Here is a 51,609-nt window from a genome sequence, read left to right on the forward strand (position 1 = left end):
TCAATATCCTCTCAGGAATTTTCCTTTAGGGAATCACAGCTTTCTTCCATATAGGCTCTTTGGCAGAAATGGATGGAGTTGACTGAAAAGTCTTTTCATACTTTTGTTCTTATTATCAAAGAAAACCAAGCAAACTCCTTTGATGCACATCTTTTTTGAATAGAAAAATTTGCCTTTTCATACATTACTCATTTCCAATTTCCCAATATTCTCCTTTTTTTTTCTTATTGTGGTTTTTTCTACTTGTTCAGTGGAAGAAAATTAAAAAGGAGCCACTCTTTTCCCCTACATTCTTTTTTGATTTGGTTGGTTTTGCATTTTAAAAGGAAATAACCCACAAAAACCATGTGACAGCATACAAAACATTAATTTCTTTTCCTTTCATTCCAAATAGAGTCAGTTTTCCTCACCAATTCTGTTAACTGTTAACCAAAGGGAGAATTGGACATGACACTTGACATCTTTCAAGCCCCAGGGCCAGAAAATCTTCAATTCATGCAAAGCTCTTTCCAGGATGGCAATCTGCTTCCCTAATTCTCCAGTGAAGCAGCAGTGGAAAGGGAAGCACTCATCTCTCATCTGAACCATGCCTAGTTTTATGAACAAATGTTTGTTATGCAGAATTTTATTGAGTAATCTCTCAGTTCTTTCTGTTCTCAAATAATAAGACCAATAATCATGATACTGGAACATTGTTAGCACATCTCTGACCACCTGTAAACACTATTAGGCTGTGTGTTCCAGCTATGTCAATCTCACAAGCCCAGAGTAAATTGTCTGAACAGAAAAGCTGACAAACACAATAAATGCTGGGAAATGAAGCAAAAAATGAGTCAGTAACAAAGTACCAGCACTTTCTGTGACAGCATACTCAGACTACTGATATTGTTTCCAGCAATACAAAATAACAAAACAACAACAAGCCCAGCCCAAACAAAGACAATCTTAAGAACAACAGCTATTATTCAAACGATAAATACTTGGCATGATATCTAAGCTTTTGGTTTCAATCTTATCTCTGTTACTTGTATTAAGTTTCACATCAAAGAAACTTGAGAGGTGAACTGTGTACTCTCTTAAGTAAGGAAATATTAAACATGGATGATGGTGGTTTAATAAGGGTTTACTGGTGGTTTAACACCAGGCTTGATTTAGCTACCTGTGTGATTAAATTAGAAAAGAAAAACAGGACAATTATGTGCCTTCATGTACAGAGACACTTGCCTACTATATTCAGGAGACGGCTGCACAGCTACAGATGCATTCAATACTTCTCAAAAAAAAAAAAAAAAAAAAAAAAAAAAAAAAAAAAAAAAAAGAAGAAGTCTTTTTTTCCTCACCTGTAGAATAAGGACAAGAGAAGACCTGAAAAAACCAAAACAAACCAAACAGAAACCTCTCCAGTCCTACACCCCTATTCATCATGTTACTATTTTAACTGCAATTTAAGCCCGGTTCAAATGAGGTAATTAATCACCAACTTGTTTTTTCTCTCAGAAGTTCTTTATGATGCTTTCTATTCTAAAATTGGTGCAAATAAGGACTTCAAAAGACATTCTCATTGAACGATCAGAAGTCTGGAATCCATTAACATTGGCTGTTCTAGTCCATCCTGCTTTCAGCAGGACTGTCCTTTGAGCAAAACATTGTAAATGGGATAATTTCTTATTGATATAAATCCCCTGGAATCAGACCTATAAATACAGAAATAGAACTAGTCTACATTCCCACTGCAACTGGACAACAACAGAGTATTAAAGCAAAGCCGTGTAATTTTAACTTTCATCTTCCATCCTACACGTCCAGAGCATTTTATGCAAGAAAACACGTAGACTGTCCAGGTGTATAAAGTGAACCAAAATCTGTTCTCCAAGCAACACATAACCTGGAATCAAATCCACTTGACTCAGTACCTAAGAGCAAATAAGGTCATGGGGAACTGTGTTTGCAGCAAGCATACAACAATATATTACATGGTTGTTGCCCTCAGCAATGACTTCTGACTCAGTGCAAAATCATTGCACACCTTTCAAATTGCCCCTGCTTCCATGTTTCAAATACAGTAGCTATTCCTAATACTATTACTGAGGGAAATCAACTGAGAGCACAGAGAAAGCTCCTGTCTGCCACCATTAAATTCACGTTCACAGTACCTCAGAAAATGTGCTGCAGAATCAGAAACATCTCAGAAAAAGATAACCTGTCAAGAGAGCACTTCAGAATCATTTCTATGCAGGCAATAGGTAAGCAAGCAGTCCCCAGCCAGGACTTAGGAAGGATGTGACAAAGGTCTATAAACGTCTGTATCACTGACAGCATTTGGATATTGATTTGTTTGTTGTTTCTTCAAATAGACTGAACATCTAACATCATATTAAGACCTTAGACAGGAGGTTTAAAATAAGTGAAGCAGCTAGGTTTTCTGTTCAATATATTGCTAAAGCTATGTAAATCCATGACAAAAGATGTTGCAGAAGCTAGAGCATCCCAAAGTTTTAAGGGCACACTGGGTAAATTCATGAAGAGAAACGTGCTTAAGATCACTGAATGTTAAGAATACTTCTCAGAAAAGTTCTTCCTGCCTTTCAACCACTTGAGGCTCAAGTAGTTGGAGCACTGTTAGACTGCTTGGAACAAGCATTGTAACATCTGCCCCGATGGGCTACTTCTCTATAAACATGATTTTGGCCACTGTCAGTTGGCACACTGGGCTAGCTAGAACCCCTGGGCTGCCCTGTGCAGATACTGATTACATTGTCATGTTATATTCATTATTCACAAGCAAAAAGCTCTAATTTTGTCATGTACTGGGGAACACAATTATAGTAAAGCAGTCATATAGGATTGTATATGTCTGTCTTTAAAACCTGTTGAAAACTCCTGAAAAGAAGTCACCCTGTGATTAACTGGCACCATTTGAAAACCCTTTGATCTTATTTCAGTCCTTTGTTCCACCCCAGATTCAAAGAAATACTTGATAGTTTCTAGAACCTGCAGAAAACGTCAAAGCTTACAGGAAAACTGTTTTTAGAAGTACACGCTCTTAAGCTTCTCTGTCTGCTTTTGATGGTTGTGTGGTAGAACCTTGTTTAGTGAATATTCACCACACACAGGATTATTTTTTTTTTTTTTAAGGATACAGAACATATGATCCTTATTACTAGTGGAAGAGAGCCTTAACAAAAGGCATGACTAAAACCTGTCAGTGGTATTCAGGTTCTCTTTTCTTTCAGATAAAGTCTTAGTTTTGCCATCTTCATCTAGGCCCTGGAATGAGGAGTGAGCTTTGAAAACACACAGAATACAGCACATTTACTCTTTAGTTTTATTACAGAAAATAACGCTTCCTCTCTTAGGATATCATCTCAGAACACAGCTATGCATACCTGTATCGCCAGGAATATAAATTTCCACATTTGGAAGTAAAAATGTGAACCCATGATGCACAAGTTATCTACATCTTCCAGGTCTCAGAGAAGCCACACACATCTGGCAGAAATCAGCAAGAAGCTGTCTTAGGAAATCAGAGTATAGTGGCAACTGTTTTAACTACCTTTCCCCTTACAGATTAGTTCTGATCAAAGATTCCAAAATCTTTCCTACAGGTTTGCATAATCTATGCTGGCATCTTCAAAATTAGTAGGGTATTAAAGAGTAGTAAAGAAATACAGATCCTACTGGAACTACTCAAGCATGGTAGCATTTAGTGTTTCTCTGGCATGCCTAAACTTGTACCTAGCTGTTAGAGAAGCACTCTGGCCACTCAGCAAGGTGAAGCCACGCATGCAGATGGTGCTCCGTGACAGAGTGTCAAATGCAAATAAAAGAAATTAATCCTAATGGCAAACATCAACTAATTAGGCTGTTTAAGTCATTCCAAAAACATCATACTTGTTCCTATCTGTTGGCAACACAAAGACTTTAATCATCTTTCTAGGCACTTTTCCCCAGAACCTTTTCTGCTTAGACATCCATTTGAAGTACTCTTCTTTGTATAAAAGATTATTAACATTCTATTATTTAGCACACAGATAATTATATAGAGCTGTTTAGAAACCAAATCAAATAAACAAACACAACTGGCCATTTACTTCAAGGAATGAGTACAAGGACTAGGAAATTTACTTGGTCAGATAAATCACTGAAAACCAGTAGTTCTTGATGTACAGAACAAAAATACTAAATCTTTTTAAGACAGATACACTAATGTTATCCAGTAATAATACCAAGGAATCTACATTTATTTGTACATATATTTCTATGGAAGACAGTGGGCTGGATATTCCAGCATCTCAGACAAAAGCTATTGCACAGATGGTTTTTGGTTTTTTTTTTCATTAGAGAACTGAAATAATAGCAGTAATAATAACAGAATAATTGAGTCCAACATCTGCTTTCCTCAGCCCAAGTTACTGCCAAATAAGTCACACTAGCTGTGTACATTCATATTCACTTTCTTATATATGCTGATATTCACATTCCAAAAGTAAAGAGCCAGAAATACAGAATGAATGAAAAATAATTTTGCACATTCAAATCTTCAATCATTTATAGGCATCTTTAGGTATTTAAAGTCAGTTTCCCTGTCATGGTTTTTGAGGAGTAGCAACCACTGGCCTCTGTCACTGTAATAGGAAGAGCTCCCTGCTCTGCTCCTGGAAACCGATACATCAGCTCTAAAATGAACTTTGTTAATTTGACAGAACCAATTACAAATGAATCATTATTAAATACATTATTCTTTGGAATACTTATCACAGTGAAACAGAGATTAATGGAGAAATAATGCACAAGTATCTGAATGTGTGTGTCTTTTATCCAGGGCCTATTTTTATAAAAATTTCATTAAGAAAATTTGACACAAAATGTCTAAAACTCACCAAATTTTAACAAAATATTTATGTTTGCTACAATTTTCTGTTTATTACTTTTGTCCAGCACCTCAGTGAACATGTGATTTTTAATATAACTGTTTATAGAATAAATTGCCTCAAGCACTTAATTTATACATTTACTCATAAAACATATGGCTTTTGAGTTGTTTTCACATCTCTTCCCAAAAACTTTACCTCGGATACAGCTCCTGGGTTAGTGCAAGGTAGAGTGCTGTCCTGGTTACACCAGCTCCATACCTAGAATCACACTGAAATATAGAAGAAAGCAGATCGTATCTTTTCTGTCATTTGGAATATATCGAGGGAACTATAAAAATTACAGAACACAACTCGCAGCTTGAAAGCCTAAAAACATGTCATTGAATTCACATATTGGGAAGTCAAACAGACATGAAACACAAAAATCTGCACCAAAACTCTGTGTACACAAAGCATTTAACAAAAGGAAGCAAAAGAATTGGGGAACTCCTGAGAAGTCACTGTCTGTTTCGCAGTGATTAAATCTTTCAGGAATTTCCTACTAAGTATTGTGATGAAAAACAAGCAACTACGAGCAGAATTGACAGCTCTTTTTCAGTAATTTGTCTTTTAAAGCATCAGAGGAGTAATTTCAAAGCCAAACCTGAAAGAAAATCTTTAGTTTGTCGTTACAAATATACTCACAAAAAACTAAACCATGATATATCAGTCTTCTTTATTCAGAACTTATTTAGCAGACTGACCAAGAACAACATTAATTCCATTTTGTTAACAAAGGAAAAGATTCTAGTGAAAGTAGAGGGGTGCAAGTATCTTTATGGTAGATTGAAAAAAAATAGGGTACACAGAATTTCAAGCTGCTGAACAAAGATAACAAATCTTATGTATATATACATGCATATACATATATATGCACACATACACAGATCCAGTAATATTTTTAAATTTTCCCCTGAAGTGAGCTTGAACATTTCATCTAAAATCTTCTATTGAAGAGGAAAAATATTTTGTTTTTTCTAAAGTAATTCTCTCCACTGCTTTTGAAAGTTCACTGCAACAAAGGTAAAGGATTTTTCCCTCCCATATAATGAGCAGATAAGAAGCTTTAGAAGATTTCACTGAAGGTGGTAAACTCTAACATAATAAATTCAATTGTAATCAGCTGTACATCTATCTTTCTATCATGATTCAACTTGGGCCAGTCAGTCTGCCTCCTGCACACTTCTGAGGGCATGCAGAGAGTTCCAGAAGGATGGGGAGGCAAGGCAGCAACAGTGCAGAACGTTCATTCACAGCAGGAAAGAAGCTGGCTTCATCAAGCAGCATTTCCACCACCTGCTCCTTGGAGATACCAGAAAGTAAATTCTTTCTACTTGATGTAAGACAGTTACTGTTAATGCTACAAAAATAATGTACAAAAGGGTCTGGCTTGCAGATTTCATGTAACAAGCTAGTTACATGTAAGTGACCAGCTCCTAGAACATAGGCAAAAGAAGAATCTTAACAAACATGAGAGAAGGTTATAGTAAAATTTTAAGCTTGCATTACTTTTGCATTTCTAGTATTTAACATAAGAGAACCTTTACTTTCATTGTAAAACTCAGTAATGCTTTTGGCTGGCAACATTCTCCAAATCTTAGTAAGGTATTTAAAGCACTAATAGGTGACAAAGTAACATCGTTCTTGAAATCCTGTGTGTCAAGATTACATTGGGCAAGGATCTTTCTTTTGAATTTCAATGTCTAGGAGTAATATTTCTCATTGTTAATAGTCAACAATTTCAACTTCTGTTTTATACAGAAGTTCAGTAATGTGGTAGAAGAGTGAACATTCCAACTCACATTCGCAAGTTTTAGTATTATTTGCTTTCCATTGTTTATTCTTATTGGGCTTTATATATATTGAGATTTGTATCATAATCCTGACGTGTTCTCCATTAATGACTCTCCCTCTTCCCAAGAAGCCACACTGATCACTGATGAACAGCTGGTTCTCTGAAAGCCCTCACAAACTTTTCAGACTACTTAGCCTACACTTTTACATAATGTATATTACATAAACAGTTCTCAGTATCCATTGTTTTTTCTTCATTGTGAAAGCTGAATACTATTAAGTAATAGTCATAAGTTTGCATAAAGAATAGGAGTCCTCTGCCACACAACTGCACATGCACTTCTGGCACTTCTCAACCCATGGGTTTTTATGGAGTTTATTTCATGATAACACTTTAGATCCCACACCTATGCAACTTCCTTACTATTTTACTGTAAAGTACTTTCTCACATGAACTTGCAAACATCTCAAATACTTTGCCAGAATCAGATCTCTGTTGACAAGAATTATGGAACATGAGAAGAAAGGGAAAATATTGTAATAATCTTTGAGAGGCCATGAATATTTGAAACATTTATCTTTAATGCTTTCTAAAGTGTCTTTCCATTTGTAATAGAAAAAAAGAAATTAAAAAAATGCAAAATGGAATATAAGATAAATATTCATATTACATTTACAAGCATAGATACTAGTGCCTACCAACTGCAATGACTCATATATATGTGGTGAACCCACTACTCAGAAAGACAATACACATATTTATTGTTTATTATTTATTCAGCTCAGAATTTTGACTGATATTAAATAAAAGCAGTGCCCAAATACTAGAAACAGAGACTAGAATTCTATGCGTGATTCATGTATCTTATTCAGTATGTTCCACATACTTTCTTCACAATCACAAAGCTCTTTTATCTCATGTTTTGTACACACTTGCTTCCATATTTCTTCAAACCTTTCATCTGCAACATTCATGCCAATATTGTGGAGAACTTGTTTAATCTACAAAAATAATAAAAAATAATACAATTCATGTAATTCTAGTCAGCATTTTGTTAAACTATAAAGCCTGGCTTTTACATATTTAGCAATCTCTATTTGCCAAAGAATATTTTTCCACTCTTAAATTAAAACTACAGACCACATCCTGCATCCTTAATAAAAGAAGTTCCTACTTAAGTATATCTGAATCTTATTGCAATGAAAGCTGTACAAAATTGTCTGTAATTAATACAGTAATGTTGATGCACTACTTCAACACCAGGAAAAAAGTTTAATACAGAAGACTCAGGGAAAAGTAAGTGCTTTATTAAAACCCTAAGTAAAGTTCTGTTTATCCACTCTATTTTTGCTGTCTGCGGTTACCAACATAAATCAGATTACACTATTTGCATCTCACAGCAAGAGTACTATACGCAAGGTCATCAGCTGGTATAGATAAGTGGGTGAAGTGACTAAAATGAAATGGTCCACATCAACTTTGGGCCTTGCTATAATTTTATATCAAAATAACTCAGCAGAAGGTATTTTTTCCATATTTTTTCACTTGGGTGCTTCCTGTTGCATGCCTCATTACACTGACCTGTTGACTCGTTAAAGGAAGGTAACTTTAGAAGAATATTGATGCGCCTTGTGCTTCTGTTGCTATCAGCAAACATTTGGCTTCTTCAATTGTAGCATATATGTGTGTTATATTTATGCTATGGAGATTTGACTCATGCTTTGATAAAGTAAGACCTTTAACACAGTCAAATAAACCTTGTTGATCATCTTTCTCTAAAACTGTCTTTTATATAAATATAGGCCTGATCCCCAGTACAGCAAATCTTCACCTTCATCTTAGCTAATAAATCTATGAGAGTTTGTGCAAGCTGAAATTGCAGGAGGAAAAAAGGGACTGAATTTTGTTCCTTTAATCATAGGTGTTAAATGTTTCAGTTAAATCAATCATAATTACCCATGAGTAAAACAAACCAGATCTGATCCAGTGTCTTCAACTAGCTACTGAAATACAGAAGTTAAACTAAAAGCAATATTCCTTCACAAGACACCACTGCACGATGAATAAAGGACTACATGCTCTCATAATTCGGCTTCACCATGTTAAGAGAGAGCTCTGTCCTGACTCGTGAACTGCTGTACAATGCTCACTGACCAAACCACAGACTATTATGTGCAGAAAGTATAAAACTCACTCTTACCTATGATCAACAGGATCATGCTGCATACAAATTACTCACTATTCCTCAGTTACATAACTTCTATTCTCATCAATAGATTGGAGAGAATTTCAGAGAAGAAAACAGCAAGCCCAAGAACTATTTTGTTCTTTTGCAACAAGATGAGTCACCTCATGAAACTATTTTATAGTCAGAATTTGCATTCATTTCGACCACACAACACAAAAACGGTATTAAATTACTTCGGGCTTTCATTTAATAATAATATCATATAATCATATAATAATTTCATTAACCATGAAATTTTTTTGAAACATTAATTATACATATCAAAACAATAATCATAAAATGTCCAAACAGCCCATTTCATGAACATAGAGTATTTTAATAAACTCAGAGGTGGGTCTGCACTGAATTTTATATAGCTGGTATAGTCTACAATAGAGGATGACATCTCAGGACATGTTATAACTTCAAAGAACAGTTCTATCTAGTGCCTGACAGATGTAATTGGCAGATGTCATTGGCTTCTCAATGAAGCGTGAATTCCATTTAGTGTTAGCCATTTGCTGCATGCACACATTTCCTGCTTTCAGAGCTAGATAATAAAGTGGTAAATGCTCATGTACACAACATTCTGACAAGGCGTTTGATGAGCATGACACCACACCTTTTACCCCAGTCCCTAACTAGCAACACTATTTTCTATAAAATATATATTCAAGTTCCAGAGCCACTTTCAAACATGACTCCTGAATATTTAATAAAATGAACAGTAGAGAAGAAGAGGCTGCCATGGCTTATTTTCTCATTTTAGATTGGAATTTCACATTTCATTACAATTGTCTAATAAATTGTATTTCAGGTAATGAAGTTCTCTCTTAATATTTTTTTCACTATAAATTGTACACAAATGTAAAAACAAAGTGGTAAACAATACTGAAGAAGAAGCAGCAAAGTTGTTTTAGTATTTATGTGAGAGAAACTCTGGTCTGTGAGAAAACAGTGGTAAGAGGCTGCAGATATATCAGAAAAATAATGGAGTCCCAAATAAGTCCTTAGAGTCTAATGTCCCATCTTCATCTTCAGAATTATGAGACAGCACAGCATTGCTGTGTGACTCACAATGTCCTCCATCACTGTACAGATCCTTTGTTGAACTAAGCCTACAACTGTGACTCAGCAGAGCACTTTAACGGTGCTTTTGTGGTTTGCTGAATTTGTCATTAGCAAAACCTGCCAAGTTTGTCTGAGGAGAGACGCTCTTGGTAAAATTTTCCACTAAACATCCCTCTGTGACAGAAATTATTTTTATACACCTGTAAAAATCTTCTTGTGGGGCTTTCTAAGACATTTCATGGAATCACAGAATAACTTAGATTGGAAGAGATCTCTGGAGATCTTTCAATCAATGACATAATCAAAGCAGGGCTAACTTTACTCTTAAACCATGTCTCTTGAGACCTTGCTCAGAAATTTGAATAGGTTGGATCTGAATAAAATTAATATCTACCATCTTGATGAATAATTTAGAATGTGAAGAGTACATATTTTTCAGATAGCTGAATGGATGTAAATCAAGATGGCAATGTTGCAATGGCAATAAATTTTACAACCTGTTTACTTGATAATATGACTTCCCACTCCCACATGGCTAGCAGAACAATCATCTTGGAAGAATATTCTGAAGAAATTCACTATACCTCTGCCTTTCGTCTCTTTTTTAAAAGATCTTTTTCATACACTCCCTTTTGACTGAAGACAGAAGGGAACAATATTGCAAAACTATTGCCCTGGTCACCATAATTAGTAGTGTCAGCAAGGCGGCGAATTCGAGGAGCAGGAACATCTGAACGAATAGTTGGAACACCACACACTGGATAACCTGTGAAAACCAAACAACAGGCAGCATGGATAAATACTGCCAGGGAGGACAGAGTATTTTGTATGAAATAAGAAGAAATGTGATGCTTGACGTAAGCTCAATAACAAATAATACAATTTTCTTCCTCACATCTTTTTTCACATTTTTAAAAATCCTGGCTTCAGCTACGTCATGAAGTGAAAACAAGGAATCTTGCAGTAATATACTAGTACTTAGTTACTTACTTAGTATTCCTAGCTGAAAGTATTTTAGGTGATTCCAAGGAGATATGGTTCTCCCAAAATTACTAGCATAATTTCTCAAAGACATCTAGATTAATTTCAATTAGTTCAATAGACTATTCCTTCCAACTTCCAAGTGCCAAACTTTAAAAAAAAATTAGCTTAGATAAACTAATTCACTATTTTACATTAGTAGAACCTGTAGCAATACTTTTTAACTTTTCTCCTTAATTTTGTCTTAAATGTTGCTCAGAAGTGAGCAGCACAGTCCACTGTACTTACAGGATGTTGGGATACCACCTACTACAGCATTATACTGAGAAGATGTTGTTTGATAATTTGTATATACATGGTCTGTTGATCTTGTAAGTGGTTTTGGCATCTTTTCTGAGCTTCCTGGTTCTTTGACATCAAGATCTTCCTGTTTCAGCAGTGGTTCATCCTCTGTCTTTGTGTCCTTGGGAAGATAGGCATCTAATTTTTTCCCTATATACAAAAGTTATGGTACAGCCAAGATATATTATCAACACATTGTAGACTAAGAGGCAAAAAACTTTGCTTGAAGAACTGTAAAGGATGTAACATAATTCATCTACATTTCTGATAATGCTTCTAGGAGATGTTTTACTTTCTGTTGATCTGTATTATTAAGGAAACTTCCTAGTGAAAATCTCAGTGTGCAACACAGAACTCCACAATTCTGAAATACATCTGTACCTGAGACTCTGCGGGTAGTTAAATCACTCTCTAAATTCTACCCTTCAAAAGGACCACCTAGTTTACAACAGCAATGTCCTTTCAACAGCTATTCCAAGAACAAGATCATCCCCACAATTTCCCAGTATTACGGCATCTACCTTTTCTAATTATTTTTTCTTCAAACTCTTTAACTCCTATTTTATCTTTCCAGTTCAGAAAGTTTGCAAAGTCTCGGTAATTAATCAGACCATCCTTATCCAAATCACAGCAGTCAAATAAGGCATCCAGGAGCTCATCATCTAGATTCACATTCAGCTGAAAAAAGATCCTTCGTAGGTTGTCCTTGTGTATTATTCCATCACCATTCTATTACAATGAAAATAAAACAGTTTTTATATCCTATGATTCTCTAACAGCCATCATAAAGTAACTTCACCAAAAGAAACGCGTACACATGTTTATACAGATATATGTGCAGATACATATATATAAATAGCATCAAACACACCATTTCAAGAAGAGTAATATTGCTGATAATAAACCCTGATATAAAAATAAACTATAAGTATTTTAGAAATTAGAAATCTGAATAGAAAAGTGTCAAAAAGTAATTTTCAACTTAAGTAATACAATGAAGTGAGAGTAAAAGTATGATAGGCTATGGTGACAAAACTACAATCTAATCACAAATGTTGAGAAAAAGCTGAGAGGTATTTAAAAGTAAGACATCGATCATTCTGTATGCATTACAATTAACGTTACATATGAAATGTCATTTAATTTTTTTTTCCAGAGAGAGAAAAAGAAAATATCTGAAATTCTGATGTTTGGCAACTCAGTCAAAAAGTACAGCTCGAAAGAATATGTGGACATAATCCCTTTCACTGTTTTACCTTTACAAAGAAATGCCAGATTTTGAAGTCCAAAAATGGTTAAGATTACTCCTGCTTGTGTGTCCCTTGTTCCCTCCAACTTGGATATTCCAAATAATACTATGAAAAGCTTCAAATACTACTGTGTCTAATTTCATAGCATATCACAGTAGATGAAACATAACAGTAACTAGGAATTTATCTTCACAATTATGGTCTTAATCCATATTTACCTTGCTTTGCTTGCTCCATGTCTGTATCTCTACAGCACAGGAGCACTAATGTCACACATTCCTTTACATTTATACCTTTTCAGAGCACTAACCTTATCAAAATGTTTTAATGCTTCTAGTAACACATCAAAATTCTCATAGTTAGCTTTCTTCAGACTTTGTCGAACTGCAATCAAGATAACTCTATCCTTCCCCCGGAGGAACTCACATGGAACACGGATGTGAAGGAGATCATGAACGTCCATAAAAACGAACAATTCCTCAATTAGTTGTGCATATACAGTAAACAGACATTGATTAACAAACAAACAAACAAAAACACAATAAAGAGCCTGCATTCATAATGAAAAGGAGAATTTCAATTTCAAGATGATTTTCAGCATTGCTGAACAGCTGATACAGCCATTTAATCAAGAATCATTTCATACAAGATCAAATGGTCCATATCATTATTTCTCTACTCACACACAGTTAATATCAAAAAATTTGGAACATCATTATGCAGCTTCACAAATCTTTCCACTGCTTCTAAAAACTTCTAAAAGCAGTAGTTGTTACTCAATGTCCATATAATTGAGCAAAAAAGAATATATATAATTCATCTACCACTTCCAGTCTGTCATGTTTCAGGTACTTATGAGAGCCAATTTAGTAGTTCGGATAATTACAAATCACTGGTTTCTAGAAAGACAATTTTTGTGTTACTCTTCCCATTTTCTATGTACCCTAACTTTATTAGTATTTTTAAACACTTTAGCACACCGAGCTACAATCTTAATCCCAATCCCCAAGACACCAAGTCACTTTCTAGAGTGCAAGAAGTTCAGAGTTCAGTAACAAACATAAGTAGCTCACCTAATCCCTCTCTAAGAGCAGTGTACAAGCATTATTTTCTACTTGTTAATTATGAATTCTTTTGTTCAGTTCCTTCTGCTCTTCCTTGCAGCATGAATTTTATTATACTACATGGTAAAACGTGTAAAAGCTTATAGACTCTTTGAACAGGCTTTCTCTGGCCCAGATTAACTGGATGACTTTGATCCACTTCATTTTTTTGCTTCCCAATTATTGACTGTATTCCCTATTTATTAAACATAATGTTAAAACATCATCAATCCCAACACTGACTATTTGAGTTGACTAGCTTTTAAAATTTTGTCATGTTGAAAATTAATAGAGTTTTTATTTTTACTCTGCTTACTGTATCCTTGCAACCTTCAAAAACTTATTCCTATTTATTGCTTGCTATTTTTACTGTTTTTAGAGAAGTGCTTGAGAAATCATTGAGAGGGAAGATGCATGACAATATAAACAGCCATTTTAATTTATCACTTTGATGTCAATAAGGGGTTTTTGCCATTTTCTATTTTGTTACACTCAGATACAAAGGCTTTAAAAAAGAAAAAAAATGCCAGCATGATAATCCCAAACCTAAAGTTCCTTCATATTTGACATTTACTTTTTCCCCCTAGCAACTTCAATCACTCAAATTTTCATTTAAAAAATTTACTGTCGATAAATTTTTGTACCTTGCCTCTTAAAATTTTAGAAGAACTGTATATACAACCAACAGTTGTTACTTCAGTAGAGTTTCATTAGCAAGGTAAGATTTTATTCTGCCCTCGAACTTACCATATTCATCTGGAGGGATCACCAATCCAAATGTATGGTCTGGGGGAACATTCATAGTTTCTGCTATACTGTCAATAAGGACATTTTTTTGTTGTTGTTAATTGTCAAACAGTTTATTAATAGCCAAAATAAAACTTCAGCTACTATTAAAAAAAAAGTGATTATATAATAGGGATGATTTACCTGAAGCAGTTCACCTGAAATTTGGTTATCATGACTTTGTTTCAACGTTGCCATTCCAGAAAAGCATCCCTTTAGAAAGCTGTTTGTAATGTCGCATTCATTGTTTATAATGTCAGAAAGCCAAATGTAAATATTAACTTTTTGATCATTTATGCTCATGAAAAGGAAAAAAAAAATTCTAGGCCATTTTTTCAAAGAAAATTATAGAAATGTGTGAGAAATGTCCTTCTAGTCAAGAATATTTAGATAAAATCTACAACTGAAATGTCTGAAATAAATTACTTTCAGCTAAATTGAAAAAATTGAATCACATCTCTGCCTTTCCACATGCAATTTTGTGTCTACCAAAACAAGCAACCAAACCCATATCCATGTGGAAAACTTGGCCCAGTTGTATTTACCAAAAATTAAGATTCTGTTGGTGACATTAAAGAACTCTTTGCCTTGTTAATTTCAAAAAGATGTGATGCTTATTTTATTTTTATTAATTAAATAATTGAAACCCTTATCTGAATCAAAAACCCCCATCAGAATTGAAAATATAATCAGTGCTTTGCTCTAAAGCACAAAACAAACAAAAACCAACACACAGAAATGGAAACACCATGATCTAAAAACAACTGTATACTTTTATCATTTTCATATCACACACAGGATGTGGATGGTATAAAATTCACTAAAAAAGATTAAGTTAGCCTGTATCTGTCTTGTAATATTAGTGCTAGTTTCCACCCTGCACTGCAACCCACCCCTGACTGATCACACTGTTTCATATGGCTCATGCTCCAAATCTATCTCACAGTAAGCGGACACAGCAACAGGGAGAGGAGAAACTGACTCATGTCACTTCTCACATGTACCTATGAGAACACTTCTCCAGATCAGCTTAAGCCTGGGATCTTGAGTCTAAAACTAACTTTTGCTACCAAAGTCAATGATGCTGTTAGTAAACTTTCAGACATATTTTTGCAGAAATCTAGAGCATCTGCAAAGACAGCCTTTGGATACATTCAGATTTGCAGCACACGTGGATCCTAACCCCACTGTACCTTATGACTTCCATGGTGCTTCTTAAGCGCTGTTGTGTAAAATTACAAAACTGTCCCAGATTGCTTCATAAATGTCAGTCATTCTAATGATTCAACAGAGATTGGTAAATACTGCTAGGTAATAACACCGTTTAGTTCCATGTCCTTTTCCATGGAAGTAATAAAGTGAGATTACAGATGATGTAACAAAGAAGGCTCAAAATAGTGTCAGAGTAAGCAAAATGGTCAAATCAATCCCAAAGCATTAGGTGAGATGTTTCAGTCCTTTCAAACCTTCCCAATTGCAAAAAACAGGGGCAAAAAACATCTTAAGAGTGCTTGTCAGATACAGACCACTTAAACAGTAAGATCTAGCTTCACTACATGGACACAGTACAGCCCTGGTTAGTAACTTGTGTACTTATCAGCCTAATTAGAGCAGGTAGAAGGTCCTTTCTGTTAAATGACTGCTTCATTGGAAGAATTAGGCACACAGTTATTTTTTACCCAAGACATGAAAAGATATTGGAGAAATGGCAAAAGTGAGTGAATTTTGTGCTTCATCTATTCATAACAGAAGTTATCTTTGCTTACTTACGGATCAAAAACTTTTCCAACCAGAGGCTGGTATTTTTTCTTAAAATCATCACTTCGTTTTGATACAAGGTGTGGTGCTCTCTTCCTACAAATTACAAAAATAACTCCTGCACATATTTGTTTAAAAATATTCAAGAGTTTTTCAATAGTATTTTAAAATATTATTACACATTAAAAGAAAACAGCAACTCCTCTCAACTCATTAATTAAAATACCTTGCTACTTAAAGTCAAAGGGCTTTACATAATGCTTAAGACGTGCTAAGTGCTGTTACATGGCAAAAGTTATTTGGATAAACTGTTCTGAAAATCACATGCTTCATCTTCTACTCAGTTCAATACAGCTAAGGATAGGATTGTGAGATGTACAATTCTATTCAAATATGAAGACCCATTCTTCCAGATAATTCATCCCATGAATTAACTACTTGATTCATTGGAACTTACGAATCCAGGTCCAAGACCCAATTTAAGGTGTTGGCTGTATTTCGCCCATCTTCATAGTGAGGGGTTTCCATCCCGTAAACAAAAGACTTGTCAAAGTGTGAATTATACTTCCTATTGACTGGTTCTCCTGCAGAAAAAGCAGGCATTTCAACCTGTGTAAGACACCTAAGGAAGAAAAATGTACCCAGTATCTTTATTCTTAAGACAAAACAATGAAGAAATAAAGGCAAATAACTAAGAAACCTGTTCAGTTAATGATATTGTATTGAGAAGTTAGGGACAATCTCGTTTTCAAAAGTGAAGACAAAATAAAAAGCAAAAACTGCTTCAGTCAGATGTTCTTTTATGTCTGATTAAAGACAAGCCCAACAGAATAAATGAAAGCATGTAGCCTAAGTGCTGAAGGTCATGCAAACAAATTACTTTATAATACGTACACCTGGGCAGAAATGTGTACCATTTGGTTCACTGTTTTTAAAAAATTGCAAAAAAAATTTTTTTTCACATGCTGCATTTTCAGATATACTCTTGCTATGTCTTTTTATCACACAACAAAACTGTCATTCTTTTTCACCAAGGTCTTTGCAATCACCTTTTAAAAAGAATGATAATTAGAAGTTTCAAAAATATTATTCACTGCATGTTTTCTAATAAGGGCTCCATATGACTGTATGGCAGCATGGAATTCTTACACTCTTGCTGAGGCACAGAGCTGGCTTTTTTTCTGTCAGTCTGTTTCTGACTTGGCCTGTCCATGATCTGGTTGATGGAAGTTACAAAAGAGACAGAAACAGATGATGAATAATTCCACTAAAGCACCCAAGAAAGGCAGGGAAAGAGAGGATAAAGTTACAGTTTGGGCCAGTTTATACCAATACTATTTACAGTAAAATTTCCTCAGTGAGACAACAAAATACTATAATTCCACTTCTATGTAACACTCTCCACATAAAATTTACATTCTCGGTCAAAGTGAAAGTCCTGGAACTAGGAAAAATAGAAGTGGCTGCAAAAAAATAAATGTACTGCATTTTAGAGGGCTATTTGTCACTCTGCTCCTGCACAGACCTGTGAAATAAAGGGTAACCATCCCTGAGCAGACCACATCACACAGGTACAGCCCCCAGGGGCTGAAGCAGTGCAGGCACAGCCCACAGACCCACAGGGAGGATGCTGTAGGCTAAGGAATCTCATTCCAGAGAGCAGCTGAAATCCTTTGCAACCAGAGCTTAAGCTCCTCATCAGAAGGTCTGTCTGCTCTGAAATTCTGTTTAGATCCTGATGAAAGAGAGGAACTAGAGGAGAAAGTACTGGAGTGGGTTGGGGTCACAGCCTGTGACTTCGAATCTGAGATCGCTTTCAGTGGCAAGCCAAGCCAATGCCTAGCTCAGTAAGCAACCAAGGCATTGTTTCTAGTTTCCTAGAAATATTTTGCTTTTTAAACAGCACCCAAAGGAAATCAGGCTTCCAACTCCTTCATGAAGTTCTTACACTTTTTTAAATGCCCACCCTGAAGCAACTGACAGTTCTAGAAACTGAGATCATGCTGTCTCAGCTGCATTTTTTTTCACATGATTTTTAAATAATTTATATCATATTAATACAGTGGTTAAAGTTAATAGTTTACATCTCAAAAACAGCGTACAGTATGCACTGAACACACATAGAGGAACTTTTTAATGTGGTTTCTTACCAACTTTTTAACTTACCCACATCATAATCGTCATGTGACAGAACATACAAATCATGTCCTTCTCTTGCTTCTTTATTCACTTCCTCAAAGGCTTTTGGTGGGTTTACAACCTCTCCAGCTGTTAAATCTGGAAACAAGTAAAGAATGTATGGTTGGGGGAGCTAAGGGGCATGGATGTCTTGTTTGGTTCATTCTTAACTGTAAACAATGCCTTGTTGGAGAAGTTGCTAATACTGCAGAAGGATGACACTTTTTACCACATTTCTAATCAATCTATATTCAATCTAATAACATAGTGTCATGGGACTAGGGAGAGAATTACAGAAACCCAGATGAAAATTACCTTTGCAAGAAAGCTAAGCAACACAGATGTGATTTCCTCCAATCTATGGAGGAAAGATACACGCCAAGGAAGTTTCTTCCATGACACCTATTAACAGTTGCCGTGAAAAGGAAGGTAAGTTGACAGCTACCTAAACAGCTCTCCCAGGAAATCTATAAAGACAGGTGAGGAAGAGAGACAAAAGCCCTGCTAGTTACCATATGTTCTCATTGCTTGTTTCTTCATCGTAACTCAAAAAATTTTAGGCCTTTAAGTAACTGTTACATAATAACTCTTCTCTTAAAATGAAGTTGTTGGAATCATAGAGCATGTGCTAGATACTAAATTGCAGATTATATTGTTTTTACAGGAAATATGTTTTATTGGCACATTTTCCTACCTTTGAAGACTTTTATTCCAAATCTAGTATTAATTATATCCAAGCCCTCGGGTAACTTAGAAGATTGATCATGTGATCTACCCAAAGGTGCTTCTCGATTACTGGAGTAAATCGCTTCTTTCATGTCTTGCATCTTTTTTTGAAATTCACTTTTAACAACTGGACTTATCAATGAAGCTACCTGAAGACAACACAAACAACACCAGAGGCAGGAAAACCAATAAACTTCAATCACTCACACGCCACTATGACTACCCACATAAAACAAGTCTGCTCATAAGCGCTCTAATGAGATCTTCCACAGTTACACTGACGTAATTCTATCCACTGACTTGGAAACCAAAACTTCATCTTGAGAGAAGACCATTAACAACTAATGCTATGCTAGATTTCCAGCTACATAAAATACTCATTGTGAGATATTTTTATTTTATGCTAGTTTTTCCACTTGTTAATACATACATCTTGTGACTGCAGTCTTTCTTTTCTTAGCACATAATAGAAACTCTAGTCAAATTATAATGTTACCAAAACAAAAGTGATTTGATTTTTCAGGCTATCCATTAAAGCAATGGGGATTTTAAAGAAGATTTATTATTAGACTCCTATTGAATATTATATAAAGAAATATCGAAAAAAGTAGTAGCAAATATAATTGATCCAAACCCATGCTCAGCAAATTGACTAGGCTTCCAACGCTTCCTACAGATAATATTTAATTATTAATGTAAAGTCTTCAGGTGACAGTACAGATGAATCCAGTACAGATCCAGTACAGATCAATCCATTCAACAAAAAGCTTCTAAGGAAGGACACCAAAACCTCACTCTCTTTCATTTTGGATATGCCTAATAAATGTCCTACTCAACATCTGTTAATACTAGGACTTACTTCCTCCATAAAAATACACTTTACTAACACTACTGCTATTTTTAGAGATAGGAACACTAACTGTGTGATAAAACTACCAATGATCTCTTCAGTTGTTTGATTACAGATTACAAAGATAATTTCTAAAGAATACACACAAAATAGTCTGACACATCCAAACCATCGGTTTTTAGCTAAAAAAATCAAGTTTCAAGCCAAAGGTAAGAAAGCATACAGAATAATTACACCAAACTAACCATATTCTCAGATAACGGCTCTTTTGTGAGGAGCTTAACTGTTTTTATCTCTGTAACTTGGAAAAAGCAAGCAGCAAAATTATTAGGTAGAAAACTGTTCATTACCTTAAATCTTGAAATAAATTTAATAATCCAGGAGTCACTACAAAAGTTACACCACTGATAACAGTCACTGAACTTCAAATGTTTTCAGTTTCAATAATGCTATATAAGTCCTATGATTTGACCTCAGAACTCAGGTAATTCACAGCAGCTGTGAAATGCTGCAGTACAAATCACTCAGCTATGTACCTTTATCCCTGACTATGAGGAAATAAGTGGCTTTCATTAAGAACACTCTTAAGAGTTGCATTCTTAAACAAGAGTAAATGAGTCACATTCTTACAGTGAGTTTGGAGCTGGACTTTATGCCATGTGTCAAGTCAGTTGCAACATCAGGATCATCTGCTCTACCATAGAATATTATTTTAGCACCAGGAGCTGGATCTGTTGTATTTCGAAACTTTCGTACAACGGTCGGAGTAGCAGGCTATACATAAGGCAAAGCAAAACCAAGTTTACGCCAGGCATTCGCAAAACGTTAATGAAGAGAAAATATACTGCAGACATTTGTGTCATTCCGGATATTAGAACAAAACATGAGGATGCTTTAGGGCTCTAGTACATGCATATGACCCTGCAGATGCTGATACTGCAAGCATAAGGTCAAAATAATCCAGACTAAATTTTATCAAACCAGCATTGCTAAGTTTCAATGCTTCCCTTCCCCCCCCCCTTTTTTTTTTTTTTTTTTTTTTTTTTTTTTTTTTTTTTTTTTTTCCCTTCTAATTTGGGTAACAGCTACTTCACAGGTTCTGAATGAAAACTCGATGTTACACTTACAAATTTCAGAGACCTTTAACCTAATTCACAGCAATTCCACCATCAGTGAAGCGATTTTGGAGATTATTTAAACCACAGTGTTGTAGGTTTTTTAGTCGTCACTTAAAGGGTGACCTGCTATTTACAGGATCCACTTGTCTCTCAGTAACCTCTGACTCTTCAGGGCCATGGGGAAGCGCCAGTGGGAATCACAATTCTGGCAGGCATCCTTCTACAGAAGAACCTCCATCAGAAGTAATAATATGTCCCAATAATTATTCTAATCGCATTACCAGAGGGAAAAACTGTCTAAAACAATTCCATTTAGTCCCAACTAAGCAAGCACGGTGACTTTTGTAAAACACGTGGAATGAAAACGAACTGCCAGAAGTGTTTTCCAATCCCGCCAGCTAGTCTCAATAATTCCATGTGAAAAAAAAACAGCAGTGAAATAAATGGTAGTTTCAAAAGCAAAGGAAAAAAACCAGGAGCCTATATAAAACCAACTCACCCTGGGTAACACCTCGAGACAACTCGCAACCGTGTTGCGCGCGGGACGCGACTTTCCAGCCTAAACAATACAATCAAAAAACAACGCATAAGAACACTGATTGTAATAACACACACAATTAGTCGAACTGGGATCTGACACTATGCACGGGACGTTGTCTAGCTGTCCCCGTTTTGACGGGGAAGGAACCACATCCATTTCTGGCTGAGAGGGGGCTCGCAGGGAGATGCGCCTTCCCCTCCCACACGCCGCCGCTCTTCCAGCCCCTTCCCTCAGCGACACTCCGCCCCAGAAAGGCACGGAGACCGGGGAGACAGCTCCGTGGCATCGGTGGGACCCCTCAGGCGAAGGCACTCACGTTCGGCAGCTCCGGAGGGCGGTCGGGGGCCGTCTCTTCAGGGCACGGCGGTGGCTGCTCCGCCATGGCCGCCGCTTCCTCTGCTCGCTCGGTAACGGCGGCGGCGCCGGGAGCGCTCGTGCGGGCCGGGCGGGGCGGCCGCCGCTCCCCACAGCTCCCCACAGCGCTCCGCCATCCCCTGGCACCCTGTGCCCCTCACAGCTCCCCACAGCGCTCCGCCATCCCCTGGCACCCTGTGCCCCTCACAGCGCCCCGCCATCCCCTGGCACCCTGTGCCCCTCACAGCTCCCCACAGCGCCCCGCCATCCCCTGGCACCCTGTGCCCCTCACAGCTCCCCACAGCGCCCCGCCATCCCCTGGCACCCTGTGCCCCTCACAGCGCCCCGCCATCCCCTGGCACCCTGTGCCCCTCACAGCTCCCCACAGCGCCCCGCCATCCCCTGGCACCCTGTGCCCCTCACAGCGCCCCGCCATCCCCTGGCACCCTGTGCCCCTCACAGCTCCCCACAGCGCCCCGCCATCCCCTGGCACCCTGTGCCCCTCACAGCTCCCCACAGCGCCCCGCCATCCCCTGGCACCCTGTGCCCCGTCCTGCCCCTCACAGCGCTCCGCCATCCGCTCGCACCAGCGCCCACCTCTCCTCTCCTCACCGCGCTCCTTCCACCGCCCTCAGCACATGCCACCCTCCCTTACATCTCACACCCCTCGGCGAAAGTCAAGAAATAAATTGCATTGGGCTCTTTCGTAAATGTCATGATGTAGAAAAGTAATTAAGGCGTAGCCGCAGAGGTCGTACATTCCTTAGACCGATTGTTAAATCTTTGAAAATCTATCAGCTTACACGCAGGCGGGTTGAATCTTGAGGTTGAAATGGGGTCTTATATGGTCAAAAGTTCGATCAAACTTTCAATCTTTATTACTGTAATAAAAAATACGTCCCCTTTCACAAACGTTGTCTCACGCTATTAAAATATTGTATAGTGGGGCTGTTGCTGTGGAGAAAACTGCAGCCCCCACCCACGCACAGCACGGCGGTGGGTGAGAGAAGGCCGTCAGCGCTACCCCATGTATCGGACACGTGAGTGCTCTCCCTGTTTGTCTCAAATGAGCCAACGCCCCGTATATCTAACCCACTGAATCTGCCTTTTAGAAACAGACATGGATTATTTCAGAAAAGCACCACGGGTAAGACTAAACAAGTTTCGCCGCTGTTTAACAGACTCTCAGTTCTTACAAAGACTTCTACTCTCAGATGACATTTAGCAAACTATCCCCTTCTTCCCAGCAAAACATCTCAGTTTATTCACATCCTGCTCCATTCTCCATAGTCCTTCAATGGCAAAACCAATTTTAGATAAATATACAGACCTTAATAGTAATTAATCAAGCATTACCAGGTGTTACCATTTTATTCTCTGCTCTAACATTTGTCTGGTAAGGACTTTAAATGAATGATGCTAAATCAAAACTAAATTATTTTCCTACAAACGGAAGGTGAGAGGCTCAGGCAGCCGCTGCTGTCTAATTATCTGCTCTGGCTGTCCAAGTCGCCAACAGTACTTGTCAGTATTTGCCATGAACTTCCAGCATGTACAAATGTTTTTTGGTCTTCTCCAGGCAAACCTCATCATGTATAGCATCAACTATGATCTAGCTGTGTCAATGCTGGTGCCCTTTTTCAAAAGAAGTTATGTGTTTTTCTGCTGTAGATGTAGCTGCACCACATCCCTAATATGGAACCTCCATGTCCACTTGAGAACTAAAGAAGCTCTTTTGAAGTGTTCATGTGTTCAGTTCTTTTCATATTTCAATCATATTTGTTGTTCCTTGAAGTTTAAGAGTGTTCCTGCAAAATAATAATTTTTTGGTAGTTTAATAAATAAAATTATTGGTTATGTCTTGCCTTGTGATCCATTCATTTGTAAAGTGTAATTTCTATCTAGTAAAGTTGTGAGAAGGGAGAACTATTTATAGAGAGGGAGAACAAAGTACAGTCATGTAAAAATTAGAAGGTAATTTTTACATTGGAAAACTGGGACTTTTTTAACCCAGGATAAAATTCAGGAAATCGAATTTTTGTCCTTGTGTTTGTTGTATTTCTAGATGGCTCTCTACCTGTGCTCAAGGTGGTATTATTTTTATACATTCTGTGCTTTGCTGATTTATTTTTACCTTGTTTTTTCCCCAGTAGGTGGCCACACTTGCTAATTGAAAGCATCCACTCAGCCCCGATGGAGTGGGCTGTGTCAAAACCATAAAAACAGGACTTGGACATGTAAAAAGAGTGCCTATTGCAGAAACAAGTAGAGCAGAAGTCCTCAGCCCTCTTTTTTTTTTTTTTTTTTTTTTTTTTTTTTTTTTTTTTTTTTTTTTTTTTTTTTTTTCTGTGCTTATTTTCTTTTTTTTGCAGAAACATGGATCCCCTATAAATCAACTCGAAACCTACTAACAATATACATTCTTCCCTATAATTCTTTTCATTCTGGAATCAGTATCATATCCATTCTGTCTTATACTGAAAGTTATTTTGGCCATAGAAATAAAATTTGTGGACTGGGAAGGGCCTGTAATTTTAAAGATAAGATAATGAATTAACAAAAAACCAACTGAACTCAATTTTAGAGAAAAAAATATTAAAACCTTCTTTACTTCAGTATGAATTTGTCATCTCATACGTCAAAAGTAGGATCTCTAGAGAAAGCTGTTCGGAAAAAGTTGAACAAAATTTTCCATTCTACAGCAGCACTTTTTTTCCTCAACAGTACTTGACATTTCACTAGTTTCTGACATCCAATTCCCACAAGCTAATGCCTTTTTCTGTCTTGTTTAGGCTAAAACAGAGGAATGGAAACTGTCTAAAATCCTGCATTTTACTTTCTTTATGAAGCGCAAACACTCCATGTTCTGCAACATAGCTCTCACTCTGACTGTGGTGCTGGCATAGACCAGAGTCAAAGCACTAAGTTTGTAGATTCCTTGAGGTCTCTGAAGGCCAGAGAATTCCATGTAAAACACTCCAAATGTTGTGAAATGTCTGAATGACGTCAGGCATGGTGATACACTTTGCTGTTACTGCCTGGTTGCTTTCATGGTGTTTTATGCAATTCTTTTACAGATAGGAAATTATTGTTTTCTGTGTGCTGCACACTTTCTGTATGTTATGCTATGACCAAGGCAATGTACATACAGAGAAAATGTACACAAGTAGAGATAGAAGACAGAAAAAAATACTGTTATCGAAAATAATAATAATAATAATAAACAATGAGATGTTCAAACACAACAAAGAGATTCTGTATATCCTCTAAAGTCAACTTCCACTTATTATTACACTACAATCTAGCATTAGATTTAAACACAAGAATGCTGAGCTGAACATAAAACTCTGCAGAGAAATGCTAAAATAGATGGAAAGCCACCTGGTGAAACCATGACCCACTAATATAAATTTGTTAATATCACCCAGTACAGTTTCACTTTTGGGTATATGAACCACGTTGAAATAAAATATGAAAAACACTGATAGGGGCTATCTGTGTGATTTCAGAGCTTTCCTTCAACATCTTTTTGTGCAGACTACAACGGAAGAAACTTGTCTTCACCACTAAAACTCAAAGAGACCTGTCAAGCCTGAAATACAGTAACTGGAACTTGGTCATTTGATTACTGCCAGTCTCTCATGCCTCTATTTCACACATTCACAGTGAACCTTTGGTGTTTGCTGTCCCACTCTGTCAGTGTCAACCAGCTGTGAACAATTTGGGCGTCTCACAAAGCAAGAGAGATGTGCTACAGCTCTTCATTGCAGTCAGAGTGTTAAGTTAACCAGCAAGAACCTAAATATGTAAAACAGGCTTCCTAACAGCAACTATATCATGTGAATACAATTCCTGCATCAAAAATTCCATTTAGCCTAGAATTTCAGATACATCTGATAAGCTGAAAGATTATTTAATTTTATGAAGTATTTATTTATTTTAGAAGCATAGATAATGATCCTTACATACGGAATAGTATGATCCTTTATTTGATAAGATTAAGTGAAACAAGAAATGTCATGTGTGACATGTTTAATCTCTAAATTTAATTTAGTTCAAGTAATTGTAAAGATTCAGTGTAACATTTTTCCACAAAAATTGTTTATGTATGTACTGTGTCTGGCTGAGATGGAGTTAATTTTCTCCATAGCAGCCTGAATCGTGCTGTGTTGTGGATTTGTGACTAAACAACTGTTGATAACACAGCAATACTTCAGCTACTGCTGAACAGTGCTTGCATGGGGTGAGGACTTTCTCTTTTTCCCGACTTTGTCATCAGGCCCACCCAGGAAGAAATGCTGCTGATAGTCCAGAAACCTGGGAGTAGAATACAGCCCAGATACCCAACCCAAACTGATCAAAGGGATATTCCATCTCACACAGCATTATGCTCAGGATTTAAAAAGGAAGGTAGACAAAGGAGATGTCTTCCAAGTTGGCTGCTGCTTGGAGACTGTGCTGGGCATTGGTCTGTTTATGGGAGGTAGCCAGCCATTTCCTTTGTATTGCCTTTTTGCTTCCACTTTGCTTCATCTATTACACTGTCTTTATCTTAACCCTCAAGTTTTCCTGCTTTTGCTCTTCCCATTATGTTCTCCATCTTACTGCAGAGAGGTGAGTGAATGAGTGAGTGAGTGAGCAGCTGCCAGGTTGACTGGATGCTATCTGGTTGACTGGTGCTCCAATGCATGCCTATTAGGTGTGTAGTAAAACACACTTGTCAGGAATCTGCTGTTTGCTCAGCAAATCCTGCAATCCAGTTGAACATATTGAGACCAGCCAGAGGGACATGGCAAACAAACAGTGTATTAGGGCAGGATTACGTGATTTAAAGGACAACTCTTACAAACATTTAGCAAATTCACAGCTCAAAAAAGCTTGTATACTTACAAACGTTTCTCTGGAGCTAGTTTGGCATTTCACATCACTGGCGAATGGAAGGACTATTTTACTTTTTTTGAAGTTACATATTGGCCTGTCACAAAGCACTTACATGATTAACTTCAACTTAATAAAGCAGAAAGGGGAAATCATTACTCTGAAACCAAACCGGTTCCAATGGAAAAGTACATGGAAAAGGAGAACTGATGAAGACTAAAAGAACAATCTGTTTTCACTCCATTCACTTCAGTATGTTCAGTACTGATATGTCGTTCTAGGGAAGGGGAAAGTAGCATAACAATGACCACAGGCTTTACATAACTTGATTTTTGCTTCATTTAAATATATGTGGTTGAACTAAAACATATTTTGAGAACACAACAACATCAACTTGATCATTTCCTGTGATGGGAGTATCTAAACAATCCTCATTAAATTGTACCAATTACTAAATACCATTATTGATAAACTTCCTACATGTGTTACTGAGATATTAATTTTAAAGAATTAAGGACTTTAGTTAAACTAGATATTGCTGACGTAGACTTCCCTTTACATTTTGAAGAATAAAGGACTTTAATTAAACTAGACATTGCTGACGTGGACTTCCCTTTTACTAACTAGACATTGTTGAGGTAAACTTCCCTTTTTTTAACATAAGCCGGATTAAAGGAACCGATAAATCAGGAGACCTGTCAACTTAATCAATAGACTCCAAGAACACAATGTGATCATAAATCATAAATCTCAAATTCATTGAGAAAACAGGATCCAGGTGTCGCCAACACTAAAAGGTTAAAAAGGCAAAGCGAGGAAGACGCATCTTACTTCATCATTTTGAGACCCCACCCCCTAAAAAGGACCACCGACCCATTTGAAAGAACAAACTACGCATGCTTAATTGCTTTTTGTCTAATTACCATACGAAGCGGGGAATGGGATGGACCAGAGTCATGAATATGCATTTGTGTTTTGGGTATTCAACACTTTTGTACAAAAAAAGACCCTGTGATCATCTGTAAATTGCGCGTGTGTATTTGGGAGCTATCCCTCACGCTGCCCGGCGTCGTAATAAACATACACTTTCTAACTTCAAACTGTTAGAGAGTCTTTGTCCGTCATAGTTGGATATTGGTATTAGATCAATATCCATATTTTTTTAACAAATCATTACCAGTTTGTTTGTTTTATTATTTCTTTCAAGCACCAACTCTTAGACCTTGCTGAAGCTGCCTTACTGAAGAAACACTTATCATGATTGTTCTGTTTCCGCTACAACTGGCCTTTCTGTGGCCAAGTGGCCTTTATCCCGCCCTCTCACAAGGTCATGCTTCATGGTATGAAGCAATCAAGACTTGTTCTGGGTTAGCAACTAATTTTCTCCAGTTTTTAGCGCTCTGACGATAATGAGCCAACCTGCAAGGCTTTTTCAGTGGCGGTTCGGTGTTTAAAAAAGGCAAATTCCCGACGGCAATTAAGGCCATTCAGGCTATATAGTTCCTCCTTTCGACTTATTTGACTAATAGCTTTGGAAACTGGTTCTTTTAAAGGATTAAACCAGGACTTGTCTGTGTGTGTGACACCCAGCTCCGAGCCCAAGCACCTCAGTAACCTCCTCAGTCTGCAATGCAGTCCCCAGGCGATTGGCAGAGAATCACGGAACAGTTTGGGGTGGGAGGGACCTTAAAGATCATCCAGTCCCAACTCCCCTGCCTTGAGCAGGGACGCCTCCTACTACAGCGGATTGCTCTGAGCCCCACCCAGCTTTGCCTTGAACACTGCCAGGGATGGGGCATCCTGAACTTCTGTGAGAAACCCATTCCAGTGCCTCACCACTCCCACCATAAATGGAAGATGGAAGAGCGGGTCGCTCCCAGGGCCTCTTCCCCCGGGCGCTGGGGAGAAGCGGGAGATAGGGAACACCCCACAGCGGAGCGCGGCCCCGGCGCCGTGGGAGCGGCCGGGCGGGAGGGAGGGAGCGGGAACAAAAGGAGGAGGGGAGAAGGTGGGAAAGAAAGGCAGCCACGTGACTGGCGCGGGCGAACCGGAAGGGCACGGCGCGTGCGGGCCTGACGTGGCGGCGGCGGAAGTGCGTGTTGTGTGTGTGAGTGTGTTTTGGTCGGGGCAGAGGCGGCGGCGGAAGTCGGCGGCGGGGCTGGGTGAGGCACGGCTGCGCCCCCGCCCCTCGCCCCCACCGAGGAGCCGCCCTCCCCTCCTACCCCTCCTCCGCCCACCCTGCCCCGGCGCGCCCGCCAGCCCCGACCGACGCGCCGACGGACGGACATCGCTGCGTCGCCGCCCCGGCTCCCCCACCCCGGCCAGGTGAGGAGGCGGTGGCGGCGCGGGGGGGCCCCGGCGGCGGCGGCGAGACGCGCCTTGTCCGGGCTCCCGCCGGCGGCCGCTCCCTGGCGCTGCGGGATCATCGCGCCGCGGTACGGGTGGCCGAGACGGGCAGCCCGGCGTGCGGGGAGGGGAGGCTGCTCTTTCCCTTCCCGGCTCAAAATGGCGTCCCCGGTTTTCCCACTTCCCCTTATTCCTGTGCCTGGAAGGGAGCCGCGGGGGAGGGGAGGTGGCGGCGGGGGTTGGAGGGGCTGGGCCCGGGAGAGCGGGGATCCTCCCCTGCGTGCGGGCGCTCCTGCAGAGAGGTATCGCTGTCTGGGGCCGGCCGGGAGGGCTGTGACCCTCGAGTTGCTTGTGAGATATGGAAAGGGAGGTTGGGTGATGGGTCCCTCGCTTTCCCTTTCGCTTGCGTCTGGAAGAAGGACGGTGAACTAGGTGGGAAGTAAAATGCTCCCGACAACGCGTCGCCATCGCGGGGATCGCGACAGGCCTAGTATGCTGGACATCTGCAGCGCACTGAATTGGAACTAGACACAAAGCTAGGGTAGGGCGGAGGAACAAACCTAGGCTTTTTATGTTTTAGAGGAGAGCTGAATTGCATAAGAACTATCAAAATGTTCCGAACAGGGCCATGAAAAGCTGTTCTCTCGGCATTTTTAATGATTTTTTTTTTCTTATCCTATACCTCTTTCAGAGCTCGGGGATGGAAATAAAAGGCTGAATAGCTAATTAAGGAGCTGAAATTAATCGGTTTCTTTCATGTAACGTTCAGGCAAAGTAAAAATCGTGGCTTTTTTTTTTTTTTTTTTTTTTTTTTTTGTGACCCTATAGAGTTACAGTCAGGCTTACCTACAGATTGCGTGTAGGTATTGTTCTTCCATCATGAGAAATGTCAGGAAAAGGTAGATGTTGGCTGAAGTGAGGTGGCTGGAGACAATGGTATTATAGTCATGGCTTACATTTCCTGTCTGATAAACCAGTTTATCTGAAAGCAATTAGTACCATTTACCATTCGGATGAGCTTATGAGATGGCTATTGCCTTTAATTGTAGGACTATGTGTTTTTTTGCAGCAACTGTGTTGAGTCACTTGTTTAGCTTACAGCCTCATTATGTTTCAATATAAACTGGCTTACATGTGACAAGCGTTTTGCTAGTTGTCCCTGTCACTGTCTTGAACACTGCGGTAGGGTGTCACACTAATTCTGCTGAACTTGGAAGGAATAACAGAAAATTCGGTTGGTAGGAGTGGCTAATATGTAAGGCTTTTTAGTTACTGCTTTTTAAAACGTTCAAAGAAGTCCAGTATAAAGGAATTTAAAGTAGACAGATAGTTGCAGCCTCAGCATTGTATGCTTTGTGTCTGTTTATGCAGTGTACAAAAGTTTATTAGTAAGAAACAGTGTTGTTTGCTATGAGATTCAAAAGTGGTGGAATGTTCCAGTTTTAAATTTATCATTAATTTTTTCATGTGGCCTTTGTATTTGATAATACACTTAATCACATTAATTGTAGGAACAGTGCTCACTGTCTTAATCTCTTCAGTAGGCTGGCTTTTGTCACCAGTGTTACTTTGATACTTCTGTGTGAGCTGTCTTATAGTTGAAAATAGGCCAGTGCTTATGCTTACATGACTAAATTATACCATTAAATTGAGAGTTTGTAGATATTGGCTAGGGCTATTGGTATTTTGTACACACTCAAGCATTATAAGATTTGTGTTTGATCTGTTGAAATACTTAGGACTCTTTATTAAATAAAATTCAAACTGTCCAACAGGATACAAATTTCTCTTTTGGAGTGAGGAGAATACCCAGCATCCAGTAAATTAGTTGGTGGGATTACCAGGAGTACTTGGCTAATAATATGCTCCAGGCTTTATGTTCTGGTTTTTCAGCATGAACCTGCTCTGTCATGGGGGGGGGGGGGGGGGGGGATATTCAGGAGAAGAGTGAAAGTTCCTATTTAGCAGAGTGACCTATGTATTTGTGCTGCCCAAGACTGCAAAATGGTGTTTTTATGTTAAACTCTATAAAAGTAAGAGAATCTCCCTGATTTCCATCTATGTGAAGTCAACCATCCCAAAATTTTTATCATATTTTCTTAAGTAGATTTTTTTCACTTCCATAACTCCCATCTATCAGTTTAAGAGCTTGTTTCAAGTCAAGCAGTTGTGTACTTGTACCTTTTGTGTAGGTGAATGAAAATGTCTTACCCAGGTCAGGTTTTCTTTCTTTATGTATTCCAAACATATTGATTACAGTGTATACAAAATTGGAAGGGGAGGAGAAAGGGAGCCATATTAGTGAATTTTTTCCCAGGAAATTTTCACCAGAGCTGAGTTTACAATGTATGTGTAGGGTACTGAGTGTACTGTTCCTCCCAGGTTCTCCAGGTTTGTATTTTACTGGTGAACTAAGAAATAGTAGAATGAATGTGACTTGAGATTTGGAGTGTGCATGGGGGACTGAAATCTTCTGAATCTTTGTGAGGCACTGTGTGCTCAGCCCAGAGATGTGAAAAGAACAGGCCAAAGCCATTTGTAGTGGCTGTGTCAAACTGCAGTGCTGCTTCTCTTCAGATTAAGCAGGTACTTCCCTTGCTTATTGTGTTAAGTGTGCTGCCATGTTGTGGACTTTACCTGCAGAATTTTGGCATCATCTGAAACTTCGAAAGATAATGATTTCCATGTACTCTTATAAAAGGTGTTAGTGACTGTTTTAATATGTCACAATCGTCTGGACGTGCTCTATCAGGTTTTTAGTCTTGCATTTTCTTTTATCCTGAGCTGTTGAAAAGTGGGTGGTATGACTAGTAGGCTTCATTAATTTATTAGCTGTATTGATGTGACTGTTGAATGAATGAGGTTTGCAATATGTTTCTTAGATGGCCCTCCTCTCAGGTACTGTGGTCTGCTATCAGCTGGTTATTTTTGTACATGGTATCTGACTGTCTAGAATGATTTCAGGGGAGGGGTGCTGTAAGAATGCAAACTTTGAAGTTCTCTGATAACTACAGCTTCTGTAGCTTGAGCATCTATAAAAATTGAGGTAGATATTTTTCTTGACAACCTGTGACAGCTTTGTGTTCTGATGTAGTGTTGCAAGGGGTAATAATTACTGTTCTGTCAGTGATAAAAATCTGAATTAACTAGAAGTTGTAAATGCTCAGGTGAAACTGGTAAATGTTATTATTAGTTAATTTTTTTTTCTCATACCTCCTTTCGCTCTCAGTATAGGAAACATCAAGCAAAAAACAGTCACAGGGAGCAACCTGTGCAGTGGCTTGATTTCTTCACTGTGTGTCATCTCGAAGTCACTTGTTCCCAGGAGTACTAAGTCACATAACCATTGGATGTTGTCCTTATGAGTGCTGCAGAGTCTGGAAAAACATGGAATGTATTAAGATTAAAGGGGTTTAAATTATTTCATGGTTGTCCAAACACACTGGTATGCTACAGCAAACAGATGAGGTTTTTTTCATTTTACAACAGAAATAACTTAATTGTGTTCATTACTTTTCCAAAGAAAAAGATAAACAAATGGCTGACAGTATTCTGAGCCACCTATATTTTGGTTATGCCTTGCTGCATTCTCTATTATGGTTCAATTAGGGAGAGATTAACTGTTGTTACTGATCCATTTTTATGCAAAACACTCCACAACTTCTGAAGCACATTTCCGCAGCATGGTGGGGGAAGAGTCTTGCCTTAGAACCATCACACTACTAGTGCAAAATGGTTGTTTTATGGTGTAAGGATGAAAGGTCTGGTATTTTTTAAATAACTGGATCCATTCCTGTATTCTGAAATACTTCACCAAAATTAGTTTAACGACTAAGAATCTTAGTATAGAATTAACATGGTACTTGATAAGAATGGTGGTAAGATTTGCAGGGGCTTTTTTTTCTTCATTCTTTCACTGTGGAACACTTTCACATATTGCTAAGAATATGTAGCTAAAATGTGATAGTTGATAGGTTATAGATTGTTGATAGATTGGACACCTGAAATTTAAATATATATATATATATATATATTTTATTAAGGTGTGATGTAATAGTGAAATGGAACACAAACTCAGGACAGAATGCAAAATTGTTATGTCTTACCTCAAAGAAGGTATATTATTTTGAGAGATATGATAAAAGGAAGAACATGAGTAAATACAAGTGTCTCTGAAATGCTGAAAATATTTTTAAGACCTGTATTCTGATTACAGTCAGAAATGGAATATCTGTTTTTCAGCTGTTACATTATCTAGTAAATAGTGCTAAGATTTCTGTTCTCATTTGTTGCATGAATATTATTAATTCCTTAGTTTGTAAGGGAGTCTCTTACTGAAGGGTAAGGTTCTGCTAGACTGCTGAAGCGCCTTCCAGGAAAGAAGGTTCTTTAAGACCTGAGTTGAGGCAAAGAGAGAGTTAGGAAGGAGAAGGAAGGCTTAGTATCTGAGCTAGGCCTGTAGCAAACTGGAATGCTCAAGTGCCTGACCTGTGTGCTAAGGGCTCTGAAATAGGAAGATGTCTAAAGATACTGCTTGGTTTAAAATGTAGTTGCTTTATCACAAGGAATACAGGAAGTCATTTGAAACATGTTTGCTTACTTTTTTGCATCCTGTGAATTAAAGCCATTTTTTGCATTAGGACCATGTACTCTAACCTAACTCTAATCCTAGATGTTAGAAAAGCTGTATCCCTGGAAAGTGTGCTCAATTCCAATAAAAGATCACCTGGAGAAGGACCACGTTATGGGCTAGTTTTGAGAGGTCATTTGTTTTGTATCTACTGTTAAGTGTGTAAAAGCATAAATATTAGGGTCAGAAGTGATACCAGCAGTGTCTAAGGGCTTTCCTTTCCATATGAATAAGTTCTGTGGGTGGATTTTTTTTTTTTTTTTTAGGCAGCTGGAAAGAAGAGTAGGCAGGCTAAGCAATATGCTGTTCATACTTGTTCTTAACAAATATCTCTGTTGTTAATATTGATCTAGGACATGCACAAGTATTGGAAATAGAAATTTATCATCTTATGGTCGTTCTCTGGTAGCTTGTACAAAGTTGCTTGGAATTCTTATTGGTCAATTGGTTTTCATATGGAAGGCTTCACTTTTGCTTCTCAGTACAGCTGTTAATTAGAGAGGTTATTAATGGTTTGTATATGAAGATCTGTACTTTTATTTAAGGAAGTTGTTCTTGATGGGATAGAGGTGAATAGAACTCCACTTGGAAAGAAGTTACTGTGGTGTTTTTTTCCCAATTTGCTCAGTTTTTCAGCATCCTTGAGCAGTGGTGACTTTGGAATATTGGTTAGCAATAGTATGATTATGAAAAGTCATTGCTTCTTGCTATTTGTTATTTTATTGACAATTTGAAAGTCTGAATCTGTTGTGTTATACATCAGTCTTGATTTGCTAAGAAATAACAGGAGATTGTTATTTCTCAGAAATAACTGAGGTCTTGCAAAAAGAAGCATAATTGGATTTTTAATGTGCTAATTTGAAGCTTTAATGGGAAGACTAGATGTTGAAGAAAATAACTGGTTCACGTATCATAAATTCTGGCTATCTTTTACAACTTAGTGATAATGGTACTTGTAGTCTGGACTGGGTCAAGTTACATGTATTGCATTAGCGAATGAGACTTTTCTTACTTGGTTTGTAAATCTAATGTACCCACTGTCTTTTCACAAAATAGGTTGTTACTGGCAGAAGAACCAGGATTCAGATCTCAGTGGAACTTGCTTTCAAAGGCTGTTGAAACAAAGGACTGCTTTTTAATTTGGACATGGCTAATCGAGGAGCAACAAGGCCCAATGGGCCAAATGCTGGAAATAAAATTTGCCAATTCAAACTAGTACTTTTAGGAGAGTCTGCAGTTGGCAAATCAAGTTTGGTGCTTCGTTTTGTAAAAGGACAGTTCCATGAATTTCAAGAAAGTACGATTGGAGGTGAGAAAATTAGCCTGTTAATTTGTTTCATGTTATTTGTTTATATTATCCATGCCCCTGAAAACTTTGAATGTAAAGGCAATTCTAGAGTGGATCATTGACAGCAAGAATCAAATACGAGCCCTGTGTCAGTAATTGAGAACTATAACTTTCTGAGTTAAATGTAAACATCCTTTTCAAGTGGAGGTAGTAGATGTGTTATTGAACTGCATAGTTTTGAAACCTGGGCTTAATGTTATATTTTGTTTGTATGTGGGCATGTGGCTCTTTTATTTGTGCTGTATGCTTAATGCATGTAATAACTGCTTAGTCAGAATTACGAGCTTAGCTTCTATGAAAAAAAAGAACATTGCATCTTCCAAAAAGCTTGTGTTTGTCACTTAATGCATGCTGACTTTGATTTTGGAGAACTTCCTACATATCTGGATCTATTTCTGTGTTGGTAATCACAAAATTTATTGTGCTGTTTTTCCATTTTATGACTTCAAATGAAACAGGTGCTGGCTACCAGAATTTTTAGGAAAAAAATGTGTTTAACTTTAAACAGATTTTATTGCACTCTTCTCTTTGCCAGATTTCTTAAGTTATATTGTATTTTGGAGTTGTCTGTGCTCTGAGCTGTATTCCTCCTTGGATAAATTTAACCATATCCTAAAACTACCTAACCGCATACAGACTTTACAAAGTATGGATTTTATGAATTGATAAATGCTCTCTAGTAGTTGCTGTTGCAGCTTGCATGAGTCAGCCTGTTTCATTGTAGTATTTATGTGAAAGCCTTTCTGTGGTCTGTGTCTTCACACACCAGCAGTTGCTGAAATGTAAAAACACTGCAAAGCTTATAAAAATATATACAAGCTGAATGTCATTGCATTCTTCTTTTGCCCTGTTTCTAGCTGTTACGTGTATTTATTTTTTCTATCTGTCAGCGTGAATAGAGAACCACATATTTTCTACTTTAGCAACCTTACTGATGCACACTTTTGGCTTTGTGCATTTTATGGCTTGAGGATAGGTATTAGTGTGAAAGTTTCTGTATGCTTTGATAAACAGCTGTGTGGTAATATGGAGAGCATTCTCAAAGATGTGTAGCGAATTACTTTTCCAGTATCAACAAGGTTTTTAGTTTTAAAAAAACCTGCTAAAATTAGGTGAAATTTGTTGCTCCATTTCAGTGATCTCAAATTCATTTAACCTCCATTTAGTTTTTTCTTGTTTTAGTGTTTGGGATAACCCCAACCCTGTAACACTGTTCAAAGTCTAAACAAAGGTTAAACAACCGCCTAAGTTCAATTTCACATATATAAGGTTTAGTGTAATCTCTATTAACTTGTGCCTCTTCTATATCAAATGGAAACAAGGAAATGCTATATAATGCAGCTGAGAGCTATTACATGCATCAGTGTTGGGATTCAGAAAAGTTTTCTATAGAGAAAGCTGTCTAACTCTGTGGCTTGTAGCTGCCTAAGGCATAATTTTCTTTGTATACAGAAGGACCTTTTAACAAAGAGAGGCTTATGTGCATTGTGAATCTGGATAAAAACATCTGAAAGGGAGTGCAGTTGAAGGCAGACATGTTGGATGGTGGTGGTGTGGTTTCACCACTTCAGACTGGTGTAGCAAGGCCTGTTAGTTGCTTAAGACAAAAGTATGGCTGTTAAAGATAATAGACTTTCAGATAATTAACAGATGATTAATTGTCAATTTACTTTGGCCATGACAAGGTTGAAGTAAGTTATCTTTTTTGCAGAAATTAACTGGCATTTTTAAGTGGTTGAAATGTTACTTTTGACAAAAACAAGAGGATTGCATAGAATAAACCACTTATTTCATTCTTTTTCCAAGTACATACCTTCATTTATGCAGTGAAGGTACATTTTTCTGTTAAGAGAATTTCTGTGAGAACTTCAAAATCAGCTTGCTTAACATCTTGTCTCTGCCTTGGAGAAATAAAATATTGAGCTGGTTCTGGGGAGGAAGCCCTTAGTTCAGTGCAAGATGTATGGTATTTTTCCACTCTGTTTTGGTTCTGGGCTGCTTAGGGAGCTGACAAGTGGAGCCTGTTCTACCAGTGTTTGGATATGTAGCATTTAGAGAGATTTATGTTGATTTAACATGGGAACATCAAAGCTTTTACCTTCCTCAGCCTGCCTGCTCATCTGTGATGGATGCTAATACCCCTGAAGCAGGAGCACCTGACCACTTAAGGAGTCAGCTTCTGGTCACGGTTTAACCCCAGCCAGCTACTAAGTACCATGCAGCTGCTGCTCGCAGCCGAGACAGGGACACTTCTGTATGCTAGTTACAATGTCCTTTACAGAGAAAGATTGGCTTCATTTTGGTTTCTGTAATGAGTTGAAGGTTGAAGCAGTTTTGGAATGATTCATAGTCTATGGTGTCTCAGTATGTAGGACAGGATGAGATCCCAGGTATGCAAGTGTTATGGCTCAGTGTCTCTTCAGGTATTTGGTTTAAATTGGCCACAATCCATCAGTGTGCCCTGTGATCAGAGATCCTGCTTCAGCTAAGCAGTGGGTTCTCCTTAGTTTTTAATACTGATTTCTATGCTGTGTGGGCATACTTGTAATTGTACCTTAATCCAAAGGGAAAAGTTTTACTAGGAGTAACTGTTTGAAGACTTGGAATGAGTTACTTAGTATTTTCTGTAACTGGAAGACCATTATTTATGGTCATGCATTCAGCTGTAGTAGCAATGGCTGCAAGTTTCCCTGAAACTGCAGGCTGTTGAAATTGTGCTGAAATAAATTCTTGAGATCACTTGCAAAGTCAAAAATATAGCTGCTTTGAGAATAAGAACTTGTAAAAAGTGCTTCTTTCTTTCCAGATCTGTTAGCTAAGGTGAAGTTGTTAGGCGCTGAAATCAAAGTTTTAAGATGCTGTTCAAGTAATATAAATGTGTAGAAATGAAAATATCTGAGCTGTTGGATTATAGCATGATGGGATGCTGTTACTGGTACTCGAATACATCCTGCTTCAGGAGACTGTATCTAGAAGGTTTAGTAGAAGGCTTATGGTTACTCAGATTCACTATTGTGAAAAAGGGAATTCTTTCCAGGTTTTCCTTTCTTATGTCTGACTTGAGGAAAGTCCAGTTGTTTAAATAACTCCTTTGTGTTGATCAGAGTTACAGACTGTCAGCTAATGCTTGCATCAAACCTGTCGTATTTTAATAGTAAGCTTGAATTGTTTTGTATCGCTGTGAACATAACTATATATGAATATAGAGACATAAGCAAACTTCTGGTTTCAGCACCTCTGTCTTTTTTGTAGCTGCTTTTCTAACCCAGACTGTATGTCTGGATGATACAACGGTAAAATTTGAAATTTGGGATACAGCTGGGCAAGAGCGGTACCACAGTTTAGCCCCCATGTACTACAGAGGAGCACAAGCAGCTATAGTGGTATACGACATTACAAATGAGGTAAGTACTGCATTAGGGATGCACAAGGGGGATTTGGAAGTTACCAGTCTTGCACTGATCTTTACTTACTTTTTTCTCTCTTGTGTAAATCAGTTCATCGCTTTGTAGAATCATAGAATGGTTTGGATGGGAAGAAGCCTTTAAAGGTTGTCTAGTCCAGCATTTCTGCCATGAGCAGGGATGGTTTCTGCTGGACCAGATTGCACTGTGTATTGTCAATTTGTGTCTCTAAACTTTCCTGGCTAAAAGACTGTTCCTAGGGTTGAGGTGGGGTTTTGTTGGTTGGTTGGGGATTTTGTTTGTTTTGGTGCTTTTTGTTTTCTATTAAAAAGAGGGAAATAAAGAGGAAAAAATCCTCTTGTAGAAGTGTTTCTAACCCACCCTTAAATCAGTTCATGGAGTTTGAGCTGTTACTCTCATTATATCTATTGCTGGTGGCACTTTTATTTCTGATAGTGAAGATATTATTTTAATTTTTTTTTTTTTTTACAAATTCTTTACAAATTTGTTTTACGAATTGAGGATTGGAAAGGTAGCACAAGCTATTGAGACCAAAACCTGAGGATATTTGATTTCTTTTTCTTTGAACACAGATCAGATAAGCCTCACTTTTTCCTGATAAAATGAGACTTAAACCTCAAAACTCCCAAAAAAACCCAAAAGTCGTGTACCAAATGAACAGTCCTCAGTAATTAAAAAGCAATTTTGAGGCCTTTCATTATAGCTGTTCATACGCTTGAATCTTCCAGAGAAACTGAAATTCTTGTTTTCTCTCTTAACCACTGATTTCCTTACTCTGTTTTTGCTACCTGCTTGCTTCAGCATTATCTCAGCTAAGCACAGTTGAGAACTAAGGTAGGAATGCTTCATTTTAAAAGCTCAGTTGGCAATTTGGAGTGTGCCTTTGGACTAAGGTTAGCAGCCTTGCAATGGCATTTTGTGCTTGAAGTGTAGATAACAGAGATGGGGATAATAGGTGAGTACAAAAGGATGATAAAACTCAGTTGCATCATTTTGCAATCATTAACAGGAGTCCTTTGCCAGAGCGAAAAATTGGGTCAAAGAACTTCAGCGACAAGCAAGTCCTAACATTGTAATAGCTTTAGCAGGAAACAAAGCTGATCTAGCTAACAAAAGAGCTGTGGATTTCCAGGTATGTGCCTAATTTTTGTTCATAGAAAGTGCATTTTGTTTGGATAGTAAATAAACCGAGGGGGAGCTCATATGCATAGCCTAGCTAGTTATTATGGAGGTCATGCTGTTAAGTATAAATGTCAACTGAGACTAATTAAATTATACATGCTACTGAAAAACCTATTTCTGTACAGGTAATATGGAGGAATAGACGTTTTGTAATAATTAATTTGACTTAGAGGAATAATTAATTTATTTGCGTGTCTTTAAGGCTAATTGAATATCCATTCTTTGATATGACCCTTTTCTGCCTTATACCCAAAATTACTGCTAACTAGAGTTTCAGTGGATGAGATAGCGGTAATTCAGTGCAAACTCTTCTGTCTGACTTGTCAGCCAGAGAATTTTGATTATGGTATAATACAAAGCTGATTGATGTGCCTAACTTGCTTAGGCTGTACTGTTGAAGCAGTGTTCAAATTTTAATTGAGCTTTTCATGGTATTCCTTTTGGTTTAATGATTACATCTGTGCTCTCACTAGTGTAGTTTATCTTCTAGAACATTAAATCAAGTAATCGGAAAATAGCCTTTAAACTGAATTAAACTAACTGCAGGTAGTTTTGGTCCATTCATGATTGACTGAATTTGAATTAAGATAGTATTTATTAGTCAGTAATTTATGGTTTTTAATATGTTTAGGGTCACTATATGAGATACAGGTGCATATAGTAATGAATCCTTTTATAACTGTAGAGAGTTGAATTATAAGGTTAGCAGTGGTTTAGGTGTTTTTCTGCCAGTTTTCTAATTTTATACTTCTGTGACAGTTGACAGGAGGCTTTGGTGTTTTATGAAAAATTGTGGTGTTTAACAAGAATTTCATACATTACTGCAGTCAATAATGTAATCACATTTAAGTACAGCAAACCTGCCTGTACTATTTTTTGAACAATTAGAGTCTTGATGTTTTTCAAATGTTAGGGTGTTTGCTGCTGTGGATTTATGAGCTCCTTGTGGCCTTGACAAGCCTTTCTCATTGCAAATTACATATTAGATTTCTAGGTATTTGTTAATGTGTTGTTTCAGATACAATTACATAGATCTTAGCAGGTGTCAATTTCGGAGCATTGTGGATTATTCTTATCATCATAGGTGTTCTGTAGTTCAGCTTTTTTACAGATTTCTTTTGAATGCAAAGGCAGTTACATAATCATAAGAAGCTGGAGATTTTCAGCTGAATTGACTAATAAGAAGTGGCAAAAATAGTAAGGTTCCTATGAGCAGTGTGTCAGATTAAAATTCATACTGAAAAGGGAAGTAAAATACTGAATACTGCTTATTTGCTGTAATTGTGAATTTGTGTTGGGTAATAAAACTGTTCTGATCCATCTGCCTTAGTGGTTGAAAGATTCAAGATCGTTCACAGACTGCCTTTTTCCAGGGTAGTAATGTGGACTTGCTGACATTCGATGGCACTTTCTGAAGCTTATTTGTTCTTACTATCAGAGCTAATGTTCTGCATTGGGGTTGTCTCTTCCATAAATATTTTCATTTATTATTTAGTTTTGCCTGAGATATCTACCTGGAGATTTCTAAGATTAGTAGGGATCTTTAAGATTCCACTTCTAATTGTTTAACTGATTGGTAGAATTGTAACTTCTCTATAGCTGGTGTATAACATTGTCAGATGAGTGTTTCCACAAACTGTTTTTCTTTCAAAATGCTGTAGAGATTGTTCCTTTGCAACACTTAAAATTTGTACAATGTGTAATGATTATATGGGCCGGTTTTTTTAATGAAGTAATGTATTCTTATTTTAACTTTCAGGAAGCACAGGCTTATGCAGATGACAACAGCCTATTGTTCATGGAGACGTCTGCCAAAACATCTATGAACGTAAATGAAATATTCATGGCAATTGGTGAGTTTATGAACAAACAGAGAACTTTAAAGGGAATCATTTTCATGAGATTCAGACCATGACAATCTTCCTAACCCCTGATCTCTGTTTTCATGTAAATTATTTCTGGTACTGAAGTGTCCTTAAGCCCTTTCATTTGTTTAATTTTGTTTAACCAGCTATCTGAAATCCAAAAGCTGTGCCAAAGATGACAGTGTATGCTTAAGTTCAGTGTCCGAGTTATAAGTAGACCCTTCATGTGAAAAGTAAATCCACTCATATATTTTTATATATAATATATATATGAGTATATATACTTATATTCTTAAGGTAATCTAAGGGATTTCTGTAAAGATGCTAACATGTAATAGTAAGTATAAACCAAGAATTTTTGTGTATTCCATTGATACCCAAAATTGTATTTAGTTGTTTATTAACTTGTGAAAGTGGAGAAAAAAGAATTCATTTTTAGGCTGGCTACTAATCTACTGAATAGTAAACTTAATTATAGTAGATGCTTTGCTAGTGGGTAAGAGTAATGTATAGCATCATTATACATTATTATTATACATACAAACCTCATTCGATCTGTTTTGTCTATTGCACCTCCCTAACCCACATTTTGTGAGAAAACATCATTGATGTTAAAGTTAAATGTTTTAAAAGATGTCTTAATCTTCTGCTTTCCAAGTCAGGAGAGGAGGAGGTAATTCATGGTGTTCTTCAAACTGCCAACAGATGCAGATTAAATTATCGGTCTAGCAACATTTTATAACAAGTGCTTGCTTCATATTAACTAAATAGTTGAAAAAGGGATAGACGCAAACACTTAACTGTATGACAGGAAAGTATATTTTTCTCATAAATGTTCAAGATAGGCATGCATTTAATGGTACAGAAATGCTGAATTGTACTGTTCTGGTGAAATTTCAATATTATTGTGTTTAAGGTGCAGTTTGCTTCCTGTTTAAGAAAAAGTTCCCCAATATATGATTTTTTTTTTAATTTGATATATCAACGATAATTCTTGCCTCCATATTTTAATGGAGTAAATAAAGTAAATTTTGGGGGAAAAAAAGCCCAATTAGTAACTGTGTGTTTTGTCTGCAATGGTTTTTGCCTGTGTGAGTGTTTTACATCAATGGGGTGAAATTCAGCTTTGTCAATGCATCATAACAAAATCTGTGCAACAATAGACTCTGAATCGAAATTTTGACAAAGCTATAAGTATTGCATGCAATTTGGAATGGCCTGCAAAATATGGATGCAATTCTCATGACCTTGCGTAAATACGATCTTCAAAGAAAATGAGAGAAAATGAAAAATGAGAATACTGAAAGAATTGCTGGATGCAAGCTGCAGCTGCTTGCAAATTGACTGCTCCAGCACTCATTCAGAGCTTCCAGTTCAAAAACCCAGTGTTAATTCAGTTCTAGATACAGTTCTAGAATCCAAAACGTTGCTCTGAGGACATTTTTCTATTGGTGCATTGTCACTTTGTACTGCCTCAGCAGCTTGGTACCATGTGGATTCTTGGATATTATCACAGAACTGTAGAACAGCCCAAGTTGGAGGGTACCTCAGAGGAGGAAACCCTGTGGCCCACCCTTTTGCCCTGCACCCTGAGGTTATCTGGCACCATAACATGTTGATGTCTGCTCTGCGGTTTTTTTTTTTTGGCTGAGTTTCATTCATTTTGGAAAAAGTTCTTTTAAAAACCTATAGAACTAATTACTTTGGAGTGAAACCATTCAGCCAAACTATAAAACAAGGGTAGTTGTTGGGCCCTGGTAAGATATAGGTCCATATAGGTCCTTTTGTGTAGAACTTAGCAATTTTCTTCTGATGGAGAGAACTCTAGGAGAAGCTTCTGCTCAGAAGGGTGACCCTTATTTTTCATGTTAAGACTGAGGAGGAACCTTGGAGCTATGAGGCAACAGAGAAATTGCCAGTCAATTGACTCGTAAGAACTGGGGAGAAGAGACAGCTTGAAAAAAATAGGATTGGCTTGATCTGGTGCTGAGGGCCGTTTTATATGTTGTCTGCAAACACTTACTCTGGCTGGATATCTGGGAACTTTTTGACCCATTTCTCTCTGTGGTTTGTGCCTTTTCAATGTTCCTGTATCTTTCTGCACTAACATCTGATCTTAAAGTCTGTTATGTGTGGGTGGATTCTCACAGGAGCTGTCATTTACTGGCATAGCACACCTGTGCAGATACATTTTATTGCTCAAGCTACCAATGTATTTCACTCCTAGAAATCATGGATAAAGTAGCTAATCATTAAGGAGTTGAGTGTCTTCCCCTTCTTCCATTACCAATAATGCACTGAATGAAATCAGATTGTACAATGAGTATACTGATATACCTATAATGTGTTGTTCTGTTTACTCGGGTGATTTAATCTTAGTAAAATTTCAGGTTTAACTCTTACTTCCTGTTCACCTTACAGCAAAGAAATTGCCCAAGAATGAACCACAGAATGCAGGAGCCAGCTCTGCCAGAGGAAGAGGAGTAGACCTTACTGAACCCACACAACCACCCAAGAGTCAATGTTGTAGTAACTAAAAGATCAATTGCTTTAAACTGTTCTGAATATTCTTCTGCTTCCTAACTGTTAATAACCATGGAATTGGAGTGCTTAACCTGGTCCAGTACAGCTTCCAAACAGCGAAGAGACTTACGATAATAGTCAAGTTCATGATACAGAGTTTTCTTTTGACCTAAAATTTTAACATGCATGTATCCACCACTGGCTGTAATGTTTCAGCAGTAGAGGAGAGATGGAAGCGGATTATCCTTCCGTTGAAAGGTTTTACAAATCAGTTGTTATTATTAGGGGTGTAGAAGAACTACTTTCTGTGGACCTAATTGGCCAGTTCCTGTAGCCTCAATACTGATCACTGTTATAATAAATAGAATTGGGTCTTTTCATAATTCTCAGTTGTGCTTTAAAACCTCCTTAGAAACAGGGTCTAAAAATTACTTAAACTTATTTGCAGTATTGATGCAACCAGTTGTTTCTGCAGGTATCCACTGTTTAGTTATACATTCCATAGGTTAATAATTTTATTACAAATAATACTTGCATTAACAATTTTAAGAATCTTATGCTTGCCAGAAAGTGGAGTTTTAGTTGGTACACTGTATGTAAATTATATCAACCCCCAGTTAGTTATCTTAATGAATTAGTGATGAATCAAGTCTAACTTAATTTCTAATCTGTTCAGAGGGTACAGACCAGTAAATTCACTCTACAACTTAGGATATGGGGTTTTTTGTCCTCTACAAACTGTAAGAGCTCTTCAAGTAAAACCACAACAAACTCGGTGTCTGTGACTTCTTTCTTGTTTCTGATCATTGCTGGCCATTACAGTTTGTTTTTCCCCTAAGGAAAAAAAAATAGTGCACTAACAATTATGTACATCCAACTTGATTTTAAATTTGGATATTAATGTACTGTAAATAGGTACTCTGCATTGTAGTCTACATTTGTTTAATACTTTCTGTAATATTTAAGAGTTGCTTAAAGGTATACAGAATGTACAGTTACTTAAAGCTAACTTTTTTCCTCTCTAATCAAAGGGGGTTCTGAGTTCTTCCTTTATGGCTAGAACAGTAATAAATGATGCTCCTGTATCTGTAACATAAGTACTGCTGTCTGTCAGTAATGAACTTCGCAACTTTGTTTTCCAAAGTACATTTTATTTTGATCAGTCCAGTATATTGCACTAATTCTTTTAGTTATTTTCATTATATGAAATCTACAAAGTGTGTCAGAAGAGATGAATTAGTCTATTTAAATGTTGAACTGATAGAAACTTACTTGTGCAGATTTTAAATTTGCAGGAATCTGGGTTTAGCAAGAAAAATGACAGTTCACCAGTGTTTAGTTTTATATTGAGGTGCTCAGGTTTGAATAAAGTGGTTTAAAAAATTTTTGATTACTGTTTCTTATTGAGAGTTTCAGAAGGTTTTATCGCATTTGTGCAGTTCCAGAGATGATGTCTTGATTCACTGTATGGGTTAGCATTTAAGAAGCTCACAATAAATTCATGGCACAGCTAAATATAAGCTTGTCCTATATATATTGTGGCACTGCAGTTATCCTGTGATAAATCTTCAGATGTTGAAGTCATTGGGTATCTTATCACATCCATTTAGAAGTATGGTCAAAGTAGTAATATTGTCTCTTGAACCTGCAGCTAATGCAGTCTTTGCCAGTTGTTCACAAGGTGACTTGTTGCATTGCAGTGTCTCTGACTGTGTCTCTTCTGCAGCTTGTAATATGCAATTGATCAGGTACGTTTTTGTGTCTTTTTCAAACTGTAGTGGTGATTTAGAACCCAATGGTTCTAAATGGGTACAGTCTTTAGCAGTTCTTGACCAACATCACCAGCAGTTTGTCACAAAATGAATTGGAGTCCATTTTTTCTGCCAGCTGTGTATTTGAGTCAGAATTAGATGGCATGGTTTTGTCTATTTTGGGGGCATTTTCATGGCTTTAGACCTTGATGCTAGCACATTCTCTTGCAGCTGTTATAGCTGTGACTTGGATCTGTTGCACAGAAAGTGTTGGTTTCTTCTTGCTCTGAAGTCTCACTGTGGATGAAAATTTAGATAAAATTTTCTGTCCTTAAACTGAGTTCTTCAGAGTCACCTTGTGGGCTAGAATTGGAGTAGTTTATGTCTGTTCTTTGAATTTACCTTGTTGTTACTGAAAAGAGTTCTGGATTAGGTTGATTTTTGTGGTCATTGATTTCTGTATTAGGAATTCCATTTTTACTTTACCTATAATTCTTCCTAGAACATTTTCACAGATTTTGTTTCAGGTTGCCTTTTGAGTCACTCTGAAAAATACCTTTATTGGAATAAAATCGCTGTATTCTATCTTGCAGATGATTAATAGTGTTTAAGTCAGTTGTCTCCAGTGATGGTTATTAGATACACACAAAGTCCTGTTTTGTTAAACAGCGTTCATGCGTTCTCAAATAATGAGTGAATTTAAAGTGTTGGTGCAAGTACTTCAGGTAATCCAAACCCCCTCAAAGCCCATTAGAAGCCAAAATAAGAAAATGTGGCAAGTAACAGTGATAGGGACAGATGCAATATGAGGTACAGGTGTAACATGTTACTTTTATTGGAGTTCTGGTGTCCAAGAACCCTTGTAGTTCTCAGGTATCCCTCTACTAATCTGATTTATTAGTGCTTATGTTTCCACCGTTCTGAAGTGTTTTCTCTCACATTAGAAGTGTTGTGCTCTTGAGAGACATGACTCCATTTTTATGTAAGACTGTATGTACATCATCTGAAGTTGAAATAATATTTATAGCATACTGGTTTTTTTTAAGATACTGCTGTTACAGTATCAGCCTTTTGTTAAGGACTGGAAAAAAAACTGAGATCATAGTTAATAATCTACTTCACAGGCAACAATATGTCCATCATTGAATCTTTCTGGTTTTACAGCAACGTTTTCTGTAGTTTTCCCCCTTCCATTCTTAGAAGACTGCTCTGGAATCTTAATCTGCAAATAACTGCAAATAAGCTCTTATGAGGAGTGACATTTCATTCAACTTAAAGTGCAGTCTAATATGAAAAATATTCACTCTTGTTTAAAAACCAAAGTGCAACTTCTCTATTTTTCTCAAATACTTTTTCTTTTCCTCCTGTGAGAGTGTGCTTTCAAGAGTCTGAAAAGTCAGCAAGAAGTTTCAGCTCAGACTGTTTTTAGCAACCTACAGTTTCTAGTACTTGAAAATAACTTGGACATGATGTAGGGTTTACTGTTTACTTATATGATGACTTAAGTCTCTTACTTGGTTAAGGCACCCAAGGGAGCAGGAATTCTTAGTCATTGTGGGAAGTTGAGGACTAAATTCTTTGCTTTAGTAGGAAGAGGTATTGTCCCTCTTCCTCAACATTTCTGAAAACTGACAATCAGAAGTGTTAGAAATTGCAACACTGCAGGGGGCTGGTCATGTCAGATTTGAGCACAGAGCATAAAGCTCTGAACCAAAGCCCTGTATTGTTGAGATCCTCTGTGGCTGCCCTGGGAGACCATTCCTTGTGTTAGGGGAGATGTTTGGTCTGCTCTGATGGTTGGCATAAGCGCAAAAGCGAGGCCACGCAGAAGATACTTGCTTGGGATGTGGTAGCTTTCTAGACATGGAGGTGGCTGCAGTGTGTTCATTTATATGGTATTTTTAGTATTGTCTGGCTAGACTGGGGCACACACCTCTGAAAAAGGGTGCATAAGTAGACATTGCTTACACAGTAGTTGTGTTTCTTGGGCAGTATGGGCGTCATCCAGTGTAGGAGACAGCGAAGTGTAGTCTGTGAAGGCAGACTTCTTCTGCCTTATATCAGAAAGTGATTGAAAATACCAAACTGAAGGACCCACCTTTTTAATTAATTATAAATTTTAGGTGCCTTAAGTTGTGCACTGTATGTTTCCTTGTGCTTGCTTCCCCCTCCTTCCTCTGATTTCCATGGAGAGCTAGAAGAATGTGTATAATATCCTTTGAACCCTTGGAGCAAGACCGCCAACTGTAAGCCTAACAAAGGCTATAATGTAACCCATGTGGAACAACGTGACTGCAAGAAGGAGTAAAATCTAGTCCCTTTTGGATGCAGGTCTGTCTTGTCTGCAAACTAGAGTCAGGGCAAAAGAATCAACAACACTTAGCTGACTTATCAATATGGGACTAAATGAAGAAGATGGCCCATGTCAGGATCTCCTGCTCCTTGTATCTGACCATCCTTTTTAGTTGTGTATCTGGAGCTGAAGGAACATGTCTCTATTTCTGTAAGAATGTGCTCCTTGGGGGAAGATGAAGGTTCATGTTGTGTGAATTTTTTCCTTTGATATGGTACATTTTGGTGGAAAATTAATTGTATTAGATGAAATAAATGTGTATTTAGCAATGGTTCAGAAATGTGGATCTTAATCATAAAAGGTTTAAAGTATTTCTGATGAACTTCAAACCTTAAGTTGTTATTAAGAGCTTAAATTTAGGGTATCCTTAATTGCAGCCAGCATGAAACCCTCTCTGTAGGGAATGTAAGGCAGGTAACAAGATCCAGAAGCCAGTTTGGTAAAGAATTCACCCAGCGTCATTCTTGCCTTCATCCATCTCCTTGTATTAAAATGTGTTTCTGTCCTAGTAAGGTGGAAACAAATGCATCTGAGAACATTGCAGCCTTTTTGTGAGTTAATGTTGTATTCCAGTAAAGGTGTGACTGCATTTCCTTAAGAATAGCTGGGCTAGTGCTGAACTACCTGTTTTCATACCTGTACCAGTGAAGTTCATGTAGCTGCAGAAAGCTTGTTTAAGGTGAAGTACAGCTGTAGCAGCAAGCTTTGAAGAATGGGGGTGGTGAGATACACCAGTTACCTAGTTCAGTGTTAGTGCATGATCAAGTTGGTTTGCAGTGTTTCTTGGGCTGGCAGATGAGTGCAAATTATTGTTAAGCAAAAGCATTTTGTAAATATCTGAAATTGGTTTTTTTCATATGTGGAACATGATTTGATTTTTTTTCCTGACAATGAAGCCTTTCAAACGGTTCTCCCTTTTCCTACTGATATTTGACCCTCTTCATTAATTTTGGTCAAATTAATTTCAAATTTCATATAAGAAGTCCTACAAGTTGTGTGAATGCATCACAGGAAGAAAGATTGCCTCTGGTATCAGCTGCAGTGTTAGCCCATTTGTTACTGATGTCAGGGAGAGTGATGGAAAAGTGGCATAGTGCTGGGCATGTGCTTCAAGGAGAGGCTGGAAGAGAATGTAACTAGACACAAATCCATTTGGAACTCTTCACCCACCACCTTTTTTTATATAGCCATGCTTGTGCTCTCCTTTGGGGGAAAGCAAGTACCTTGCTTGTAATCTCACAACTGTTTTATGTACATAAAAGAGCTTAACTGGTAACAAAAATCACCAGGTGGCAAGATACAATGACTAGAGTTGCTAGTTGCAGGAGCTTTTTCTAGTGTCCCTTGTAGCAGGGGTGGGTGCAGAAGCATTAGGAATGTATCATTGTTTTTCATTCGAATAGATAACTGATTCTGTACTAAAGGAAAACAAGGTTCCACTTCATAAAGAAACATATCTGAATAGTTCCTTCATAAGTAGAAATAAAGTACATACGTAAAATACAATACAGTCCTATTTCAGAAAGTAATAATTGAGATCATTCCCTCAAATCATGTTTTCATTTTGCTGGTAGCAAAATATGATGGCACTTAGTCCAGTGAAACAAATGAATTAAAAGAATATCTTAAGCATGTTTCATTGACACAAGGACTTTATCAGGTCAAAAATCAGAAGCTTGTCCTAAAGTGATGACACCTTAAACCTCTTGATTAAAAAAATAGTAAATAAATCATACTGTCCTTACAGAGGTCACTTGTGTATTATAGAATACTTCCTAACTCTGTCTTTTACATTAGTAAATTGAATTAAATGCTTTAACTCAAAGACTGTGCTCAGGCTACTTATCTAATAAGCTGAATACTATTGTCTGATAACAGTATCAGTAGTGAGGGAATTTATCATGTCTCCTTCACATTGTCAAGCTAAAGGAATTGCTGCTTTTTATCTACAGCTACCAACTGCTAACAAATCTCTAGATTAATTTATGCTTGGTGGGGCTTTTTTTTGTTGTTGGTTTGTTTTTGGTTTTTTTCTTTTGGTCTCTTAATTGGATGAAGGGGGAAAAAAATCGTGGTGTGGAATATACTTACCTATAATAACAATGTGCAGTAGCTCAGCAAGAGCTTTGGCTGTCCTGTTTTCAGGATGTTTTATTTCTTCTTCCCCAGTGCCATCCATCTCTTCACTAGGGATTCTTTTTACCGCTGGACAGCCACTCCAGTGAACTTTGGAAACCTCATTCCTTCCCAGTTGTAAAAAATCTGTATTCTCCAAAAGGACTTAGCATGCACATTCATAATAGACTGGTCATCTTGATCTCATTACCTGGCTCTTTTTTTCCCTGTAATCTGCCTTGATTACTGTGGAAAAAAAAAAAAAAAAAAAAAAAAAAAAAAAAAAAAAAAAAAAGCCAAACTAGAATTTGCTCTTTGTCGTTTTCATTTTTGTAGGAGGAATCTATGTGAGAAAGCTGTCCAAAAAATAAAAGTGGAGGCTTTGCTACAATTGTTTCTGTAGCTGTCACACTGTGACAGCCATCTAGAACTACAGAAAGCATGTATCTGGCCTACTTTCATGGTTGTCCAGCACAATAAACCTGTCTTCCGTGTCTCTCTGCCATGTAGAATTTTTATCTTAAAAAATCAGCAATGCTTTTGTTAAAGAATTATTTACTTTCTTAGAAGTGCTCGGATTGCTGATATTGGCAAGATCACAATATGGTGTGGGAGTGGGATTATCTGCAAGGAATTCAAGTGAATAATGAATCTATCTGTCTCAGAGAATTTAGCCGTGTAGAATTTAGGTACTGCAAGGACCTGACTGTAGTCAGCAGCAGCCTCTCTGCCCATCCTCCTGCCAGAGCTCGAATCTTCCCCCTGTCCCCATGTACCTCCATTTTTTCCACTGCAGCTCCTTGCTCCAGTCTTCCCCATCAGCTCAGTCTCCCTCATCTCGTTCTGCATCCCCCATGCTATTCCCAGGTCTGGCACCTGGTGCTGCAAAGCCAAGTGTTGGAGCTGTAGAGCCTCCAAGCAGGCTGCTTCCTGACACAGCCCTGGTGGCACAGAGGGGCCTTTCTGAATTCAGAGCCTGCACACTGGCATGTGTCTACCTGACATGGGCAAACTGATGCTGCTTTCTAAATATTGTAGCTTACTCTGATTTGGGCAAATTGACAGGAATGACAAAAGATGCACTGCTGATGCCATTTCAGCCAAATTGCCAAGTGGTAGTTTAAAACCTTGGAGCTCCATCTTGGAGCTTCTCTAGAAAAAAATTAAGCTTTTGGCTTAATACATTCAAACCAGCATATT

The 51,609-nt window shown here is 37.7% G+C and overlaps 3 protein-coding genes and 1 pseudogene across 4 annotated transcripts; 2 read left to right on the forward strand and 2 right to left on the reverse strand.

Annotated features, from left to right (window-relative positions):
- Positions 1–7,425: 7,425 nt before the first annotated feature.
- Positions 7,426–22,021, reverse strand: EFHB (EF-hand domain family member B). The gene is made up of 13 exons (XM_066319389.1): positions 21,956–22,021; positions 21,598–21,657; positions 20,611–20,754; positions 19,099–19,279; positions 18,393–18,503; positions 16,684–16,810; positions 16,239–16,322; positions 14,431–14,497; positions 12,890–13,039; positions 11,851–12,058; positions 11,276–11,479; positions 10,591–10,772; positions 7,426–7,709 (listed from the first exon to the last, which is right to left on the reverse strand). The coding sequence occupies exons 1-13, from the start codon at positions 22,019–22,021 to the stop codon at positions 7,545–7,547; spliced, it is 1,749 nt and encodes a 582-aa protein (XP_066175486.1). The 3' UTR covers positions 7,426–7,544.
- On the forward strand, positions 22,020–22,703 carry LOC136361933 (uncharacterized). The gene has a single exon (XM_066320574.1). It carries the CDS (start codon positions 22,020–22,022, stop codon positions 22,701–22,703), a length of 684 nt encoding a protein of 227 aa, XP_066176671.1.
- Positions 22,704–28,961: 6,258 nt separating this feature from the next.
- Positions 28,962–44,966, forward strand: RAB5A (RAB5A, member RAS oncogene family). Of its 2 annotated transcripts, none has more exons than XM_066319688.1 (6): positions 28,962–29,196; positions 34,904–35,156; positions 38,448–38,599; positions 39,630–39,752; positions 41,562–41,655; positions 44,089–44,966. In XM_066319688.1, exons 2-6 carry the CDS (start codon positions 34,994–34,996, stop codon positions 44,202–44,204), a joined length of 648 nt encoding a protein of 215 aa, XP_066175785.1. In that variant the 5' UTR covers positions 28,962–29,196; positions 34,904–34,993; the 3' UTR covers positions 44,205–44,966. The 2 variants fall into 2 exon arrangements, with proteins under 2 accessions (XP_066175785.1, XP_066175793.1); XM_066319696.1 differs by lacking the exon at positions 28,962–29,196 and adding an exon at positions 31,785–31,803.
- A 792-nt stretch (positions 44,967–45,758) lies between these two features.
- LOC136362670 (uncharacterized) lies at positions 45,759–50,473 on the reverse strand (annotated as a pseudogene).
- Positions 50,474–51,609: the final 1,136 nt, after the last annotated feature.

Source organism: Sylvia atricapilla, chromosome 1 (assembly GCF_009819655.1).
Source record: "Sylvia atricapilla isolate bSylAtr1 chromosome 1, bSylAtr1.pri, whole genome shotgun sequence".
NCBI classification, from domain to species: Eukaryota; Metazoa; Chordata; class Aves; order Passeriformes; family Sylviidae; genus Sylvia; species Sylvia atricapilla.

Coding starts and splice junctions, on each gene's coding strand:
- LOC136361933 (XM_066320574.1), top strand. CDS start 22,020: ATGGCCGCCGCTTCCTCTGCTCGCTCGGTAACGGCGGCGGCGCCGGGA.
- EFHB (XM_066319389.1), bottom strand. CDS start 22,021: ATGGCGGAGCAGCCACCGCCGTGCCCTGAAGAGACGGCCCCCGACCGC. Junction 14,498..16,238: donor GTTGGAAAAGTTTTTGATCC/GTAAGTAAGCAA, acceptor CCTTATTGACAG/TATAGCAGAAACTATGAATG. Junction 11,480..11,850: donor AGAAAAAATAATTAGAAAAG/GTAGATGCCGTA, acceptor TTTTGTATATAG/GGAAAAAATTAGATGCCTAT.
- RAB5A (XM_066319688.1), top strand. CDS start 34,994: ATGGCTAATCGAGGAGCAACAAGGCCCAATGGGCCAAATGCTGGAAAT. Junction 35,157..38,447: donor TCAAGAAAGTACGATTGGAG/GTGAGAAAATTA, acceptor TCTTTTTTGTAG/CTGCTTTTCTAACCCAGACT. Junction 38,600..39,629: donor TATACGACATTACAAATGAG/GTAAGTACTGCA, acceptor AATCATTAACAG/GAGTCCTTTGCCAGAGCGAA.